The 61,581-nt window shown below is 38.3% G+C and overlaps 3 protein-coding genes, 1 long non-coding RNA gene and 2 pseudogenes across 8 annotated transcripts; 2 read left to right on the forward strand and 4 right to left on the reverse strand.

The window, feature by feature from the left end:
- Positions 1 to 12,306: 12,306 nt before the first annotated feature.
- Positions 12,307 to 16,612, reverse strand: LOC121971215. Its single transcript, XR_006109091.1, has 4 exons — positions 16,536 to 16,612; positions 15,901 to 16,416; positions 15,597 to 15,787; positions 12,307 to 12,796 (listed from the first exon to the last, which is right to left on the reverse strand). It is a non-coding gene; the product is annotated as an uncharacterized LOC121971215 (long non-coding RNA).
- LOC121971214 lies at positions 12,496 to 15,102 on the forward strand (annotated as a pseudogene).
- Positions 16,613 to 17,244: 632 nt separating the features above from the next.
- Positions 17,245 to 20,616, forward strand: LOC121971216 (wall-associated receptor kinase 4-like). The gene is made up of 3 exons (XM_042522366.1): positions 17,245 to 18,133; positions 18,214 to 18,735; positions 18,866 to 20,616. Exons 1-3 carry the CDS (start codon positions 17,260 to 17,262, stop codon positions 20,113 to 20,115), a joined length of 2,646 nt encoding a protein of 881 aa, XP_042378300.1. The 5' UTR covers positions 17,245 to 17,259; the 3' UTR covers positions 20,116 to 20,616.
- On the reverse strand, positions 20,188 to 36,227 carry LOC121972795 (annotated as a pseudogene).
- Positions 36,228 to 37,493: 1,266 nt separating this feature from the next.
- Positions 37,494 to 45,441, reverse strand: LOC121971217 (UDP-N-acetylglucosamine--dolichyl-phosphate N-acetylglucosaminephosphotransferase-like). 2 transcript variants are annotated; one of them, XM_042522367.1, is made up of 11 exons: positions 45,064 to 45,440; positions 43,830 to 43,917; positions 42,703 to 42,794; positions 42,420 to 42,538; positions 39,493 to 39,608; positions 39,285 to 39,412; positions 39,073 to 39,159; positions 38,276 to 38,336; positions 38,139 to 38,179; positions 37,934 to 38,054; positions 37,494 to 37,862 (listed from the first exon to the last, which is right to left on the reverse strand). In XM_042522367.1, exons 1-11 carry the CDS (start codon positions 45,411 to 45,413, stop codon positions 37,803 to 37,805), a joined length of 1,263 nt encoding a protein of 420 aa, XP_042378301.1. In that variant the 5' UTR covers positions 45,414 to 45,440; the 3' UTR covers positions 37,494 to 37,802. The 2 variants fall into 2 exon arrangements, with proteins under 2 accessions (XP_042378301.1, XP_042378302.1); XM_042522368.1 differs by lacking the exon at positions 37,494 to 37,862 and having other exon boundaries at positions 37,947 to 38,054; positions 38,256 to 38,336; positions 45,064 to 45,441.
- An 8,206-nt stretch (positions 45,442 to 53,647) lies between these two features.
- On the reverse strand, positions 53,648 to 57,513 carry LOC121971219 (glutamate receptor 3.1-like). 4 transcript variants are annotated; one of them, XM_042522371.1, is made up of 7 exons: positions 57,416 to 57,513; positions 56,696 to 57,114; positions 55,249 to 56,597; positions 54,888 to 55,165; positions 54,765 to 54,796; positions 54,285 to 54,691; positions 53,648 to 54,214 (listed from the first exon to the last, which is right to left on the reverse strand). In XM_042522371.1, exons 2-7 carry the CDS (start codon positions 56,958 to 56,960, stop codon positions 53,765 to 53,767), a joined length of 2,781 nt encoding a protein of 926 aa, XP_042378305.1. In that variant the 5' UTR covers positions 56,961 to 57,114; positions 57,416 to 57,513; the 3' UTR covers positions 53,648 to 53,764. The 4 variants fall into 4 exon arrangements, with proteins under 4 accessions (XP_042378305.1, XP_042378303.1, XP_042378304.1 ...); XM_042522369.1 differs by having other exon boundaries at positions 57,274 to 57,498; XM_042522370.1 differs by having other exon boundaries at positions 56,696 to 57,501.
- Between the last annotated feature and the right edge of the window lie 4,068 nt (positions 57,514 to 61,581).

The raw sequence follows: 61,581 nt of genomic DNA on the forward strand, positions 1-61,581 counted from the left end.
ACCCAAATCACCTTAAGTTATTAATTCCATTAAATATTAATTTCCATAATTGGTTCCCAGTACTGACGTGGCGAGGTACATGGCCTTCTTGGATATGGGAGCAACCACCACCGACTAGACAAAACCTTTTATGGAAAGCTAATATTTAATTTCCTAAAATAACTTTAGGTTAACCGAAAAGAACAATCAAATCACAAGGAAAAAAAACAAAAGAACACAACATCGAAAAACATATTCGAAATACTAGAATCGCATGCCTCTTGTATTTGGTATTATTTCCAAAAATAACTAGTATGATGCGGAAAGAAAAATTACTAGTTATACCTTTTAGAAAGACCTCTTGATCTTCTACCGTATTCCTCCTCTAACCTTGGACGTTGTGTGGGCAACGATCTTCCGAGATGAGAAACCACCAAAGCACCTTCTTTTCCTTTCTTCAAATTTCGACCAAGCACAAAGCTTCCAAAAGATGAAGATCTTTTCCACCAACCAAGCTCCAAGGGATGTAAGCTTTCTCTCCTTCTTCCTCAAGCTAGATCCGGCCACCAATTAAAACTCCATGAGCATGAAGAGGTTCGGCCACAAAGAGAAGAAGAAAGGGTCGGCCACACCACCAAGGAAAAGAGGGAGAAAAATAGAATAGAGTCCTTAGCCTTGAAGCCTCCTCTACCCCCTCTTTTATAATCCTTGGTCTTGGCAAATAAGGAAAATTTAATAAAAACTTCCTTAATTCTTTTGCCATGAAAAGGAAAATTTTATTTAATTAAAAATAATTTTTCTTCTCCAATTTATTTGGCCGGCCACACCATAAAATTTCCAAACAAATAAAATTTTAAACACAAATTAAAACTTCCTTATTTGCTTCCGGAAATTTATAAAATTTCTCCAATAATTTTTATCCCTTCATGATTGGTTTATAAAAAGGAAATTTAATAAATTAAAATCTTTCTTTTAAACATGTGGATAAAAAGAAAGTTATCTCTAAAAATTAAAATCTCTTTTAATCTACAAATAAGGAAAGATATCAAATCTTTTCTTAATCTTTTGTAGAAACTTATAAAAAAAATATTTAATTTTAAACTCTCTTTTAAATTATGAACATGGTTAAAAAGGAAAGTTTTCTTAAAATTTAAAATCCTCCTATAATCAACAAATAAGGAAAGATTTCAAATTTTAAACTCTCTTTTAAACATGTAGATGATTTACAAATAAGGAAAGTTTTTACCAAAAATTAAAATCATCCTTTTAAACTACAAATAAGGAAAAAGATTAATCTCTTCTCTTAATCTTTTGTAGAAAGTTATAAAAGGAAATTTTTAATTTTTAAACTCTCTTTTAAAATCATGATATTCACATAAGAAATAATTTTAATAAAAATCTTTTTTAATATTCTAGTGGTCGGCCACCTACATGACTCATCCACTTGATCTTGGCCGGCCCTAGCTTGGGTTCCAAGCTAGCTTGGCCGGCCCCATTGGATGGGTAAGAAAGTGGGTATGCGGTGGGTATAAATCTCTATATACTAGAGGCTACGATAGGGACCGAGAGGAGGAATTGGTTTTGGTCTCCCGATGAAATTAAGCATCCCGTGTTCGCCCCGAACACACAACTTAATTTCATAAATAATAATTCATTCCGTTAAAGAACTATTATTGAACTACTGCACCAATCCCAAATTATATTTTGGGCTCCTTCTTATTATGAGTGTGTTAGTCTCCCTGTGTTTAAGATAACAAATGTCCACTAATTAAGTAAGTTACTGACAACTCACTTAATTAATATCTAGCTCCGAAAGTAGTACCACTCAACTTCATCGTCATGTCGGACTAAGTCCACCTACAGGGTTTAACATGACAATCCTTATGAGCTCCTATTGGGGACATTCTCAACCTAGATCACTAGGACACAGTTTCCTTCTATAATCAACAACAGACACTATAAGTGATATCATTTTCCAACTTATCGGGCTTATTGATTTATCAAACTAAATCTCACCCATTGATAAATTAAAGAAATAAATATCAAATATATGTGCTTGTTATTATATTAGGATTAAGAGCACACACTTCCATAATAACTGAGGTCTTTGTTCCTTCATAAAGTCAGTATAAAAGGAACGACCTCAAATGGTCCTACTCAATACACTCTAAGTGTACTAGTGTAATTATATAGTTAAGGTAAACTAATACTTAATTACACTACGACCTTCCAATGGTTTGTTCCTTTCCATCTTGGTCGTGAGCTACTGTTTATAATTTATAAGGAACCGATAACATGATCTTCTGTGTGTGACACCACACACCATATTATCTACAATATAAATTAATTGAGCAACTACATTTATCATAAATGTAGACATTTGACCAATGTGATTCTTATTTCTAGATAAATGTTTATACCAAAAGCTAGGCTTTTAGTATACACTCTAACAAGACTGACTATATCACACCTAGCCCAAGTAATAATTACTCGTTCTACGGATTTAAATTACTCTTACATGTGTACAAGAGTCTCGTACTTTTAACATGTGATGCTTTGGACAAACACTTTGAGTAATATTCCTAACGGATGGCCATAGGTTATACGTCTCCTCGCAATGAGCGGTGGAACCTTTGTAGACTATCCAAACACCTTCAGGCAATTCAACTTATACCCAATAATCCCGGGTCCACACTTCAATGAGATGCTTGCTTAGGATGTCAAAGTATAAGTCTTCATAACCAAGATGACTTCTATATCTCAAGTCGAAGGAAACTTGCAATCGTGCTACAGTAAGAACTTCACAGACATATGAAGTCTTACAACGAGTCACTCCAATGAACTAGTTACCATAACCAACATCCACGTTTAACTCTCGACATCCCAATGTCTCCAACCAGTGAGAAAACAGCTGCTTGGTCGAGCCAAGAAGTATAACCCGTGCTAGTCTTACATAATTGATGATGTCCGAATGCATCAATTCGACGACTAAAAAAATTCTAATATGTTCATAATTGCACATGTAGAGATAATCACTAGTTGTGATCCAATCACAATGCTATGAATTATATGGCAAACATTCAGTAAATGAGTTTAAGACAATCAAACATATAATATTCATTCAAATAATAAATCTATATTTAGTAAAAAAAAAAATAAGGTGATTGCTTTAGGACATCCTTTAAAATCTAACAATAATTACCAAATTATTATAGCAAATTGCAAAATCCATATTTATTTATGTTGTTGTTTGTTTCTAATACCCTAACTTAACTTGAGGTTGATGCACATCAAAAAGGGGAAAATCGTAAGTATCCTGAGTGAGTTTTGATGTGATCAACCAAATCAAGTTAGGTCATATTGTATTTGATCCTTATGTCTAAGTGTGCAAGAACTTAGAAACATAAGAAGTTTAGTGGAAAACGCAACTAATGAGAAGGATGACACGGGAAGTGAGTCGACCAGCTCGGTGCATCTGAGGGATGAGATGATACAGAAGAGTGCACTGGTGAACGAGAAGGATGCACACAGCACTTCTGAGAGATGAGAAGCTGGAGAGGAAGACTGCTCGACGAGAAGACCTGGATTTGGTTTAGGTGAGCTTGACTTTGGAGAGTCGAAGAATCACCCATTCGACCAGAGTAGCAGTGGGACAAGTCAATTCTATATTGACTTGTCCAAATGCCCGGACTCCATGCACTCGAATCGAGCACCTGGACTACCTTGGATCAAAATAGGCACCCTTTCAACTGTTGCAGCAAGGATCACGTCGAGAGCCCACATTAGCAACACTCCAAGTGCCTAGACCAGCCCAAGCGCCCGAGCAAAGATAAAATGTTATCATCATGTCATTGGAGCCATTGCGAAGTAGATAAGGTGCTCCGCTGGGGGGCATGGACTGGGTCCAGGCGCTCAAAGATGTCACATCAATAAAATGACTAGTTCGACCAGTAAGCTATAAATAGAGTCCTGGTCCTAGGAGATACATACAACACTCGATGACAAACAATGTACTATTGTTTCTAAATTTTGTAATCTCTTTCTATTCTTCAACTCTGTAAGAGACCTCTCCTCATACATCAAAGGAGAATTTTAGCGAGCTTCCACTGTTTTAGATTGGCAGTCTCTCTGGTTGCAAACCAAGTAAAATATTCTTGCCTCTTACTTTCTTTGATTTTTATTTTGATTAACTAATGTTCGTCTGCCTTTGCTAAATACAGAAAGCAAAAGAAAGTGTTGGATTTCTTTTCAGGGTAATTCCCCCCCCCCCCCCCCCCTCTTGTCGGTCACACTGGGACCAACACTAAGTTCTTGTACACTTAAACACAAGGTATCAAAAGACATAAGATCTAAGTTAACTCAGTTGATCACATCAAAATCAACCTAGAGTACTTATAAAATCTATTGAAAAATTATAATCTTTCAATCCTAAAATGATCATGATAGGTTGCAAAGACGTGAGTGACTTATAAAAGCATAAGTGAGATATGCCACACTTGAGCTAGACTTTGACAAACTAATCAAGCACAATGTTAGGCCTCCATAAATAAAAATCCCTTCGGAAGCTTTTAAAAGACCATTTCAGGGTTTAGAATTTAGGGTTATTAAATGATTAGAAGGGTTGTGATTACATTACTCTGTTCTTGTCCCGGCATGGATTCTAGTAGAGGGAAGAAGTGAAAAATCTAAACTCATATTAATTGACTGAAGTTTTTCTTTGTGTAGAAAATTTATTTTGCTAAGGAAATATCTAGTGAGACTGTGTGGGTACTGTCCAGAGGTCCACGTAGGGATGAATGAGCACAAAGCGCAGAACTGCAGAGCGCATAAGCATCAGTAGAGCAACTGACAACATGGCTAGAAAGCAACGGTGCTAGACTACCTGATTTTGCCCAAGTACGTGTTGCATGTTCCGACAGGCAACCGCCTCAGAGCTACAGTGGGATCTGAGGCACTGCTACAAGCAAGCATTGGTAGTTGTCGAGTTTTGCGCCAAAGGAGGCACAATATTGTTGGATTGTTATAAGCCTACTATGAGGCTCAATATCGATATCGAGATCTTAGTGAAAGACAACGAAAGGTAGCGAAAGTCATGTCATTGTGCCTCATTCACCTCCCATGTGTCACCTATTATGTACTGGTACATCTCTTGCAATAAAAAAAAATTGAGGTAGGTAGATTAATTTTCTTTTAGGTCAGATTTTTTTCTTCTTTTCAAATTGGACTTCAATAGACCACTTCTTTCGGTCAGACTTTCTTCAAGTAGGATGTTAGTATATTTACTTTTTTTTCAAGTTTGGCTTATTTTCCAATTGGGCTTTAGTAGATCAACTCCGTTCAGATCTACTTTTGAAACTCCAAGTAGCAAGGAGGTCTTTCGAACGAAAGTCCTCAAAGAAGATATTAGAGGGGATCAAGATGAACCTTGGCAAGGTCCCTCTGCAGTAAGGAGATTGCAGAGGAGAAAATGAATGAAGAAAAATAAGGATAGTTAAGAGTCTAGCGTTCATTTTAAATAGAAAGTGAAACAATAACTGTAATTCCTAAGAAGCATACCTCTTTTTTTCTTGTCGAGAGACACCTCTATTGGTGATCACGTTTCAACAACTGTCTCTTAATGTTTCAATAACTGCCGAGTTAAATCAAAGTTAAAATTTAGGCCAACTAAATTTGGATGTCACTCAAAGGAATTTTACTTAAGGTCTTCTCTCAAGAATCGACTGGACCCGAACTTGATTTGACCGAACCTAAGCTCGACTGGACTTGTTATGAGCTCATCTTGATTGAACCCGAGCTCATCTTGATTTGACGTCAACTCGATTTGACCTTTGACTTGATATTATTACGTGGTACTGACTTTCTCCATCATATCAAATTTCTTTATTTTTCATATCATATTTTCACATGATATCAAGTTGGTTAGAGGATGATAGATTTATTATAATAGTACATGGATCAATTCTCGATGGGAGTATGTTTTCAGAGAAAAATTCTTTCCACTCCATAACCACTTAACGCTATAAGCTAACTTTATAATTATATTACTCTTTAATTATCCGTGTATTAGGCATGGATCCTTAAAAAAGTGAAAATTCTGAACTCATACGAATTGACTGAAGTTGTTCATTGGGTAGAAAAAAATTATGAACTTGTACTTGTGAAAATCCTGCCATCAACATATTTGCTTTTCTGTGGAACCTGACTGAAGCAACAACATAATTTGTTATATATTATATATTTTTCCCCCAAACGATTAATTAACTTTATCAAGATTAATCCATATAATTCGCTTGAATGTAATATCTCTAAATTTCTTATGAATTAGATTAGAAAAATTGGCACTTTGATTCCTTGGTCTTGTTGACAGTAGAAATTATTCAGCATGTTAGAGATCTCGGGTTCAAATCCAAGTATCGGGTGGGTGTTTTCTGTTGGACCCTGTAGTAGTTTTGATGTGATCAACCAAGTTAGTTAGGTTCTGCGTTTTGTCTGAACCCTGTGTCTGAGTGTGCAGGAACTTAGAAGAGCAGGAAGTCGAGTAGAAGACGCAGCTAGCGTGAAGGACGGCACGGGAAGGGAGTCGACGGGCTCGGTGCGTCCGAAGGACGAGAGAGCTGCGGAAGAGTACTCCGGTGGAGCCAGAATAATGTGCGCGACGTTCGAGGGACGAGAAGCCGGACGGAAGACTGCTCGAGGAGAAGGCCGGGAACTGGGTTCGGGTGAGCCCTATTTCCGGATGGCCGCAATCACCCAAGGAGTCGAACCGGAGCAAGTCAACTGGAGTTGACTTGTCAACGGTTCGGTCGACCGAACCCCATGATCGGTCGACCGAACCCCAATCCTCAGAAGACCAACCGCTAGTGACACGTCAGAAGCCACGTCAGCAAGCTAGCCGTTGAGGGACTGATCGGTCGACCGAACCAACGTCTATCCAGAGACTCAGTCGAGCGTTTTGATCGGGGTCAGCGCAGAAGAAGACCGTTGGCCGATCGGTCGACCGAACACAATGATCGATCGACCGAACCTGAGCTCGATCCACAGAGACTGCACCTGGACGAAAAGATGGGCAGGTACAGCAGGTTCGGTCGACCGAACCTGGGGATCGGTCGACCGATCCCTTTCGAGTCAAACCTGATCCCGAAGATCAGGTTAACAGATAGACTCTAGAAACCCTATATAAAGGGGGTCTCGGGTAGCTATTGAAGTACAACGATTTCGAAATACAACTCCTGTACTCTCATTTCCTAAGCAACAGTTCTGTGCTCTTCAAGTGTAAAAGGCTACTCCGCCTTCAGAGAAGGAGACTTCTTTTAGTGCACTCTCTTACTGCCTTGGATTAACAACCTTCTTGGTTGTAACCAAGTAAATAGCTGAGTCTTCTATTTCTGTTTATTTTAGTTCTGTTGAATTTCATAACTGTTGCTTTATTATTTAAGTTGAAAGCCTTGAGGAGGGTTTAGTTTTTATTCGCAGGCAATTCACCCCCCTCTTGTCGGTCCTCGCTGCACCTACAAGTGGTATCAGAGCCCAACGGCCTCAGAGGGACTAACCGCCATCTGAAGCACAAAGATCAGAATAATGGCCGGTGCGAACATCCATCCCCCGAAGTTCGACGGAGATTTCGCTACATGGAAGCGAAAAATGGAGGTATTCTTTAAAACAGATTTTGATATTTTAATTACTATGAAATATGGTTTTGCAGCTCCTAAAGACAAAGAAGAAAACACGTGGAGCAAGAAGGAGCAAGCCGACTTCGTCGCCAACGGAAAAGCGGAATTCCACCTCCTCAGCGTTCTGCCACCTCAGGAGGTAAACCGGATCGGAAGCTACGACTCCGCGAAGGATCTCTGGGAAAAATTCCTGGAGCTTCACGAAGGTACTTCCGAAGTGAAGCTAGCTAGGCGCGACATCCTCCGGAACCAGTTGACGAACCTCCGGATGAACCAAGGCGAGAAGGTAGCGCAGCTCCAAGCAAGGATCAAAGAGCTGATCACGCAACTAACTAATCTTGGAGAAGAGGTAACGAACCGGGACTCTATCCGGTATGCGCTCAATGCCTTCCCTAGAACTCCAGAGTGGGCCTCCTAAGTAGATGCATACTACATCTCTAAGGACCTCGAGGTAAGTACTTTAAAACAATTATTTTTCACTTTTGAACTTCACGAATCTCGAGTTTCAGAGTCCAATGGAGTAGAGAAGTCCAGTCAGAACATTGCCTTAAAGGCAAAAATAAAGAGTTCTGACTCCGAAGCCTCGGTCGACGAATCAGAAGCGGCACTTCTGGTAAAACGCTACAATAAATTTTTTTAATACTAATAAGTTTAGCTCGCAGAGGCATCAACGAAAGAAAAGGATGATTCGTTGCTACAACTGCAACGAAGAGGGGCACATCAAGGATGATTGCCCCAAATTGAAATGCAAGCAAAAGGAGAAGACAAAGACCAAGTACAAGAAACCAAATTCCTCCAAGCACAAAAATCTGAAGGCGACATGGGACGACTCTTCATCCTCCGAGTCAGAAGTCGAAGAATTCTCGGGACTAGCACTGATGGTCAACCATCAGCTAGAAGAAACATCTAGCTTAGAAATGAGCATTGATGAAGGGGGAGGAACATCAGAAAAAGAAAGCAGCAATGAAGGGGGAGCATCACCAGACCAGGTAAGTAAGGTACGCAATCTAACCCCAACTCAATCTTTTAAATTTATCAAGTCTCTTTCTAGAGAGTTAGATCAATTAAAAAAAGAGAATGCTGAACTAAAGTTGAACCTAGTAAGAGCATGCCCGTTAGAAATATATGATCATCTAAAATCAGAAAATGATAAATTAAAATTAGAAATTGAAAAATTAAAAATTGATGCATGCTTAAATAGATTTCCAAAATCAAAAGTTAGAATTTATGGAAAATTGAATTGGTACATTAAACAACATCAGGGTCAACTTAGGAAAATTCCTAAAAGTTATATACCCCCTATGTTTTTAAAGAATCCCATAAGAAAGAACCTTTACTGGGTTCCAAAATCTGTACTTGATTAATTTTTTAAAATTAAAAGCTTACAGTAAGAAAATTAAACTTTGAGTTTCTTTATGGAAGCTTTGTCTAAGGAAGTGGTTGTTGCTCCAATAACCAAGAAGGCCTAGTGCCTCGCCACGACCTGAAAGTCGAAATATCGAAATAAAAATGTTTAATTAACCTTCTGATAAAAGCATTATTATTAGAATTAAACAATGCTTTAAAAAGATTTTAAACATTTCCTGATATCTTCGTTAAAACTTTTTCTGAAAAATTCATCTTAACTTAGAAATTTTTTTTAACACTTAGAATTTTTTTTTTTTTAAACCTAATTCAACTTCTGTAACTTGTTTGCCCCCATTTTTGCTGTAATCAAAGGGGGAGAATAAAGAAAAGTACAAGTTTAGGGGGAGTTAGGAAGTTTAGGAAGTTTAATTTTTAATATTTTTTCTAAATAGTGTTACAATTTTACTTATTGCAAAACTTATGCTTAATATGCTAGTTTAGTAATTTTTCTTTAAAATTACTTCTTGTGTCTGTTTTACCCTAACTTGAACTTGAGTTGATGCACATCAAAAAGGGGGAGATTGTTGGACCCCGTGGTAGTTTTGATGTGATCAACCAAGTTAGTTAGGTCCTGCGTTTTGTCTGAACCCTGTGTCTGAGTGTGCAGGAACTTAGGAGCGCAGGAAGTCGAGCGGAAGACGCAGTTAGCGTGAAAGACGACATGGGAAGGGAGTCGACGGGCTCGGTGCGTCCGAAGAATGAGAGAGCTGCGGAAGAGTACTCCGGTGGAGTGAGAAGAATGTGCGCGACGTTCGAGGGACGAGAAGCCGGACGGAAGACTGCTCGAGGAGAAGGCCGGGAACTGGGTTTGGGTGAGCCCTATTCCGGATGGCCGCAATCACCCAAGGAGCCGAACCGAAGTAAGTCAACTGGAGTTGACTTGTCAACGGTTCGGTCGACCGAACCCCATGATCGGTCGACCGAACCCCAATCCTCAAAAGACCAACCGCTAGTGACACGTCAGAAGCCACGTCAGCAAGCCAGCCGTTGAGGGACTGATCGGTCGACCGAACCTCTTGATCAGTCGACCGAACCAACGTCTATCCAGACACTCAGTCGAGCGTTTTGATCGGGCCAGCGCAGAAGAAGACCGTTGGCCGATCGGTCGACCGAACACAATGATCGGTCGACCGAACCTGAGCTCGATCCACAGAGACTGCACCTGGACGGAAAGATGGACAGGTACAGCAGGTTCGGTCGACCGAACTTGGGGATCGGTCGACGGATCCCTCTCGAGTCAAACCTGGTCCCGAAGATCAGGTTAACAGATAGACTCTAGAACCCCTATATAAAGGGGGTCTCGGGTAGCTATTGAAGTACAACGATTTCGAAATACAACTCCTGTACTCTCATTTCCTAAGCAACAGTTTTGTGCTCTTCAAGTGTAAAAAACTACTCCGCCTTCAGAGAAGGAGACTTCTTTTAGTGCACTCTCTTACTGCCTTGGATTAACAACCTTCTTGATTGTAACCAAGTAAATAGCTGAGTCTTTTATTTCTGTTTATTTTAGTTCTGTTGAATTTTGTAACTGTTGCTTTATTATTTAAGTTGAAAGTCTTGAGGAGGGTTTAGTTTTTATTTGCAGGCAATTCACCCCCCCCCCCTCTTGCCGGTCCTCGCTGCACTTACATTTTCAACGAGCACAGATTCTCTAGACAGTAAATTACGGTTTAGAGGATGCACCACTACATCCATTGATTGATGGAGATGAATCTCACCTATTAATCAATCATCTTATATGATCCATCCTCTTGACCGTAAATAGATCCAGACTGGTTTTCAACTAAACTAGAAGAAGGTATTCTAAAATACCTTTTATTTATATAAATTTTGTTTTTTTTGACACTATTTTTTATAATTTTTTATTGGTTATTCTAGGATGTCTCCTCAAATTAATTTTAATAAAATCATAATTTTTTAAAAAACTTTTCTAAAATACCTTTTTTTTATAAATTTTGCTTGTATGACACTATTTCTAATAATTTTTTATTGGTTATACTAAAATGTCTGATCTCAAATTAATTTTAATAAAATTATAATTTAAAAAAAAAACTTTCATTTGATATAATTCATATTTTTTCATTCAATATCATTTCACTTTGTGCCCCACCCGCCGACCTGTATTGCATACGAAATAGAATTAATTATCAGATATTCTAAAATACCTTTTTGAAAAAAAAATGTTTTTATGACAGTATTTTTAATAATTTTTTATTGGTTATTCTATAATGTCCCATCTCAAATTAATTTTAATAACATTACAATTTTTTAAAAACTTTTCTAAAATACTTTTTATATAAATTTTGTTTTTATGACACTATTTTTAATAATTTTTTATTGATTAGTTTAGAATGTCTATTCTCAAATTAATTTTAATAAAGTTATAAAAAAAAATAAAACTTTCATTAAATATAATTTATATTTTTCCATTCCATCTCATTTCACTTCGTACCCCAGCTGCCGACTCGTATTGTATACGAAATAGAATTATAATTCTTATCATCTGACCTATCTTATTGTCATCCTTTGAAATAAAATTGAAGTCAATTTAATTGTAAAGAAATAGAAAATATCAGGGCATCAATTTTCTTTATTTTCTTATCATAAAATAAGAATGAAAATGATCAAAAAGGATCAAAAACTAATCAAAGAATAAAAATCCACATCAAAACTTGGAAAATATGTGAATCAAGCCAAAGTGCTTGTCATTTTATCTATGTGGAAATTTGCTATTGAATGTTTAGACTGACATGAACAAGCCATGGACAAGCAAATTATTTTGCAACGTTTGTTTTGAGGTGTTAATTTTTGATTCGTCTTGAAGAAGTTGAGGACAATTTTCTTTATCAATAGACAACGAAAGAGTTAATTAAAATTGTCATATTATGTGATTTGAATAAATAGATAGTACCATATCAAGTCCTATTCGCTCCAACTATGTTCCACTTATGCGAGAACAGTTAGTACTTACGTCTAGCTTTTTCAATGATTAGTGAATTCGACACAGTTAAGTCAATGAAATCACTCCTTTAAGCTATAATTAATTGAAAAATAAGCTTAAAATATGAATATGTTTTACTAAACTAAATTTCCTTATTATCCTTCCTACCTATCCTTTAATCCTATTGCACTTTTTTTTAATTTTTTTTTTAAATATTTGTTTCTACTGTATTATAATTAGAATAAGCTAAAGAGAATCACAATGATTAAAGTGAGTTAAGTAGACAAGAATATGGGAATGGACCAAGAGTTAAGTGAATATTAAATAAAGCGAACAATTCTATTGAGATATCTCTCTATATATTCTTACAAGGTATTTTAACTACGATGTATTTATAACAATTTTTCCTATTGCCGGTACAAGCCGTTGAAACAAGATGGTGAAGACGGACAAGGAGATGGAGAAGGAATAGAGGAAAGTGCTCCGGCACCATCCGTGGAGCGAGCGTTCGATGGGGTGAGGGTGCCGGCATGGTGGGAGCAGGTGACGGTCCGCGCCCTAGTGGTGAGCTTGGGGCTATCGGTGATGTTGAGTGTGATCGTGATGGAGCTGAACTTGATGACGGGAATCATCCCTTCCCTCAACGTCACCTCCGGCCTCCTCGGCTTCTTCTTCGTCAAGGTGTGGCCCAAGGCGTTGGAGCACGCTTGTGTCCGTGTCCCCTTCACCCGCCAGGCGAACACCGTCATCCAGACTTGCGTCGTCGCTGCCTGCGGCCTCGCCTTCAACGGTGCGCTACCTTTCAAACAAGCTAAAATAATATCAATTTTCCCTTGTACAGATTTTTAGATTCAAATTCGAACACAGATATGTTAAAAATTAATATCAATTTTAACACTTTATGAACAGGTGGTTATGGCACTTACCTTTTCGGAATGAGTTCGAAAATGGCAGGCAGAAGCAAATGATTCACAGATATCAAGGACCCAAAATTAGGATGGATGATCGCGTTTATGTTTGTTGTCAGTTTTGTAGGATTGTTTTCTCTCGTGCCCCTCAGAAAGGTAAGTAGAATCCAACAACGGCCTATTGATTGTATTGGCAATCGCCCTCTGCAAAATCTAAGTTTTGGTAATGTTTTCATTGTTAGGTAGGAATTCTTATTTCTTGATTTCTATAGATAATGATCATTGACTACAAGCTGATCTATCCGAGTGGAACTGCAACTGCATACCTTATCAATGGCTTCCATATTCCACAGGGCAGAAACTTGGCCAAGTAACTATCTCAAGAACATCAAAGTCTTTTCTCTCTCACATTTGCAGTAATGAGAATCTAATGATCTTGTCCATTAAACCTTCAGGAAGCAAGTGACGACACTAGGAAAATTCTTTAGCTTCAGCTTCTTGTGGGGATTCTTCCATTAATGGTTTTATAAATCTGGCGATGACTGTGGATTTAAAGCTTTCCGTACCTTGGGACTTAAGGCTTATGAGAACAAGTAACGAGAGTAGCCTATATTTGGTTTGATAATTCTAAACAAATTGAGTTTTAATAATTGATGAACTAATTTTTCAGATTTAACTTCGACTTTTCGGCTACGTATGTGGGAGTCGGAATGATCTGCCCACATATTGTGAATGTATCACTTCTCATAGGAGTCATCCTTTCATGGGGAATCATGTGGCCTCTAATTAATAATCAAAAGGGTAACTGGTATTCAGCAGATCTTGCACCAAGCCACCAAACAGTTTACATGGCTTGCAGGGATACAGGGTAATCCTTGTTGCCACTATTGTTTCAACTAAAAACTAACATTCCCTAGTTTTATCATCTTGTGTTCAACATCATTCAGGTCTTTATAGCTATCTCCATAATTCTTGGTGATGGCCTTTACAATTTCATCAAGGTCCTGACTAAAACAGTGCAAGCTTTTGTTTCGGATTCACAAAAAATCCATCTAAGCACTCTTCCAGTCTCAGATGAAGTTCAAATGGCTAAACAACCAATCGTTTCATATGACGATGATAGGAGAGCTGAGGTATTCCTCAAAGATCAAATCCCAAAGTGGGTAGCAATTGGGGGATATAGTATAGTTTCCTTAGTCTCAATCATCACACTCCCTCACATCTTTCCTCCACTCAAGTGGTACTTCATCTTGGTTGCCTATGCCTTGGCTCCAGTACTAGCTTTCTGCAATGCCTATGGGTGTGGCCTCACAGATTGGAACATGTCCTCGATCTACCGTAAGCTTGCCATTTTGTCTTTGGGGCTTGGTCAGGTGCCCACCATGGCGCTGTGCTTGCGGGCCTTGCTTCCTGTGGTGTCATGATGAGCATTGTAGCCACTGCTTCTGATCTAATGCAAGACTTCAAAACTGGGTACTTAACACTTTCTTCTCCGAGATCTATGTTTGTGAGCCATGTCATTGGTACTTCCATGGGTTGTGCGGTTGCTCCATGTGTTTTCTGCCTTTACTATAAGGCCTTCGATGATATAGGCGTTCCAGGCAGTCAATATCCAGCACCTTGTGCCATCATTTACCGAAACATGGCAATTCTAGGGGTCAACAGTGTCCCTCACTACCAAAGCACTCCTCACATTGTGCTACATATTATCTGCGTTGGCTATTCTCATCAACTTGGCAAGGGACTTGTTTCTTATAAGGTGGGCCAATGTATACCAATTCCAATGGCAATGGCTATATCTTTTTACTTTGGAACAGTCTTTGCTATCGACATGTTTATAGGAACTATGATACTATGTGGCAAAAGATGGACAGGACAAAGGCAGCAGCATTTGATCCTGCAGCAGCATCTGGCCTGATATGTGGTGATGGAATATGGAGTCTACCTGAAGCAGTGCTTGCATTGGCCCAAGTCAAGCCACCAATATGCATGAAGTTTCTCTCGAGAAAAATGAATGAGAAGTTAGATTCTTTTATTAATTCAGCATCATAGTTATAAATTGGAAACAAGGAATCAAGGCGGACAGAATGAATTGTTGCAACCAGCTTTATCTGTTAGATATGATCTCTAAATATCTTATGGCACCAGTTATTATGTATTCAGATACTTATATGTAATATATGTTTAGCTTTTCTAATGGAACTTATCTTTAGGGAGGGAAAGATAAATCACCTACCTGAATATTGTTCCATATTTTATGTTGTGTTCCGGTGGTAGTTTTCTACTATCGACTAGAAGTTTACTATGTACGTATATTGCAAGGTTTCTTTTTTGATACTACCTTTTCCAACTCTAAGTTCATAGTAGTTGATAAGCTGTTTATCTCTCCTAGATAATTCTAGTAATTCATAAAGCCTTATAGTTGAGTTTATGCATAAACATCCTTTCTTGAGATGAAAAATGATAGAGGTGCAAAAGAAAACTATATGAAGAAATTTATAAATTTCATCTGAGCTAAAAATGTGAACTATAGATCTAAATAATAAACTAAATCTAGCAAAAACCCAAACTTTTAAGATGATTTAATCAATATTCAGAAGCTGATATGCTGATATGAGTGCAAAAAAAATTAGTGCAGTAGTTATATTGAAATGTAATGTCACAAAATCATGATGTTCTAACCTCTTTTACCTTTTGAATGGTTAGCCTGATAAAAGCCATTGAATCCTTATGCCATAGACTCGGCAAGGTCGGACAGCTGAAGCTTTTCAGAAGAAAACATGTCCTAGCAGCTCTATTACTCTAAACATTTCCTGTATGAGATGTTTTGTGATCAAAGACTGCTGCAATCGAGTGACTTTCACTTCTCTCTTCTTGGCTGGCTGAAACCAAAGATTTGACACCCAAGTTAGACACATTACCAGCATAAGAAAAACTATATCAATCTCTTAATCTAATGGAAAAATAATCAACCAGCTGATCTATGACTTCATACCTTATTTCCACTCTGCTCATAAGAAGTCTGAAATTAAACAGTTCCATCAGGTTTAAACACTCTTGAGATCTACTCAACCCATTCCTCATCAACAAGTTCAAGTGACTTGGAGACTGACACAGTTACATCCAGTGATCCAGACTCAATGGGCAACTTTCCCCCTCTAACCAACCATTTACCCTAATTAATTATAATTGCGCAAATAGTCGCAAGATCACTTTTTAGATGCCAAAAGATTACTTCGGCGATTAATGCGTCTGCAGCTGCTTCAATTGTAAACCCTATGAATCACTAAATAGAAGTTCTGGACAACTGCCTTGCCGCAAGGAATGAAGTCAATCCCAACAAAGAACGAAAGGAAGGGGCAACTTTGACGAACACGTCGTCTCGAGCGGACAAATCCAATCCCAGACTCGAATCGATCGCAGAAGCGAGCACCGCATTGACAGGAATGAAGACGTTATCCGTCAGCAGAAGCACTCGTCTCTTGGACTCCGACATTTCCCTAAATCATAACTACATAAAAGAAACAGATTGTGGAAGATTCAATATAGACAGAAAAAAAAAAGAGAAGAAGCTATCGAAAACGCCGCCATTCTATGACAGATCAAACAGGGGACGATCCGGCCACCTACCAGCGAGATTGCAACTGGAGGAGAAATCTTCCCGAGCCAAATCGAGGAGGCGGTCTAGGGTCTCGAGAGATGGTGACGGCCGACGCTTAAATTTCAAATTTATTCATATTTCTTTTATTTCTTAGTTGGACGGCGACAAGAGAACGTTGGCAAATTGGACGGTTCAGATAAAAGCACGATTTTAACATGGGAGGACTCTATTTTGACTAAGGCAGTGGTGCTGCCGTGAATTCCACGCGGCTACTGCAAGATACGTGAGAGGAATACTCAGCGCATCTGACGGTCCATATTTAAGTTTGACGGTCCAGATTGAAGAACGACTTCTTGATTGTTGCGTCTCGGTGAAAAAAATTTATACTAAAAGACTTTCTATAGGCTTTTATTTCATGAAGACTAACTTTAGATTAATCCACACTAATCCCTTTAAATGATGACACTAAATCTTTTTTATTACTCAACTATTTAAATAATTGTTCTAGAGTCACTGCAAGTCTTCTCCACTGATGTCCCTTTCATTTTGAAAGTTCTTAACATTCATCTCTAATTATGAAAACAGCAATAATTGAGAGGTGCAATGAGCATAACTTTTAAATTATAAGGATTAATTTGATACCACAAACTCTAATGGGAGGGGCTTTTCAAAAAAGTGTAAATAATGGAGGTAAAATAAAATGATGGCTTGGTGCAGATGTTTTATTTTCTCGTACGATACAGAGAGAGAACAATGGCGATGCATCGATCAGTAGCACTGCTGCTGCTGCCGCTGCTGGTCATGGCGATCTCCGATGGCGCAAGCACTAATTCGAGCCGTAGTGCAACTTCCTTCCACCTTCCCTCTAATTGCTCCAGCAGCTGCGGAGACATCGCCATCAGCTACCCCTTTGGGATCGAGCGCGGCTGCTTCCGCCCAGGCTTTGACCTCCTCTGCGACCGCGACGCCGACCATACCAAGCTCCTCCTTCCCGGCGGCGTCGCCACCGAGGTGCTCAGTATCTCTCCGTCTGCCCCCATCATGAACGTCCGTCTCGGCATCGCCACCATGAGCTACCAATCGCGCTCCCTCTTCACCGGCTGGACAGAGGCGCCCTTTGCCGCGCTCTTCTCCTCCGTCACCACCCTCACCGTCGTCGGGTGCAGCGCCACCGCCTTACTTATGGACCGCAACAACAAAACCATCGGGAGCTGCATCACCATCTGCCCCAACGACGACGACTTGACGGCCGCCGAAGCGAGTTGCAGCGGGATCGGCTGCTGCCAGATCAGCCTACCGCTGTTGGTCCGTCCGTATGCGGTCCAACTCACCCGCAACGACTCGGAGCCCACCTCCAGCGTCAAGGCCTTCTTCTCCGGCAACGAGGAATACGTCTTCAAGAAGGCGGATATCTTCGCCGACGACAGCATCGCGCCGCCGGAGGTCTTTATGGAGTGGGCCATCAACGGCTCATCATCCTGCGAGGAAGCCATCAAGAGCACTTCTAATTACGCCTGCATCAGCAACAACAGCGTCTGCTCCGACAGCATAACCAGTGGCCTCGGTTACTACTGCGTTTGCATGCTAGGTTATCATGGCAATCCTTACATCACCGACGGCTGCCAAGGTAATAATCTATAAAGTTCTAATCAAAAGCACTAAAACATAATCAATCACTCCATTTGGATCATTCAAATATTCATTCAGCATCATCGCCGACGGAGACGGCGTCGCCGGCGTCACCTCATCGTCCCGTATCAGACTGCCCAACAAAGTGCGGAAACATCACTGTTCCTTTCCCCTTCGGTCTGCAAGAAGGCTGCTACAAGGAGGAGGAGGAGAGCTTCCGCTTGGTGTGCCAGGCGCCGATGCTCATGTTTAGTCGCTCAGGAATGAGCTTGTTTCACGTGGTGGAGGTGCTGCTTGAAGAAGGTCAAGTGCGAGTTCAACGAACAGATCAGACACCGGCAGAGGAAGTGCTGCTGGAGGGAGGCATCGATCCCCAGAGAGGTCCTTATAAATTTTTGGACGAGTCGATGATGTTCGAGTGGGCGATCCAAAAGTTGCCCTGCGCGGATGCTGTCAAACTGAATGAGACTCAATACGCGTGCGTCAGCCACCGCAGCGTGTGCGTTGATGTATACGCCGCCGCCGCCAATCGCTCCGGTTATCGCTGCAAGTGCATCCAAGGCCACCATGGAAATCCTTATGTTTTGGATGGCTGCCAAGGTCAGCCTCTTTCTCCCTCACTCCTTTAGATCAAACACCAAATGGATAAACAGCTAGCTAGTTGTGACCAAGTTCTCTGAACAGAGGATTCACGCAAGTTATATTTATCTTATTTATTTCAATTTTCTAGGTATACGGATTCCACGGGGACAAACAATGATGACAGGCATCGTTGCCGGAGTGAGCAGTACCATTGCACTTCTTTCTGTTTTAGCCACTGCGATATTTTTCGACCAAAGATTGAAGGTGCTGAAACTGAAGCGGATGAAGGAGCGATACTTCCTCAAAAACCAAGGCTTGTTGTTCAAGAAACTACTATCGACTAATGACGATAATACAGGGAGAGCAAAGATCTTTTCTTTGAAAGAATTAGAGAAAGCAACCAACAACTTCGACCAGACGAGAATCCTCGGACAGGGAGGCCATGGCACAGTATACAAAGGCATCCTGTCCGATCAGCGTGTCGTCGCCATTAAGAGATCGAATATAGTAGTAGAGAGAGAGATCGATCAGTTTATAAACGAAGTTGCTATTCTTTCTCAAATCAATCATCGAAATGTTGTCAAGCTCTATGGATGCTGTTTAGAGACTGAGGTGCCTCTCCTAGTGTACGAGTTCATCACAAACGGAGCTCTTTCAGATCATCTCCATGGCAAAGGCAAAAGGTCCTCGTTATCATGGGAGGAACGACTAAGGATTGCATCACAAGTCGTGGGATCACTTTCTTATCTACACTCTGCCGCTTCAATATCGATATACCATCGAGACCTCAAGACATCAAATGTGCTCTTAGATGATACTTACACTGCAAAAGTTTCAGATTTCGGAGCTTCGAGGTCTATTCCTATAGATCAGACACATCTGACCACAACAATACAAGGTACTTTTGGCTACTTGGATCCTGAATACTATCAAACTGGAAAACTGACAGAGAAGAGTGATGTATATAGCTTTGGGGTTATACTTTTGGAGCTTTTAACAGGAAAGCAACCTGTTCTATCCTCTAGATATGGGGAGATGAATTTGGTGATGTACTTCAACCAAGCGACAAAATATAAACACGTGCTCGATATCTTAGAGGCGAGGGTAAAGGCAGAGGGAGCAAAGCAAGAACTTGATGAAGTGATTCGTTTAGCAGAGGAATGCTTGAGGGTTAGAGGAGCAGAGAGGCCTAACATGAAAGAAGTAGAGACAAGATTGCAAGGTTTGACAAAGGGAAGGTTCAATAAGAAACTAGAATTAGCTTCTGTACATTGTGAAGAAGTTGAAGACCTTGATGGTGATCTATTTTGTACTTCTTTTGAAGAGCAGCATTCAAGGTGCCACAGCTTCGACGACTCGGAGCAAGAGTTCTCTCAGTCACTGAATTATTCAAGATGATTTGATACATGTTCTACTGCTATATTAAAAGAACTCAATATACTTTTCTAATGGAGAAGCTCGAGATAACTCTTAAATGTATCTGGTAGTGTAACCATTATCGAGTACCAAGACGATATCGCTATCAATAACAGAAGTGATACAATGAGCAACGGTTATAACTGTCGACTCAGAGAATTGCTGTCTTAGGGTTTTTTGGATTACAGTATCAGTAATAGTATCTACTGAGGCAGTTGCTTCATCCAGAACCAGTATCTTGCTTTTCCTCAAGAGTACCCTTGCTAAGCATACAAGCTGACGCTGGCCGACACTCCAGTTCTCACTATTTTCCATCACTGCACGGGGCATAAGTTAGCACTGATAATAAGGTAAACTAAGTCATCGCCAACCTTGTTTGTTAAATGCTTAACAATTCAGTAGGCACATCTTTGTGGCATGTTATTGATTCTAGTATCAGTTTATCACCATTATGAATGGTAACATACCTTTGGAGTTGAGATTCAATTCCTTCTTCCTTATCTCTTCTCCAAGTTGACAATAATCCAAAGCCTACAAAGGACATAATAACAAGAAAATACATGGAAATGAAATGACTTTTTAAGTAATCATCTAGCAAATGACAACAATATGCATTAGTAAGCTGGAGCACCTTCCAAATCTCTTCGTCCGTGCATTCTTCGAGTGGATCTAGATTGTTACGCACAGTTCCCTTGAACATAACTGGATCCTGTGGGATAATGCTCAATCTGGATATCAGGTCATGCAGCCCAATGGTTGAAAATTGAAATGTCAATGCCATCTATGAATACATGGCCAACTGTAGGTTCAATGATACGAAATATTGTCTGTATGATCGTTGATTTGCCACTGCCTGTTCTTCCAACAATTCCAGTCTTTTTCCCTCCAGGAAAAGTGCAAGTGAGACCCGTAAAATGAATGGCATGCCACGGCCATATCGTACCTTTGACAAGTTAGAAGTACTTCAGCATAGAATTTCTTGAAGAATTGGCATTTCAAAAGCTGATACTAATCAAAAGCGACAATAGAATGAAGACAATGGGCAACAGAGATCGATAATCAATAGCCATTACGTAAAGTTAAATAAATTCATATGATGACTGTTTCCATCTCTTAAACAAGAGATTCAGTAGATAATAAGAAGGCCAAGTTTACCTGCAAGTCATGAATCTCTATTTCCCCCTTCGATGGTCAGCTATGATCAGGTCTATTTTCATCTATGTTGAGAGGTGGTTCACTAGGAATGCTCGTATACTGTAGGATTCGCTCCACAGAAATAATTCTATTTTCAACATCACACATAACCCAGATGAGTGATATTTGTGTGATATTCAAGCTAAGTCCATATTTGACTGCAACACCAGCAATACCTAGAGGAGATAGAAGCATTTACTATTGGGTTCGGAGCGCAACGGAAGACATATAATGAATCATGGATCTTTCATGGTACATATAGTTTTACACAAAATTATATAAAAACATACCTCAAGTCCTCGATAGATGTGAATAATATCACGGACAAATAAGGCAGATAAGAGTCCTACGTGTGACTCCTCTAGTGGTATCCACGCGCACTATATCACGAACTTGACACGATCCATTAGGTGCTAGCCTCTTGGATCGACAAAGCCATGGAAGCACTATGATCTCTTTCGAACGAAGAAGAAGTTGACGAGGGAAACTCGGAAAGAATCAATTTTTCCTTGCATCTTTCCGAGGATGGCTACTTATAGCCTCCAAGGAATACGAAAGTTAAGTTCTCAATAAATTCATCATTTATGATCTTCATTAATTAGGAAGATGAAGAGTTATAGGCTCCATAAATTCTTCATTTATAACCTTCATTATGATAACTCTTCAAATTCTTCATTAATTATCATTATGATGACTCTTCGAATTCTTCATTAATCATCATGATTATGGCTATTCAAATTCTCTCTTCTTTATATCAAATAAATCCATATTTGATCTTGATCTCGACTAGCTTCCGATACCATTGTTCATGTCTACGTGCTATGCGTGCGACCCTCTAGGTTTTATACACGAAGGCAGTGTAAATCCATACACAGATTAAGGTAACCGTCTAGCAACAGTTTTTAGCCACCCAACGCGATAAAATTAATATCAGTCATAAACTGTAAACCACTCTATACCGATTACTGTGTAATTCAATCTCTTCATCTAAAGCTTACATCCCAATTAATTCTGTACATTATGCATCATTATCAAATTAATTGTTTTACTTGATTTCCAAGATATAATAGACTCCTCTTGAATGATAAATCATTCCTCCCATGGCCATGGATTTCGAGTCACTAATATCTCTATCAAGCGACCAGGATGTTAACTCCTAATCCAAGAGAGCGATGAATCCTCTATTGACTCAACATTATTCTCTCTACGTTTTGTCATACACCCAACTACCGTATTAATCATAATTCAATTAAAGGCTGCTTTTAACGGCGTCAAAGCACATAACTCCACGCATAGAATAAATGAAGGTCTCAAGTCAAAAGATCAGTTACACTCGGTCATAAAAGGAAAGACCAATAATGCTTAATATGTGGTCTCCTTTTAAGCAGGTCGTGTCCAGTGTGCCTCTAAAGTCAAGGCACCCCCAAGTATAACTTGAATATCCATCCCTCCGGTCTATCTCGACCTAGTCATACTCAGCGTTGATCTAGATATTCATGTCCCCTCTAGATATCTATCCGATCAAGGACTGTTTTCAGATTAATATACCCATTAATCTGTGGGACTTTATCATTAATCATGTACGTACAGAAAAATAAGTAATTAATGATAAATACTTGCCTTTATTAAATAATTATTTACAAAATACATAAGGAGTGTCTTGGCACATAAGTGCACACACTAACAATCTCCCACTTGCACTATTGCCAAATACTACGGACTCTCAGTCCTAGGCTCCTCACATGGGTCTCATGTTTCTGTAGAGGTAAGGCATTTGTGAGTGGATCTGCGATATTCTCGCTGGTATCTACTCTTCTAACCAACACATCACCCCTCTAAACAATCTCCCTTAGTACATGCTTGGATCGTTGGTGAGACCTTGGCTCCTTTGCCTGCGCTATGGCCGCATTATTGTCACAGTATAGCACAACTGGATCAATAATGCTAGGAACCACTTCAAGCTCCGCTATGAAGTTCTTGATCCACAAAGCTTCCTTTGCTGCCTCTGAAGCTGCTATGTACTCGGACTCAGCTGTTGAATCTGCAACTGTCTCCTGCTTGGAACTCCTCCAACAAACAGCTGCACCATTCAGACAAAACACATATCCTTGTTGCGACTTCAGATCATCCCGATCTGTCTGAAAACTTGCGTCAGTATATCCTCTGACGACTAATTCCTCGTCTCCTCTAAAAACTAAGAACATGTTCTTTGTTCTTCTAAAATACTTGAGGATAGTCTTTACCGCAGTCCAATGACCCTCTCCAGGAGCTGACTTATATCTACTCGTCATGCTTAATGCATACGAGACATCTGGTCAAGTGCATATCATAGCATACATTATGGACCCTATAGCCGAAGCATAAGGTATCTTGTCCATTCTACTTCTTTCCTCTTGTGTTCCTAGACACATAGCTTTGGAAAGATGCACACCATGTGACATTGGTAAATATCCTCTTTTGGAGTCCTGTATACCGAATCTATTCAATATTTTATCAATATATACACCTTGACTCAACCCTAGTAACCTGTTTTATCTATCTCGGTATATTCTAATACCTAAGACATAGGTTGCATCTCCAAGATCTTTCATTGAGAAACACTCTCCCAACCAAGCCTTGGTAGATTCTAGGCTAGGGATGTCATTGCCTATAAGAAGTATATCATCAACATACAACACTAGGAACGTAATCTTGCTCCCACTAACCTTCTTGTAAACGCAAGGTTCTTCTGGATTTTTGACAAAAGAAAAATCTTTAATGACTTCATCAAATCGCAGATTCCAACTCCGAGATGCTTGCTTTAGTCCATAAATGGACTTCTTGAGCCTACATAACTTATTGGCATTCTCAGATTTTATAAAATCGGGAGGTTGTACCATATATACTTCCTCCTGTAACCTTCCATTTAGGATAACAGTTTTAACATCCATTTGTCAAATCTCGTAGTCCTTGTAAGCCGCTATAGCTAGCAAAATTCTAATGGACTTAAGCATTGCAACGGGCGAAAATGTTTCATCATAGTCAATTCTATGACGTTGATTGAAACTCTTTGCCACAAGCCTAGCTTTATAGGTACTAATGTTCCCATCCATATCAATCTTTTTCTTGAAGATCCATTTGCACCCTATGGGTTTTACCCCAACTGGCACATCAACCAACTCCCAAACTTGGTTGGTGTACATAGAGTCCATTTCAGATTTCATGGCTTCCAGCCATTTCTCAGAATCATTTGAAGCAACTGCTTCCTCGTAAGTCGACGGTTCATTATCTTCGATGAGTAGCACTTCCTCATCTTGAGTTACCAGCCAACCATATCTGTTTGGCTCTCGGTGTATTCTTGTAGACTTACGTTGATCTCGCGTTTCTTGAGCAGTCCCAAATGAAGGAGACACTTGTGCTTGTGGCACTGTCTCATTGTCCAACTGTTCATCTTCCAACCTGTTTGTAGAGTCTATAATTTCTTCAAGACTTACTTTACTCCCACTATTTTCTTTAGAAATAAATTCATTTTCCAAGAAAGTAGCATACCGAGCAACAATAACTTTGTGCTCACTTGGGATATAAAAATAATATCCCATTGTAGCTTTGGGATAACCTACAAACATACATTTTATGGATCTTGCTGCAAGCTTATTAGAATTTACATTCTTCACATAAGCATCACAACCCCATATCTTTAGATAAGACAAATTTGGTTTCTTTCCAAACCATAACTCATAAGGAGTCTTATCTACTGTTTTGGTTGGAACTCGGTTAAGTGTGTATGCTGCTGTTTCTAAGACATAGTCCCAAAATGACATTGGAAGACTTGCATGACTCATCATTGATCTAACCATATCCATGAATGTGCGATTTCTCCTTTCCGAAATACTATTCCACTCTGGCGTCCTAGGAGGTGTAAGTTGAGAAATTATCCCACACTCTTTTAGGTAATCAATGAACTCTTGGCTTAGATACTCACCACCTCGATCACTCCAAAGGGCCTTAATCTTCTTGCCAAGTTGATTTTCTACCTCATTCTTGAACTCCTTAAACTTGTCTAGAGTTTCAGACTTATGTCTCATTAAGTAAACATATCCATATCTACTTAAATCATCAGTAAAAGTCACGAAGTAGGTATACGCTCCTCTAGCCTGAACTTGCAATGGTCCACAAACATCACTATGTATGAGTTCTAGTGGTTCCTTTGCCCGTTCACCTATCTTGGTGAATGACTTCTTGGTCATTTTTCCTTGTAAACACACTTCGCATGTATCTATGAGCTCTAATTCAAAAGAGTCCAAATACCCATTACTGAGTAATCTAGCGATGCGCTTCTAGGTTATATGACCAAGTCTACAGTGCCAGAGATATGTTAAGTTTGAGTCATGTAATTTTTGTTTCTTACTTTCAATATAATAGATCGGTTCATCTAAGTTAAGAACATAAAGACCATTATTCAATGAATCATTCTCATAGAATATATTATTCAAATAAAAGGAACATAACTTGTCCTTGAATTGAAATGCAAATCCCTTGGTGTCTAAATTTGACACCAAAATGATATTTTTTGAGAAACTAGGAACAAAATAACAGTTTTCTAAATTCAAAACAAGTCCACTAGGCAAATTTATTGAATAGATTCCTACAGCTAACGCAATAACTCTCGCTCCATTAGCTACTCTATCATAAAGATATCTGAAGCATCAGCTCCACTGGCATTCTTCTTCATGAAAATATAGCAGTTTTTCTTCCAGTGACCTTTCTTGCCACAATGGAAGCACATGGCCTCCTCATCAGATTAGGGTACCTGCATCCCTTTCTTAAGCTTCTTCTGAGCTTGATATTTAGGATTCTTCACTGCATTAGCCTTGGGATTGAAGTTCCCGGTGCTTGGGCGCTTGTTGGTCTTTCTAACCATCATTACATACAGTGAAGGATTTACTTTCATATCCCTCTCAGCAATTTTCAGCATTACCATCAAATCAGTCAAACTCTTGTCCATGCTGTTCATGTTGAAGTTCAACACAAACTGAGAAAATGATGGAGGTAGTGATGACAGGATTAGGTCAACAGCCAAGTCCTGGTCTAACTTGGAACCTAAGCTCTCGAGCCTCTCTATGTACCCGATCATCTTGAGTACATGAGACTCAACTTGGTTTCCTTCCTCCAGCATGGTACGAAATAGTGCTCGAGAGGTTTCATACCTCTCTACTCTCGCACTCTCTTGGAAGAGCTCATGCAAGTGCTGATCAATCTCCCTAGCACTCATGTTCTCATGTTGTCTCTGCAACTCGGGAGACATAGAAGACAACATGATGCATTGCACATCTAGTGCATCTTCCATATATTGAGAATAATATGACTAATCTTCGTCTGAAGCATTGGGTGTAGGCTCTTTCAGTGGTTCATCTTCGAGCACGTAAATTTTTCTCTCGTAGCTCAAGACGATTTTCAGTTTCCTATACCAATCCAGGTAGTTGGAACCGAAGAGGATATTCTCTTTCTCGAGAATGCTTCGCAGTGATAAGGTACTTGTGTTTGCCATCTAAAATTTAAAGCAGAGTTTTAGTATTTGTGGAATATATTTAATAAAGGTCTTTTATAACTCTTATTATTTTATTCAAGTCCAACAACCCTCACTGTTAGAATCGGGAATTGGTTGGTAACAATTCCTAATAGGACTGAAACCCTGAATCATATAGAATGCACACAGCTGAGTTGTACCTACATGCTATATTCATCAAGTAGGCCTTAACTTGTCAATCGCAAATCTATGTGACTTTCGGTATATTCTTGTTGAGCCTTATATTCTCAACACTTGCCCCTCAAATCAGTTAACCTTAGCTGAGCTAAACAAGTCAACGAATTTGAGTTAAGTCAACCCACTAATAATTATGATAAATTATAGATGTTTTGACAGAAGCTCACAGCTGAGCTGTACCGACTTTATGTAAAAACTCTAACTATCATCATAGTTATTAGTGGAGGGCTTTTAACAAATCTTGACTTTAATATATTTAAGGAATTTTATAATTATTAAAAATATCTCACAATAATTAACTTCTTGTGCATTTGCACAATCTCATTACGAGATTTATATCCATTAATCCTCTTAGTCTTTTAAGACAAATAGGTCTCGGAGATGTTAACATGTTAATCTACTTATGCCATAAGGAATTTATATCTAAATTGCAACACGTATTACTTTACAGGTTTTAGACAAAATTCATTTCTATCATGAAATGTTACGGCATATAATTTGCAATAAAGAAATTAAAATTTCTTTGAAATCTCTTGAAATACTGATTCTTCAAATAAATTTTGAAGAATCGGTTTCGTACTATATGATCCAACCACGAACTTGCTCTGATACCACTGTTGGGTTCGGAGCGCAGTGGAAGACATATAATGAATCATGGATCTTTCGTGGTACATATAGTTTTACACAAAATTATATAAAAACATACCTCGAGTCCTCGATAGGTGTGAATAATATCACGGACAAATAAGACAGATAAGAGCCCCACGTGTGACTCCTCTAGCGGTATCCACGCGTACTGGATCACGAACTTGACACGATCCGTTAGGTGCTAGCCTCTTGGATCGACAAAGCCTTGGAAGCACTATGATCTCTTTCGAACGAAGAAGAAGTTGATGAGGGAAACTCGGAGAGAATTAATTTTTCCTTGCATCTTTCCGAGGATGACTACTTATAGCCTCCAAGGAATACGAAGAGTTAAGTTCTCAATAAATTCATCATTTATGATCTTCATTAATTAGGAAGATGAAAAGTTATAGGCTCCATAAATTCTTCATTTATAACCTTCATTATAGTAACTCTTCAAATTCTTCATTAATTATCATTATGATGACTCTTCGAATTCTCCATTAATCATCATGATTATGGCTATTCGAATTCTCTCTTCTTTGTATCAAATAAATCCATATTTGATCTTGATCTCGACTAGCTTTCGATACCATTGTTCATGTCTACGTGCTATGCGTGCGACCCTCTAGGTTTTATACACGAAAGCAGTGTAAATCCATACACGGACTAAGGTAACCATCTAGCAACAATTTTTAGCCACCCAACGCGATAAAATTAATATCAGTCATAAACTGTAAACCACTATGAACCGATTACTGTGTAATTCAATCTCTTCATCTAAAACCTACATCCTAATTAATTCGGTACATTATGCATCATTATCAAATTAATTGTTTTACTTGATTTCCAAGATATAATAGATTCCTCTTGAATGATAAATCATTCCTCCCATGGCCATGGATTTCGAGTCACTAATATCTCTATCAAGCGGTCAGGATGTTAACTCCTAATCCAAGAGAGCGATGAATCCTCTATTGATTCAACACTATTCTCTCTACATTTTGTCATTACACCCAACTACCGTATTAATCACAATCTGATTAAAGACTACTTTTAACGGCGTCAAAGCACATAACTCCACGCATAGAATAAATGAAGGTCTCAAGTCAAAAGATCAGTTACACTCGTTCATAAAAGGAAAGACCAATGATGCTTAATATGTGGTCTCCTTTTAAGCAGATCGTGTCTAGTGTACCTCTAAACTCAAGACATCCCCAAGTACAACTTAAATATTCATCCCTCCGGTCTATCTCGACCTAGTCATACTCAACGTTGATCTAGATATTCATGTCCCCTCTAGATATCTATCCGATCAAGGACTGTTTTCAAATTAATATACCTATTAATCTGTGGGACTTTATCATTAATCATATACGTACAGAAAAGTAAGTAATTAATGATAAATACTTGCTTTTATTAAATAATTATCCACAAAATATATAAGGAGTGTCTTGACAAAGTGCACACACTAACATTTACGATGTAACGGTTAACATAGACATGGATTTTCCAGGTGACAAAGTAACAAGTTGATTGAACGAAGCAAGTACCAGAGTCAATTACACCTTCAGGCATGCAGATAAGAAATATCAGAGAGAATGCAAATGTCAGTGTCGACAATATCTGAAGGCGAAAGCCAAGCCATTCAGTTGCACCTGCACTATGTAACTCGAGTTGAGATACATCATTTGTTAGATTATAGTTAGTGTTCACAAACTCCTTTTCCTTATCAAAGCTCCTAACTGAAACTGATCCTGACATTGACTCCGCAAAATGTTGGATTATAGGAGCTCTGTAAATCCCCATCAACCTTGAGAGTTCTCTAGCAGTAGCTATGTAGTATTGCTGAGGGATGGACAACATAAGAAAAGATAAAAATATCTAAAGTTGGAAGACTTGAAAATATATACCTGATACCAAATGCAAGCTGCTACAATAGGAACAATGATGATGAGAACTGGCCATGCAACTTGGGACATTACTGCAATTGTCCCTAGAAGTTGAATAAGAGAAGACGCAAAGGAACCAACTGATGAAGGAAGACTTGTATCCACTCTACTTTGGTCGGTTGATGCGTACACTAGCAAAAACATTTCTCAGACAAGAGCATGAGAAGGATATTCTTGAATGATAAAACAAAATTGGCACGTACTCTATTTAAAACGCGCCCAGTGGGAGTGGAATCAAAGAATGACATGGGAGCGCGAAAAATGGATAAATGCATCTTGCTAAACAACATTGTTGCAGTCTTATATCCAGAAATTACAGTAAAAAAAGACCTTAGGAGGATGCAAGCAGCACTGCCAACAGCTAATGCAGCATAGACAGATATAAGAGTCGGGCCACTGACAGGAGGTTGTTATTCATCTGATTGAGGAGATTGCAAAGCCATCCAATAGTTACTTGCGATCCCAAAGCCATGAAGGAGTATTTGAGCCAGCAGTACCAGTGGAACAAGAGCTCCTTTGTATGCCATTGTAATATACCTCCAATAAACCCAAAATCCCACTTTGCCAATCACTCTCTCTTCATCTTGTACAGGTCCCTTCTGCATAACTTCCTCAGATTTATTATTTTCCTCGTCTGGTAATTCCTTGTTTTGAGAAATCGATGCATTAGATTTTGTAGAAGAACCACCTTCCGAAGCGTCACTTGTTTGTTCTATCAAGTTATGTACTGACAAAGTATTGGAATGGGCACCAACAAGTTCCATGAACTTTGTTCCTGAGTTTAGCATCTCATTGTACTTGCCCAATTCAGCAATCCTTCCATCTTCTAATACCTATGTGAAGAATAAAGTTTACCTGACCAAAATCGAAACGAAGATGCAAATTTGCATGTGCAGAACTACTTACCAGGATAAGATCAGCTGAAGGTAAAAATTCCACCTGGTGAGTAACATAGACCACTGTTTTTTCAGATAAAAGTCCAAGCAAACATTCCATCAGCAATAAAGATGTACACTAGTGTCATTCAAATCAGAACCAGGCAGCAATAATTTAACAGAAAGAAATTCTCAATTCATATGCATTACATACACACACGCTCTCTCTTTCTCTATCTTGCGACTAGCCGGAAGAAAACAAACAGTAGTGAATCAATTACCTTAAAGAGGTGTGATCCTGTGTGAGCATCGACTGCACTGAATGGATCATCAAATAAATAAATGTCAGCGTCATGGTAAATAGCACGAGCAATTTGCACACGTTGCTTTTGTCCCCCACTCAAGTTAATGCGTCTCTCCCCTATAATTGTTTGATCTGTTAAAGTGTATACTAAAAGTCTAGCTTTTTATAAATATTTATTTTGAAATAAAATTGTTTGATCTGTTAAAGTGTATACTAAAAGTCTAGCTTTTTATAAATATTTATTTTGAAATAAAGAATCACATTGGTCATATGTCTACATTTATATGCTAAGTGTAGTTGTTCAATTAATTTATATTGTAGATAACATGGTGTGTGGTGTCACACACAGAAGATCGTGTTATCAATTCCTTATAAATTATAAACAGTAGCTCACGACTAAGATGGATAGGAACAAACCATTGGAATAATCGTAGTGTAATTTGGTATTTGTTTATCTTAACTATAAAATTACACTAGTACACTCTAAGTGTATTGAGCAGAACCATTTAAGGTAAGTTCTTTTTATACTGACTGCATAAAAGAACAAGACCTTTGTTATTATGGAAGTGTGTGCTCTTAATCATGATATAATAACAATCACATGTACTCAATATTTATTTCTTTAATTTATCAAAGGGTGTGATTTAGTTCGATAAATCAATAGGCCCGATAAGTTGGAAAATGATATTATTTATATGGTGTGTTGTTGATTATAGAATGAAACTGTGTCCTAGTAATCTAGGTTGATGATGTTCCCTTGAGGAACTCATAAGGATTGTCATGTAAACCCTGCAGGTGGACTTAGTTCGACATGACAATGAAGATGAGTGGTACTACTCTTGGAGCTAGATATTGATTAAGTGAGTTGTCAGTAACTCATTTAATTAGTGGGCATTCTATATCTTAAATACATGGAGACTAACACACTCATGACAAGAAGGAGCCCATATAATAATATAGGATTGGTGCGGTAGTTCAATAATAACTCTTTAGTGGAATGAGATATTATTGATGAACTCGAGTTGGGTATTCGGGGCGAACATGGGAAGCTCAAGTAAGTTCATCGGGAGACCAAAATCAATTCCTCCTCTCGGTCCCTGTCGTAGCCTCTTAATTATAAAGTGTTATACCCACTCATACCCACCTTAAGGTGGTCGACCAAGCTTAGCTTGTAGCCCAAGCTAGGGCCGGCCAAACCAACGTTAGATGGGTCAAGTAGGTGGTCGGTCTTAGCTTGAACCCAAGCTTAGGTGGTCGGCCATAATTAAATTAAAAGGGATTTTAATTTTTAAAATCTTTCCTTATGTGGAAACCATGGCTTTAAAAGAGAGTTTTAAAATTAAATCTTTCCTTTTATAATTTCTACAAAAGATAAAGAGAAAGATTTGATATCTTTCCTTATTTGTAGTTAAAAGGAAGATTTTAATTGTAGATAAAACTTTTTTTTTTGTAAATCATCGACATGTTTTAATAGAGAGATTTTAATTTATAAAAGTTTCCTTTTATAACCAACCATGAAGGGAATTTTTAAAAAGAAATTTTTATTTTAAAAATTTCCAAAAACAAATTAGAAAATTTTAATTTTGTGTTTAAAACTTTCCTTCCTTGGAGGATTTGATATGGCCGGCCACATTAATAAATAAAAGAAATTTTTAATTAAATTTTTCTTTTCATTGGCAAGGAAATTAAGGAAGTTTTAATTAAAACTTTCCTTATTTGCCAAGACCAAGGAATATAAAAGAGAGGGTAGAGGTGTCTCACCTCATAACAATCTATCTTCTATTATTCCTCTCTTCCTTGTGGTGGTTGGCCCTCTCTTCTTCCTCTTCCCCTATTCTTCTTCTTAAGTGGTCGGCGGCATCATCTTCTTGGAGAGATTTTGGTGGCCTGATCTTGCTTGGAGAAGAAGAAGAGATAGGAGGCGTTGTTTCTTTGCATCCCTTGAAGCTTGGTTGGTGGTCGAAGTTCTTCATCTCAAGGAGTTTGTTGATTGGCCGAAACTTGCTTGAAGAAGAATGAAGCTTGGGTGGATTCTCGTCTCGGTAGATCGTCGCCCACACGACGTCCAAGATAAGAAGAGAAATACGGCAGAAGATCGTGAGGTCTATAAGCTATAAAAGGTATAACTAGTTGTTAGTTTCCGCATCATAACTAGTTCATCCTTTTATTTAGATCTTGAAATATCAAACACAAGAGACTAATGAATCTAGGTTATCGAATTTATGTTTTCGATTTTGTGTTTCTTTTGTTTTTCGAACTTGTGATTCGATTGTTCCTTTTGGTTAAACCTAGGATTACTATAAGGAAATTAAATATTGAATTTCGTTGAAAGGCTTTGTCTAGGAAGTGGTGGACGCTCCCATACCCAAGAAGGCCTAGTGGCTCGCTATGTTTAACCTGGAAGCCGATCTCTGAAATTAATATTTAATTGAATTTGTAACATGGGTGGATTTGGATCAATAATGTTAAGCATCGTTTGCGATCCAAGTCTAAACAACTAAGAACAGATAAGTTGAATTTGGAATCAATAATGTTAAGTTCTGTTTGCGATTCCAAATTTAATTTCTAAAGAACACAATAGGTTATTAGGAATGGTTCATGACTTGTACAAAATTTTTGTACAAGAGAACCGACACAATATTCCGAGTAGCAACCAACATAATCACCAAAAGGCATGGCCTCCAAATCCTTCTTCAAAGAGCATACATCAAGAACTCGGTCATATTTATTCGCATCCATTATATTACCAAAAGTAATGTTGTCTTGAATGCTACCACTCAGTATCCAGGGTGACTGGGAGACATAAGCTTCTTTGCCACACAACTTAATAGTTCCGGAAATCTTTGGTACTTCGCCTAGAATACAGGACAGTAAACTTGATTTACCTGAACCAACAGATCCACAAACAGCAACCATCATTCCTTGCAATACACTGAAATTTAAATCCCTTAGAGTAAGATTTTCAAGGGAGGAATCCCAACTGAAATTACAATGGTTGATTTCAATTGCAACCTCCGAACTGCCTTTTGGAGCTTCTGAACAACATTTGGTTGCAAATCCTCAAGCCAAAGAAATGCTGAAATTCTATCAAGATAAACTTTGGTTTGAACTAACTCAGATATGAAGCCTGGAATACTATAAATTGGATTCTGCAGGTCTTGAAATATTGCAAGTGCTTTCTCAAAGGAATCCCCATAAGCATACAAGCTCCAAAGGTCACTACCCCCACAAAAATTGAGGAACATGAGAATAAAAATTTTACAGCAAATGATGAGTGTGCAGATTTCCACAACCAATTTGTCTCATTTCTCCTCATTTCCATTATTTTGGATAAAAATTTCATCTCCCAAGCTTGGAGCTTGAGGATTCTCATATTCTTCAAGATTTCTGAAGTGGCCTTCATTCTACTATCCTTGGAATCCATAATCTTTTCCGAGTAATTCTGCTGTAATTTGGCTAATGGAATGTTAGCTAACATTAAGGGTGTGTTTGGTTCAAGTCATCATGTATAACCTTAGTTATGTGATTACCTGGTAATCACATAACCAAGGTTATAGGGAATAAAACATAACCAAATGTTGTTTGGTTCAACTTAGGTAATGCAACAAAAACTTATTTGTTTGAAGGTTTTAATGAATACCTTAGTTTAATATTTTACCGTATTACCCTCAGTTACAAAACCAACTATACATAATAATAATAATAATAATAATATTATTATTATTATTATTATTATTATTATTATTATTTATTTATTATTATTATTTATTTATTTAGTTTTTAATGTTTTTTTATTTTTCTTTTTCCTGTATATTTTTTTACTTTTTATGTGTTTTTTTATTTTTTAATGTTTTTATATTTTTATATTATTTATATTTATATTTTTTTATTTTTTTACATTTTTTAAATTTTAATTTTAATTTTTTTATTTTTTATTTTTTTAAATTTTTAAAATTTTTTAAAATTTTTAAAAAAATTTAAATTTTAAAATTTTTATAAATTTTTTTTAAAATTTTAAAATTTTTATAAATTTTTTTTAAAATTTTTAAAATTTTATTTTTAAAATTTTTATTTTTAAAATTTTTATTTTTTATTTTTTATTTTTTATTTTTTATTTTTTTTTATTTTTTAAAATTATTTATTTTAAAAAAATAAATTTTTAAATTTTTTAAAACATTTTTTTATTTTTTTTTACATTTTTTTATATTTTTTTACATTTTTTATCTTTTTTTCATATTTTTTTCTTATCGGAAGGTATTTTTGGTAAAAAAAAATCGTTAACCCCGGAATCAACAAAAACCTTAGTTTTCTAAGGTTTTCCGATTCCGGGCTACATGACCCTTTTGCTGACATGTCGGGCATGGAACATTACTTGGGAATCATCGAATACCTAAACCAAACAAGGTTTTTGTTGATAACCTTGGATGGATAACCAAGGTTATCAAGAATAACCCCGAACCAAACGCACCCTAAAGTTAGAGTGGTCACTAAGGCAATGTGTGAAGCAAGGCCAATCCTTGGATATAAGATTAACAAGGCCAACATTACCTTCACAGGGACTAACAGAAGATCAAGGAAGGGCCGAAGAGAAGAGCAAATGCCTGGAGCATCAATATTCATGTAATTTATGATTTCCCCACAGGTGTGTTTCTGTCTCGAGCAACTAGATAGAGTAAGACCTTTTTGGTAGATCATTGAAACAAGGGGGGCCTTGAGCCTGATCCCAGCCTGTTTTATTCTAAAATAATATTGTACATAACATAGTTCATCAACAAGCTTTGACATAATGAAACCCAAAACCAAAAGGTACCCTTGATTTGCAAACTTCAGGTCACCGTTTAAATATTGTACAAAGTAATCAATGAGAAAGGGGCCAACAAATGAAGCCATTGTTGCCATTAGTGCACAGAAAGACCCCAATAAGAGTTGACTCCATGTAGATAAGATTAATGCCTTAGCCAATGTCCATGAGGTAATTATTCTATTAGGACTGGCCGGAGCATATGATTCAAGGATCCTAAGGAAGGTCGGAAATCTATCCTCACTAGATTTACTGAATCCAGTGAGTAGATAAGCAGTAAAGGCAAACCATGTAACCGCTCTGGTTGCTAATCCCACTTCAACAAGGAGAGGTCGGTCATTGCTATGATACCAGAAGTAGCCCAAAATGCAAAAGGATATATGAAACAGAACCAAGTTCATGGAAGTGAAAAGAGCGAGGTTGTAGTACAAGAATCTGTTGTTATCTCCTCTACGCTGAGAGTGCCTAATGGACTTACGTTGCTGGCCAAACCAAATAACAGAGAGGGAAAGCATGAAGCAGAGATGGCATGAAGCAGAGATGGCATGGAGCAACAGCCCAGCAAGTTCATGGATTTGAACTAGAACTGGGTATAAGACGTTTGCTGTCATACCATGGATTTGTGCCAGGAAAAAACCCATATCCACAGCTCTTCGTAAACCTCTAAAGCAGCATTAGGGGTTTCTGATTCTTGATTCAGGATTGCTTTAATACTTCTTGCTGAAAAAGGAGAACTTTCGAAGTCGGAAAGAAAATTGTGCTTTGTGGAGCAACAGATAGGTATTTGTTAAAGATTGAGAGACAATGTGACGTATGGAATGTGACGAGTGCTGCATTTTTTATTGACCATCTTTTGGAGGAATGATGGCAATGCTCTATTCTTTACTCATTTAAGAGACAGAAAAAATCACTCTTTTTTGGTACAAAATGACTCCCATTTGAACCGAGCGATCCATGCAACTTCCTAGAAAGCTGAGAAAAGATAAAGAAACTGCAACAGCGTACTTGGAGTGTGCATCAACACGAGCCTTCTGCATTTAAGAAAGCAGAAATTAACACAGATAAAGTACAAAAGTTGGCATCTTTCTCGGCACAAGTCTTTGGAGCGATGTGCAGGAATCAACTTAAACTATAACTTAGAAGGTTTGCGTCGTCTCGTAGGTTGACGAACTAAAGAATCAGAAAATCATCTCAACAGTTCTCCATTTGCGAACAAATAAGTCGGAGGGTGAGAGAGCCATGTTCATTTCACCGCCTAGATTCAGGTAAATTACACTTTACCAATTAAATACCATTCATGAATTTGGCATCCATTCGATCAAAGCGAACGGATGTAAGTTTAGATTTTTAAAATTATTAGATTTTTTCTTATAATCAAAATGATTAATTTTTAAAAATTAGAAGGTCAATTGTCATTTAGCAAAATTTGAAGGTCAAATGAAAGTTTAAGAAATTGTTGGGGTAAGTGAAATTTTCTAGAATAAATTTTTTTTATATAATTGTTCTTGCCAAACTAATAATGTGCTTCTCTAAAATGTTATGGGGTGACCAATTTATCAATATTCAAAGAGTAAATTATTTTGTCCTCATGAACATAACTGAGCTAGTACTCAGATGATAGATTGTCACAAGAGAACAGAATACCTGAGGAAATAATTTATTGGAGAAAAAAATCCCTCTTACTTAAAGCGATGTCACTCCGTCATCATGATTTATCTCCCTTCCAAATGTCTTGGGGCGGGTTTGAAGGAGCGTCTAGGGTGAGTACATCACCTTTTTTCCACAAAAGAATAAATCTATTTTGGATAAACAATTAACAGAAATGTATCTTTTAATTGTTTATCTTGAGTAGTTTCTACAAAGTCTATCTACAACAAGTTTCAGACACCAGGAATTTCATTGATAAATCTTCTACTTCAGATAACATTTCACAAGAGCAAAAAAACTCTAACAGGAGTGGAGTAGAATGATTCTATTCAGCTCGAAATACACTCAATATTGGGACGATGCATAGACTCATGGTATTTTTACACTTTGGTGAGTAGTATCGGCTGGAAATCTTAACATTTCATCAGCGAGTAAAAGATTTATGAGTCTCAAAAAAGTTGCGGCCAAGGAATCTACCGGTCGAGATGTCAGGAAATAACTGTAAATTTGTCAGGTTTGCTCTCTCACCTCATTTGTACCATCCAGCAAGAAAATGCCTCAACCAGAAACAGAAAATACACGACAAAGCCTGTAAAGAAAGTATTGATGCATTCATTACACTGGTAGAAATGCAAGGGGAAGTAATTCCTGCAAACTCACCTGGAAAATAAGAAGTCTGATGCATAACATCTTTTCGGTGCACTGGCCGAACAATCTGAGGAACAGGTTTACCAGGGTGCCATCCTTTGTCCCAGTCAACAGCCCTGTTCGAGGATCAAATCTGAAGAACAAAAAACTGACAATGTCTGAAAAGGATCTGTAAAGATGGAAACATGATTCAACAGAGAATATAGAATGAACCTACTTTGGTAGGCGATGCCTTGGGCAAGGAATTATCTTTAAAAGCTGCAATGACAATAGAGACAATACAAAATAAAATGATCACGTAGCACAAAATAATATATTTGGAACTGAAACTTACAAATGGGAGGCTAACCGAACCTGAGGACATGAGTACAGGAAATTCAAAACTTGTGGCAAGAAGAAGAGTAGCAGTGTCTCACTAGAGAGAAACAGCAGTTACTTAGCATGAATAAATTGATAAGAGTTCAGAATTATGTGCATGTAAAATCCACATAAAAGTCTAACGTGCATATTGATACAGTTATGTGGTATAGACAAACAGGTCTTAGCAGGAGTCATAAATCCCATCACAAAATTGTTACTCAGTTGAGCGATTCCTGCATGGTTGAACAGAATAGCTAGCATCGAAAGTATCCTTGGGAATCTTTATCAATAGCCTTAGAGCTGGCAGTGAAGTAGAGAAAGAAAATTAACATGTGCCGGTGATTTTTTCCTTCCCTCTGACCACGTCTCGAACAACTCTAGCAACAAAGATCTTCCACCAGTGTATGTCTTTTCCATAGGTCATTAGCTTCAGAATCAGAAATCTCATGTTTCACCAGGTCAATTGTGCAGAAGTGGGGGTTATATCTGGTTTAAAGAAATATTGTTCCTATGCCAAAATACTGATTTTAAGTCAAATGCTAAGATGTCCATCACTTGATATCTATCAAACGTGCTAATAAGCATTAGTATTCAACATGGAGATCAAGACCATTTTTATGTGCTTTACTCTGTACAAACCATCTAAATGTTCTACTTTCAGAAAGAATTTTACAGCACAAAGAAATATTATGATGACGTCCATAGGCAGACAACTACAGCTAAGAATTTGCAGTTGTTCTAGCTTCATATATATATAGAAAATAGAAAGTTAGCAAAAGAATTGAGCATACCTGAAATGGCCAAGAATTCCAACAACAGCCAAAGCCATTCCAGCAAAGTAGGTGTAGGTGTCACCCACAAAGACTGATGAAGGATACCTATCATACAAATAGAACTAGTCATATCTGGAAAAAATCTTTGTTGCATAGACTTCCAAATGCCAAGCTTTGTAAATGTATTCGAGCTGACTACAATTACCAATTGTTGAGCTGACTACGATTACCAGTTATAAGAAAGTAGAGCCAATGAAGAAGTCAGTAAGGGAAGGACAAGATAAATAGAAAACGCATGAGCCTGCTGATATTCTGGGTCTGTTGATGCACCAATTTGCATCACATTATGGATTAAGACCTGTAATTTGGTTGCCTATTATTAGTTTCATCTGGAAATGAAATATTTGGAAGAAATATCAAGATGTGTAGCCTTCTTACTGCAGTTGAAATTACAACAGTCTGCCCAGCTTCCAGACCATTTAAACCAGCATGAATGTTAATGGAATTTGTGCAAAAAACTGCTAACATGCCCATATATAGCTTGTAAATCCAACCTGTTCTTCCCACAAATATACAGACAAAAACAAAAGCAACATCATGAATCAATCTAGTGATAGATGATACCTATTTATTAGAACAAAATTCCAACAGAGGTTGCTAGAGAGCCCAAAAAGAGACCATGCATAAACAGTTTGAAATAATTATTGAGAGAAAACATCTTCATTGAAAAATTCAAGATTAAACAAATAAATAACATGGTTGAACTACTCTTTATCAGGCATACAGGATTCATATCATTATCAACCTTACCTTGAGTCCACTATGGTTAAAATCACACCTCATCAGAATTAGACTTAGAGAAATATCAATCCTATCCTTAGGAGTGCACCTATATAACTCAATTTCGTGTTTGGAGAATGGAATGGCAGTGGCATGTTTGATATGTTGAATCAAAAGGGGAAGAGAATCACTGTTCCACTTTGGATTCCAATCTGTCTATTTGAAAAGGAGGAACAGAACCATTCATTCCTAGGAATCAGTATTCTAAGTTTAAATACCAAAAAAATCTTAGATCTCACCTCCTTTTTATTTTCTTTTTTAAATTCATGCTTGCATAACTCTTTTTAATTGTCCAAATCATTTCAATGTTTATTGCAATGTTGAAACCGAGATAGGAAAAGCAGTATATATCTATTCCACACCATTCCATTCAATCTAAACCCCAATACATAGAGGAAATGGAATGGGAAAAAATGAGAGTTGAATGGAAAGGAATGATAAGAGGAATCCATTCTACCCTCCCAAACATTGCCTTAGTATAATAGTATATTAGGAATCTCTGGAATAGAAAGAAAAGTATGGTGGTAAATCCAACATTTATTTTTTATTGATAAAAAAAATGTACAAATTCAAAATCCTTCAGGAAGGAGACTGTATGAAGGTGGAATCACATGCATGTGTGTTCTGTAAGTAGGATTTCCTTTTATTTAACTTGCATCCTTATAGTAAGTAAAATTAGGACTAGACTAGTCAGATTATTCCTGTTGGTGCAATATCCCTCAGGTCAAGGTTGACCTGGGTAACCAAGCTGAGTCTTGGTTTGGGTTTAGATGTTTGACAATAAGATATTGATTGAAGAAGAGTCAAGTAGGTCAAGGTTGACTGGATACTTGACTGGGAAGTCCTAACTGGGATGTTAGGCAAAATGAAAGTCCTGGTGAGTGAAGCCAGGCAGAAGAAAAGTCCTGGTGAGTGAAGCCAGGCAGAAGGAAGTCCTAGTGAGTGAAGCCAGGTGAAAGTCCTAGTGAGTGAAGCTAGGCAGATGGAAAACCCTGGTGAGTGAAGCCAGGTGAAAGTCCTAGTGAGTGAAGCTAGGCAGATGGAAAACCCTGGTGAGTGAAGCCAGGTGAAAGTCCTAGTGAGTGAAGCTAGGCAGATGGAAAACCCTAGTGAGTGAAGCTAGGTGAAAGTCCTGGTGAGTGAAGCCAGGCAAGGGAAAATCCAGATGGATCAAGGATGATCGGACATCTGGTGCTGGGAAGTCCAAGTAGGTCAAAGGATTGACTGGATACTTGGCATGAAAGAAAAGTCCAAGTAGGTCAAAGGGATTGACCGGATACTTGGCACAGAGAAAAGTCCGTGGGTCAAGGATTGACCGGACACTTGGTAAGGAGTCCTAGCGGTCAAGGGAGTGACTAGATGCTGGCATGACATACCAACAGTCAAGGTTGACCGGATGTTGGTTTGGATATTTGGGACTTGGTTTCGACAAAACCTCTTTGGATCGATCCGTGGATCGATCCGATCTCAATCGATCGATGGATCGATCCGGCCAGTCCAATCGATGATCGATCCGTGGATCGATCAGAGGTCCCAATCGATCGCTGGATCGATTGGGAGGCAGTCGGCGCGATAAGCGCCGGATCGATCCGTGGATCGATCCAGCGCTTCGCGATAGGCGCTCGATCGATCCGTGGATCGATCCAAAGCCTCCCCGATCGATTGGGAACATTCGAATCGATCGGGATCCGACCGTTGGCCTCGTTTATAGCTGCAGGCGTTCGATGGCTGCGGTATCACTTCTCCGATTCACTCCAGAGCTCTCGCCTACTCCTCCACAGCGCTCACAAAGCTCAGATCGCCAGTTCTTGAAGGACCTTGGAAGCTCTCCAAGTCAAGAGGCGGATCAAAGGCAAGAAGAGAAGCTAGGGTTAGGGTTTTCTGTACTCATTGTAAGCTTTGCGCTTGTATTTTGTTTCCCTTTCCTTTCTTCTTGTACTGAGAGTCTTGTAGGGCTTCTCCGCCCTCGGTAGTTACCGAAAAGGAGTGTTTTCATAGTGGAGGGTGCGTGCGTGGTGTGGATCCTTGGACTAGTCACCTCTTGTGAGGTGGATACCAAGTAAACTCCTAGTGTTAGCGTGTTTGTGTTTGTTTATGTATTTTCCGCTGCGCATTCTTGAAGAAACAAGCAACAACAAGCAACACCGAGCACCGAGCGAACGCGACGAGCTATTCACCCCCCCCCTCTAGCTACTTTTGGTCCTAACAATTCCGAGTTGAAGTGCCTTTTACTCCTAGCAAACAACACAGAAGATGTCACTATCACATCTTCATTCTTTCGTGAGGTTCATCTATGACTATGATACATATATATTGAAAATTGTTAACACAGTGTTCACTTCTGAATTAAGAGCTGGGATGGTTTTTGAATGAATTTTTTCTTTTTCACTTTTTATGAGCATTCTCATGATGCAACCTAACACTATCAGCAGTTAACACGAAAGTCAAAACTAATATCTAATCTATTCCAATGTGATAAATGGTGTATGTAAAACGTCATGTGTTAGTGTCCACCAAAAAAGTACCTAAATCAAGAACAGCTACTCCAACATATTGAATAAGTGGCTTTGGTATGATGATGGTGGTATGCCCAGCATATGCCATTAACAAGGGAAGAGTTGCAAATGAAGGTAGCACCAATTTTCTGCCCTTCAAAAGAAAAGAGAATCAGCTTCATCTAGGGAACTGCATGCAGAATTGACTCCAGATGAATGAGATGATGCAGATGTAGGAACTTGTCAAGAAAAAGATAATATAAAAAAATGCTAGAAAAATTAAATACAATAAAGTTGCTTCAGCAGATCATACACTCTCCATGGGACATCAAGAACATCATCCACAAATCCCAGAAGAATCATGAAGCAGATAGAAGCCAGTGCTGCATTATACTCAACAAGCCACTGCATTCAAAACAATCAGCTCAGCCATACAAGTGACTTAAATTCATAAACGCATATTAGTCTTCTGAAGGGAATGCATCATCCATTTGCATTATCTGAAATAAGAGCTGCCCACCGAAAGGACAACAGTGCATGTTAGATTTCTGAACCCATAATGTGAACATTAAGCAGTTGAAATGTGAACAAGTCAAACAAACATCTTACATGAACAGAGCACATTCAGAGAATGCAGAAAAGGGTGGTAAGTCAAAAAACTACATTGGTTTAGTTAACTTTCATTAAAAGAGTCCATAAATATCAAATACAACATAATGTTTGAAATATGGAAGTGCGATCATATATGACCATGCTTGCCTCTATCACCGAACAACTAACAAGGTGATAAGAAATGAGCACAAAACTCTTCCAAATGCAAAAGGAACCTGGTATGGACATGTATGCAAAAGAGACCTGGTGCTGCAAGGTGCAACATTAACTGTTTAGTGGTTTGACATATGATTTGAAGTTTTGAACATGTATGAGAATCTAAACAAGCACACAATCAGTCATACTCATACTATAGGTTTCTTTCAAGGCTTCAAATCTATTTATTCATATCTATCGGTTACCACATTTTCTTGAACTCACTGCATACTACACTGAATCTTCAGAATAGATACTACGTACCTTCAGCCAGGCGGCCAACAACTGCGTAATAGGTAAGTTAGAAGCTATAAAATCATAACTGTATTTCTTCAGATTCCTAGATTCTCAATAAATTGAACACAACCTTTGTTTCATTGTTAATTTATTACAATATTCTTCTAAAATGGAATCTCAGTTTTTAGACAAAATGAAGCTGCTTACCACCACAACTACCTGGAGAGTATTCCTACAACAATTACAGTGCATCATATTATATCAGAATAAGAAAGTCTACAAAAAACTTTAATTGCTTATTTTCGTATATTTCTGAAGAGTCAGCTCAGAAAATACATTGAGAAATGCACATCTACACAGCATATATTCATGAGCTTCATACACAAATATACATACATTGGAGTCTGCTGTGAAGTTGAAATGCTGAAACAATATGGCAACAACCAAGTAGACAAATCCAATAAGGATGCCTAAAGACTCCGGCCTGAAAAACAATTCATGATATTATGAATATCTTGATGCATAATATGATGAAGCATAGACATTGCAATAAATATTTCTCAAAATCATAAATATTCAAATTATTATACAGATTAATACCTTTCAAAAACAAATTTGTCCCTTCATTAAGTTCATGCAAGAATTCTTCTTCCAGTGAGAGTAGGTTGTTGTTACACAAATGTTTTGTGTGTGTGTGTGTGTGTGTGTTGAATTTATTAGCTCATATTGAACAAAGAAAAATGGAAATAAAAACTCATAAAAAAAAACTAACACGCATCTTAGCAATAGAGCATCCTATTTTCCAAGTTATTTAGCTATTTGGGTATTGCAATCTAGAGTTATTTCCCAACCTAAACATTATTACCACAAAGTTATGCATAAGAGAATCCAACTTTTGGAAACCAACAAAAGATCGACAAGACAGACAAACAAAGTCAATAATCATCAGTTTAGTTATGTTGATCCCTGAGAAGTCGCCATGGTTAGTCTCCATTATAAAGCAACTTAATAATATCGGCAAGTTCAATGAAAAAATTGAAATAGTGTCAACTTGATGAGTAACCGAAACATTAACCATGATAAGCAAAATACAGATGATGACATCCTAGTAGAGGATTCAAATGTCAATAATTTATATAATATGGAGACTTTATACAGTTTGTCAATAATAATATTACCTCAATAAATATGAAAATAATGTATAAAATTTTGATATGAAGATTTTGTGAAAGCAAGAAAATTCAATATAAAATGGCCAAAACTTGTCAAGTATGATAGAGTTCTAACAACAATTTCAGCTAGCTGGTCACAAATATGCAACCAGACTTGGTCTTCTTAATGTAAGATGAGGAAAGTGGACATGCGTGTGTTCCAACGGTTAAATTTAACTAACAGTAATCATCCTTTGCGTGGAAGAAACAGACTTTATTTAGGTAAAACGAAATAAAGTTCAATCGCCAGTATCATAAACTCGGCTACCAACAGTAAATTTTACGCAATCAACTCGCATGGAGTCAGAAATTAACAAAATTGACACCAGAGAAACCTGGCACTATCAAAAAATAAACGAAAGGTAACATTTAAATAAGAAATCCATGGTAGAGAAGCTAGGAGGGAAGAATTAACTAACACTTTGATGGCTCCCTGCGGAGTCCCCTTCTTATTGATGTCAAACCCGAAGAGATTTCGGCGCAGCACGTAGCGTGCCGCCACGGGGATCATCCTTACGGCCACGACGAAGGCGCCGAAGCTCATGGCTGCGCTGATGGAAATGGATCTCCGAAGCCCAGGCTCGATCTGGTAATGAACGAACACGAGGTAGAAGAAGGGGAGGGAAAACGCCGCGGCGGCGGGGACGATGATGCCAAGCTTCGGCAGAGCCAAGGGCGGGTCTTCCGCCGGTAGGGGTTTCTTTTCCTCAGCCACGGTCGGAGTCTGGACCTCTACAGGCTTCGAGGAGGGCCTCCGGCGAGTCGGCATGGCGGCGGTGGCCAGTTGTCGAAAGTGAGGGTTAGATCCGAGTATTAAATACGAGATCCATGTATCCACGCGGCGGATGGTGAGTGGATGCTCAACAGGTCCAAGGGAGGGAGTTCTGGGGCCGCTAAAAGGCTACACGCTGGCTGATTGGATACGAATGTAAATACAAGAAATAATAAATAGCATGGCTATGCAATGTGTATTTGAAGAGGGGAGAACAAGGAACCATACACATTGCCTTGGTGCAGCGGAGACCGTTTTTTAATTTTCTATATATCTAAAAATTGAATGTCAATTTGAACAAATTAATGAATCAATGATTCACTTACGAATGTTAAGCTAATGGATCATTCGTTATAGTATTTTCTGATTTATCATGATAGTTGATGAAAATTTTTTGTAAGACTAAGTTGATCACTTCAATGTAAGTTGAATACATAGTGTCAATTAAAAATATATACAATAATAATAATCAAATCTTATTATACTAAGTATAGTCGACTATATGGATCATTTTACGTCATTAGACTCTATCCCTTATTATATCATCATCTATATTTAAATAAATTTTTCTTGTTTTATTGTTGCTAATCAATTTTTTTTGTCTTCCTCTTCATCGTTTGACGTGCATATTTATTATAGTTTCACATCGCCTAATTAGAGCATTTATTGGTCATCTAAGTACATACTCGTATCATCTTAAACTTGTCTCTCGGAGTTTTTCCTCAATAGATGCAACTCCAACTTTCTCTCTAATGTACTCATTTTTTATTTTATCTATTCTTTTATGTTCACACATCCACTTTAACATTAGCATTACTGTAACTCTCATCTTCTGCTTATGTGCTCGAGTCATAGCTCAATATTTAGCTTCATATAACATAACAGATCTAACTGTGATTTTGTAGAACTTTTCTTTAAGTTTTAGAACTACTTTACGATCACATAAAATACTTGACACTGTCCTTCATTTCAACCATCCTACTTATATTCTATGTAAAGCATCTCTTTTAATCTCTCCATTGTTTTGTAAAAAAATAATCCTAAATATTTAAAATATTCAATTTCAGGCAATTTGTCATCTTCTATCTTAACAATTATTCTAATATTACTAAACTTTATCTTATCTTTATTCTATTAAAACTAAAAAAATTTCCTTTTAGTGTTTCCCGCCAAAATTCTAGTTTAACATTTACTCCTTCACGTATTTTATCTACCAAAATAATATCATTTACAAGTAACATGCACCACAGTACTGTCTTGAATGTGTGCAGAGAGTTCGTTCATAATTAGCGTAAAAATATAGGGACTTAGAGTTAATTCTTGATGTAACTTTATTTTTATTGGAAATGTTTCATTACTCCGCCTAAAGTAGTTTTTATTCTGATAGTTACATGCTCATATATATCTTTAATTAGTTCAATATATGTTACCTTAACACCTATCTTTTCTAGAATTCTTCATATAATTTCTCTTGAGACTCTATCATAAGCTTGTTCTAAGTCAATAAATATCATGTGTAGATTTTGTTTTTGCTCTCAATATTTTTTAATTAGTTATCTGAGAAGATGTATAGCTTCTATTGTTAACCTTCCAGGCATTAACCCAAATTTATTTATGGTCACCGTGGTCTTCTTGCTTAATCTCTTTTCTATTACTCTTTTTGAAAGTTTTATGGTATAACTCATTAGTTTAATATCCCTATAGTTTACATAATTTTATAAGTCTTTCTTATTCTTATGTAAGGGAACTTGAGTACTTATCCTCCATTGATCATATATTTTTTTCACTTTCAATATCATGTTAAATAATTTTTCAAGTCATTCAATACCTTATTTCCCTAGACACTTTTATAGCTCTATCGGAATATCATATGGTCTAACAGCTTTTTCATTATACATCCCATTTAAAACTTGCTCTACTTCTTAAATTTGAATTCTACAATAAAAATTTAAATTTCTATACTCATTTGACCTACTTAAATTACCTAAATTAAGTTGGTTATCTAAACTTTCATTAAAAATTAATGAAAATATTTTTTCCATTGCTTTTTTATTTCTCTATTATTACTAGTATTCTATTGCATTCGTCTTTAATACATTTTATTTAGATAAGATCTCTTGTCTTTCTTTATTTCACTTTAGCTATTCTATAAATGTCTCTTTATCATTCTTTTGTATCTAATTTTTTTGATATAATCATTCAAAAGTTTCATTCTTTATTTCATTCACAACTTTCTTATCTTTTTTTTTTGGGCTATTGTATATTTCTTTTTAAGTTTTCCTCGTTCTTATAAATATATAATTTCTTATAAGCTGTTCATTTTTCTTCACTTTCTCTTATACTTTTTCATTCTACCACCAAGATTCTTTATTTAGTAGCACATGCCCCTTTCACTCACTAAGCACACTCTTAGCTATTATTTTTAACTTTGATATCATCTTATTTCATGTCATATTAAAGTCACCGTATATTTCATCTAATGTTTGTACTTTTACCTTCTCCTTAAATATATTTTTCTTCCTATCTTTTAACTTCCACCACTTAATTCTACGAGTCGTATATATTTTCTTTCTATTGATATTATGTTTTAAGCGTATATCCAACACTACTAATCTATGCTGAGTAGTTAAGGTTTCTCGAAAAATGGCCTTGTAATATTTATAAATCTTTCTATCCCTTTTTCTAACCACAAGAAGACAATTTGTGATTTATTATTTTCACTTTTGAACTTGACCAAGTGTTTTTCTCTTTTCTTAAAAAATATGTTGGCTAATATAAGGTCATATGTTATCACAAAATCCAATATAGTTTTCTCTTTTTCATTTCTTGTTTAAAACTCATAACCCTATGTACTCTCTCATATTTCTCATTTTTTACTCTGACGTGTCCATTTAGATCACCTCCCATTAAAATCATTTCATTTTGCGGAATATTTTGTAATACTTCATCAAGGGCGTCCTAATATCTTTATTTGGTAGTTTCATTTAATCCTACTTGTGGTGCATATATGTTGATTACGTTCATAGTTTCTTTAAGGACTATAATTTTATTCCTTTTTCTAACTACCTTTATAACTCCATCCTTTAATGAACTATCTACAGCAATACTCACTCCATTTCTTGTTTTACTATGTATTATAACTCGAGTTCTCTATCATTTTTACCTTCTTGCTTACCCATTTTATCTCTTGTACATACAAAATACTAATTTTTCTCCCATTCATCACATCTACTACCTAGAGCAGATCCTCTGGACCGCTTTTTGCGATCTAGGGGATGACCCCTTTGCATGTGCAAAGGGGTCATCCCCTTGACCGCAAAAAGCGGTCGAGAGGATCTGGTCCCTTTACTACCTCCATTGATTTACTAGTAAAAATTTTCATGTTCCATGTTTCAAATTTTAGACTATTGGTTTTCCTATAATATTTATTCTTATCCAACCTATGATATAAGAACTCTTGTTTATTTAATACTACACATAAGTTCTCATGGAGATATAGTGATTCTTGTCGATACATTACAATTAGATCATATAACTCAAACTTTTTGTTAAAGTTAATGTGTTGACTGACCATCATTATGAGGAAGTTGGACCATCACTCTTCCATCGTGCATGCAATTGTTGTATGAATCAAAGAGTCACCTTGATAAGCTAAATGGTTACTTAGCATTTAAGCTTACTTACCCTCTAAGTTTCTTTCAAGTCTATATAATGGCTTTGTAATCAAAAGTTTAGGGATATAGAAGACAAAATATCTCTTTCTCCTTAAGATTTCTACCAAAATACTTCAATAGTTGGTATCAGAGCCTCCAGGTTCTACCAATCCAAATCCATGGTCAGCTCGAGCTTTACAAACATCAACCATCTCATCCCAGAATTTAATGGCGAAGACTATGATTTCTGGTACGTAAAGATGAAGACCATCTTTCGATCTCTTAACCAATGGGAGATTGTGGAGAATGGAGTGCAAGAGCCCGAGGAAACCACTGCCCTCAACGAAGCCGGTCTGAAGAAATTAGAGAAGTCTCGACAAACCGACGCAAGTGCTCTCTCAATCCTTCACAGAGCAGTCACTAAGGCTATATTTCCCAGAATCATGCGTGCCGACACTGCTAAAGAAGCATGGAAGATTTTGCAGAGCGAATTTCAAGGAGATGTGAAAGTGAGAGCGATTAAGCTCCAATCACTACTCAAGGAATTCGAAAATGCCAAGATGCAGGAGAAAGAAACACTCATGGAATTCTCAACTAGAATCTTTGATTTGGTCAACATAATGAAATCTCATGGTGAAGATATTACAGATCAGAGACTGGTACGAAAGATTCTCATATGTCTTCCTGAGAAATATGATCCCATTGTTGTCGTCATTGAAGAAACAAAGGACCTAACAACACTCACAATTCAAGAAGTGATGGCGTCCCTAAAATCGTTCGAGCAAAGATTGTCCAGACATTCTGAAAAGCCAATAGAGAGTGCATTCTAATCAAAGCTCAAAATTGGTAACAACGAACGAGAGGGCCAATCACGAGGTGGATGGAAATCAAGAGGACGAGGTGGACGTAACTCAAAAGGAAGAGGGAAAGATAACTCATCGAATTGCAGCAACTGCAATAAGCCAAATCACTCCGAGAAGGACTGTTGGTTCAAAGGCCAATCGAGATGCAAAATATGCAATCGATTTGGTCACCTCGCCAAAGATTGCCAAAGTAGGAACTCTTATCAGGCAAATCAGGTTGGAGAAAATCAAACAGCTAAGGAGACACATGGAACATTCTATGTATGTCACACAGCCACCAACAAGGAGCAAGGAAAATGATTGCTAGACAGTGGATGCAGCAACCATATGACGCCGATCTCAGAAATTTTCTCTGAGCTCGATAATAGCATCAATGCTCCTGTTCAGTTTGGAAACGAAGAGCAAACAAAGTCAAAAGTACTTGAGAGAATCGCCATCGAGACGAAGGAAGGTCCGAGCTGCATCAACAATGTCTTGTGTGTGCCGAGCTTGAGTCAAAATTTACTCAGCCTCGGACAATTGGTGGAAAATGTGTACAAGCTCTGCTTCGATAACAATGAATGTGTTATATTTGACAGGAGAGATAAGTCAAAGGTGCTCACAAAGATCAAAATGGTCAATCGAAGCTTCGCTCTCAATATCAATTATGTCGATTTAAAAGCTCATCGAGCTTCTACCTCGGACTACCTGACATCAACCTTATGGCATCGACGACTTGGTCATCTTAATTTTCAAAGCCGCAAAGAGTTATTTGGCAAGAGTATGGTGCAAGGACTTCCTCACATAGAAGGAAAGCAACATGTATGCGAAGGATGCGCGTTTGGAAAGCAACATCGACTTCCTTTCCCAAAAGGAGTATCATGGAGAGCTAAAGAAAAGTTGGAACTTATCCACACCGACGTCTGCGGACCGATGGACACCCTTTCTCATACTCAGAATAGGTATTTCATTCTTTTCATCGATGATCACACTCGCATGACTTGGGTCTATTTCATGAGACAGAAGTCTGAAGTATTCATGATATTCAAGAAGTTTAAGAGTCTCATCGAAAAACAGAGTGGATGCTTCATCATAACCTTAAGAAGTGACAGAGGCAAAGAATACACTTCTACAGAATTTCACAATTTTTGTGAAGATGAAGGTGTAGAAAGGCAACTAACGGTAAGGTACACCCCTCAACAAAATAGTGTTACCGAGAGGAAAAATCAGACAATCGTTGAAATGGCAAAATCAATGATGCACGAGAAAGGTTTACCCAAAATCTTCTGGGCTGAAGCAGTCTACACAGCCGTTTACTTATCCAATCGATGCCCAACCACGACCATACCAAACAAGACTCTGTTTGAAGCATGGAGTGGTAGAAGACCATCGGTGAACCATCTCAAGGTATTCGGAAGCATTTACTATTCTCAAATTCCAAAAGAGAAACGAAGCAAACTTGACGAATCTAGCGAAAGATGTATTTTTGTCGGCTACAGTACCATGAGCAAAGGTTATAGACTATTTAACCTACAGCTAGGTCAAGTTATTATTAGCCGAGATGTTCAAGTTGATGAAAATGCTTTATGGAATTGGGAAGAAAACAAAGTTGAGAAGAAAGACATTCTGATCAGTACTGACAAAGAAGATGAAATTGAGCCAAGCACACCAGATTCAAGCTCATCTCAACCCAATGACGAAAGCGATCCAACTTCATCAAACTCCTCATCCCCGAGCACAACTCCAAAAAGGTACAGATCATTAGATGATATATATGCTACATGCAATTATTGCTCCATTGAGCCTGAGAACTTTGATGAAGCAATCAAAGAAGAATCGTGGAAAAAAACAATGGAGGAGGAAGTCCGTGTGATTGAAAAAAATCATACATGGGAGCTTGTTGATAAACCAACAGACAAAGAAGTCATAGGTGTTAAATGGATCTACAAAGTCAAGCACAAACCAGACGGATCCATTCAAAAACACAAAGCGAGACTAGTTGCCAAAGGTTATTCTCAACAGCCTGGAATTGACTACGGGGAGACGTTTGCCCTAGTAGCTCGGCTTGACACAATCCGAGCTATAATAGCATTCGCCGCCAGCAAAGGGTGGAAACTTTATCAGCTTGATGTCAAGTCAGCATTTCTCAATGATGAATTGAAGGAAGAAGTGTATGTAGATCAACCTCAGGGCTTCATCATAAAAGGAAAAGAAGGAAAAGTCTACAAACTTAAGAAAGCGTTATATGGACTTAAACAATCTCCTCGCGCTTGGTACAGTGAGATCGACAACTATTTCAACCAAACAAAATTCGAGAAGAGCAAGAGTGAACCAACTTTGTATGTCAAGCAGCAAGGTAATGATGTTCTTATAGTCACTCTTTATGTTGATGATCTAATTTTCACTGGAAGCAACAAGAAGATGATCGAAGAGTTCAAAGATGACATGACTCAAAAGTATGAAATGAGCGATATGGGTCTACTTCGACATTTCTTGGGCATGGAGATCTACCAAGAAGAAGAGATAGTATTTATCTGCCAAAAGATATATGCAGAAAAGATTATGAAGAAATTCAACATGCTGGGATGCAATCCTGTCTCTACACCACTTATTATGGGGGAGAAATTGAAAAAGGAAGATGGAGGAAAAGCAGCGGATGTCACTCACTACCGTAGCCTCATTTGTAATTTGTTATACCTCACAGCAACTAGGCCTGATCTCATGTATGCTGCAAGTCTACTCTCAAGATTTATGCAGAGGCCAAGCCATTTTCATCTCGGTATAGCAAAGCACGTCTTACGATATGTTCAAGGGACAACCGACCTCGGTCTAAGCTTTCAAAAGAATCACGCACTTAACCTTGTCAGTTATTGTGACAGTGATCTTGGTGGATCCTTAGACGACATGAAAAGCACCTCGGGGTACTATTTCTCTTTTGGTTCAGCAATATTCTCATGGTTGTCCAAGAAACAACAAAGTGTTGCACAATCGTCTGCGGAAGCCGAGTACATCTCAGCATCAGTAGCCACTTCACAAGCAATTTGGCTTCGAAGAATCTTAGCTGATCTCAGTCATCATCAGATTGAAGGAACCGTGCTATACTGCGATAACAAATCTGCAATCGCTATGGCTAAGAACCCAGTTCACCACAGCCGAACTCGACATATAGCACTCAAGCATCATTTCATTCGACAGGCAATTGAAGATAAAGAAATTCAACTTGAATTCTGTCGATCTGAGGAGCAATTGTCTGACATCTTCACAAAAGTACTTCCGAGAGAAAGATTTGAACAGCTCCGAGCCAAACTTGGAATCCAACAACACATTAAGGGGGAGTGTTAAAGTTAATGTGTTGACCATCATTATGAGGAAGTTGGACCATCACTCTTCCATCGTGGATGTAATTGTTGTATGAATCAAAGAGTCACCTTGATAAGCTAAACGATTACTTAGCATTTAAGCTTACTTACCCTCTAAGTTTCTTTCAAGTCTATATAATAGCTTTGTAATCAAAAGTTTAGGGATATAGAAGACAAAATATCTCTTTCTCCTTAGGAGTTCTACCAAAATACTTCAATACTTTTGCATATTTAATACTATACTTGAGTTTGAAAGATATAGCTGTCATTGATAAAATATTATAGTCAAACTCTACAACACGTTCCTTTCGAGGAACAATCTAATATTAATGTAATAATTTAAGAGATTCATTCCTCGAATATTTATCATAGTTTAATGACGGACAATTAAAAAATATATTAAAAAAAAAGAACAATATACACATTCAAAATTCTGTGTATATATATATATAAAACTATATGTAGCCCAATTAAAGTTATCTGAATCTTTACAATTATGGAGATATCGCCGAGTTAAAACCAACAGAACTTTGATTCGAAACAACACTGCTTTCTTCCCGCTGAATCTTTCTTCTCTTGGACCTGTTCTTCACATCTTCTTCCTTGACATCCATGAAAGAGAAGAACCTCCGCAGGCTGCGCCTTGAGCTCGAACTTTCGGCGGCGGAAGAATCAGTTCCTTCCACTGGGCAATGGCGAAAGTACTGGCGAATCATGCCTACGAAATACACGAGCAAAGCCAGAACACAAGCCAGTCCACATATCAGAAACAGGCCCAGAAAGCTGTTTAAATGGAGGGTTTCAGAATCGAGCTCGTTCCCATCGGAGCTGCACGCGCTCGTGCTCAGCCACTTGTCGTGGATCCGTTGGAGATCGCCGTTTTCCGACAGCGTAAGGATTGCAGTCGAGAAATCAACCGCCAAAGGAGAGTCCCTCGGGAACGCCTGCGCAGAGGCTAAGGAGGTTCATGCAAACCGAACAGTACAGTGATTATAAATTCTTGCGAAAACTTACGAATCCCCAGCCGTTTCGGGTGAATTCTGAGCCAATTGCAGCAAACTTGCATTGAGTCGAGAGAAAAAGGTCGATGTACGGGCGCTCGTCCACCACGGCGGCGACACCTCCCTCGCCGGAGCCGCGTTCGAGTGCTCTCGCATAGTCCTCAGGCGAGCCAAGAGCTTTTAGTCTGGATCTCGAAACGCCGAGCTCCTCGGCGAGATAGTTTTCAGCAAACGAACCGACTTGAAAGCCAATAGGCTCGTTGCTGGCGATCAATTTGTCGATGCCTCCCAGTGATGATGACAGATATTGGACAGTGAGAATCGAGGTCAAGCTTGCCGTGTAACTCGACTGGATGATCAGCACGACGAACAGCCATATTATGAGAACCATACGCCCTGCAGTGCTCATGGTGTTTTCCCCTGTGAACAAACAGAGAGAAATCTGAATACTTGAACAACAGTAGTGACTGAAGATCAAGTAGGCTTCACTTACTATGTGCAAAAAACAGACTCGAGAAGCTGAACCTGCAAAGAAATCAAAGATTATATAGAATGAAGATGTTTATAATTCTCACGCGAGATCAAATCCTATGCCAAGAATGTGATAACAGCTTACCAGAATACAGTAACTATCTGCCTTTTAGGAGGGCCACGGAATTCGTCGTTGAGCCTGTGCTCGAGGATCCAAATCACAGCTCCTATTAGAGGCAAGGAACACACTGTGACCAGCCACATTTCCCAGGTAAATGGCTGCAAGAAAGCCCACACACCAGAGTTCATCTTTTTCACAGGGGTGACGATTACAAGCCCAGATTCAGCATATGGCTGTGTGAAATCGACAATCTTTGTTCGATTCGTTACTATGCTCATGTCACCAACAGCGGCATCAAATTCCTAAAACAAGAAAAGAATCGAGATTAAGAAGTTTTTCGTGTTGCTTTTTCTTCTACTAATTGGAAAATTCAATGAGCATTTACCCCTAGTGCAACCATTTCAGCAAGCTTGGAATAACTGGGATTCTCATGGCCATTTCCAAAGGATACAAATCTGTAGGAAAGAGGGTAAGGCAGCAAGTTGACAGCGGCAGTGAACACATCTATGCAGAATCCCTTGATGTCATTACTCTTTGATGATACCGAAACGAATTGTCGGAAACTTGCCCGATTTGGAACTCCAATTCTCAGTTCTTTGCCATTGTTAGGGAAGACCCATCCGCGAGGCTTGGATATCGTATCCCCGGGCCAAATCACACTAAACAGCTGTTGATTAGAAGCAGAAAGATTTGCTGGTTTTCCATACAACTTTTCAGGAGGAACAATCGACAATCCTGAATAATTTGTCCAGTGACCAATTGTTCTCCACCCAGTTCCTACTATGTTGAGCAAATCATAGGCCGGTCGGATCAGGTTCCTTTCATAATCAAACTGGACTTTACCAGTTACACCATCAAAACTTGTGTTCAAAATCTTGTTCAGCAAAACCTGCCCCTCATCGAACACGCTCATGGCCTCAAGGTGTAGGCTCCCTCCCTCCGCGTCGTGTAAATTCGAGTCATTTGAAAATGAGACCCTTCCTCCATCTCTGAAAAAGGCATCCAATGCATGAGAAACCAACCAAACTGTATCGTAAGCATATAGACCATAAGAGTTCAGTTTGAAGTTTTCAGCCTTTCCATTCTTCACTAGTTGGCTCCATCTCGAGACCAGCACATTCTTGAGCTTCGAATTGGCGGTATGCTGGCGCAGAGCGAGAACTCCTTGCATTGCCTCCATAGTCGTTGCATCTAGCAGTGAGGAAGAATCCAACAGAGAAGCAAGCCAATCTGTTGCTATCCAAACATACCCGCTCGACATCATACCGAGGTATCTTGCCGTGGAGAAGATTCTGATGCCGATGTCTGAGCTCACATGTACGACGATAATCCTTGAGCCCATGAGTGCGACCTTCACCAACAAGTCCATGATGTCGCTCGATGTTGCCCCAGATCGTAATGCCGCCTTGTATGAGATCTTGTGGCGTTTTTCTGCAAGTTTGTCAGCTAGAGAAGCAACTCCATTCCGACCATGATCGTCATCAATGAAAACAGCTATAACCTGGTTCCACTGATAATAGTCGACTAGATCAGCAACGGCAGCCATTTGGAAGAGGTCGCTCCGGGTGCTACGGACAAAGAAGGGATACTGCAGAGAGTTAAGTGTGGGATCTGTTGCAGAAAAGGAAACGAGAGGAACTCGGAGCTCGTTCGAAACATGCGAAATGACATGGGCGATTACAGAGGACTGGGGGCCGATGATCGCAACGATATCCGTCTCCATGAACTGCAAAGCTGTGCAAGTAAAATCCCAAAAAGGAAACAATAAGCCCGCAGTGTTGAAGCTCGTGCAGGAATTTCAACAGTCAGGTAATGTGCTATATATGCTGCACCTTGAACCACACCAATGAAGTTGTTGCAATTGGAATCTTGCATTTCCACGACCAGTTTTGTGCCGCGGAGGATGCTTGGATCTGCATTGATGTCGCTCACGGCAGCGTCGATTGCAGCCTTGGCGACTCTTCCAATGGTGGTATTATGAGAAAAAATGGCACCGATGTGCACTGTAGCAGGCCTGGCGGCGGTTTCATTCTTGCCGAGGCCAGTTGAAGCGAGATCAAGAAGCAGAGCCAACAATAGAAGCAAAGCAAGCTTCATTGCATCAGATTTAAGCAGAAAAATCTAAACTTTTCCCCTCTTTTTTCAAATTTGACACGAATCCATCTCACATATGCATGATTAGCGAAGAAGCAAAAGGGAAGAGTTGCTGAAAAGCAGATCCATGATGAAGAAACCAAAGATAAAGGATTACCTGAACCAGTTCACAGAAACAGGTTAAGAGATTTGATTCAGAAGAAGTTAAGGTGTGAATCTATTCAAAACCATATATAATTTTGTTGCAGGCCGAAGAAAATACTACGATTGAGGAAACAAATGCAGGATTTAGAGAAAAAGAGATGAAGATCCAAACCAAATGCAACTACTCCACGCGAAAATGGATCCAACTGTTCCACTGACAAAGAAAAATTAATGGCGAGAGGGACAGGGAACTACTGCGCCAAAATTAGAGAAGAATATGAGCAGAGTCAAAGAAATCAGGAAGATTATCTCACTGGGTGTTCTTCTAATCGTTGCAAACTCAAGCTTGCAATTCCTTTGGGAATTCTTGGGAGGAACAAGGCAATGATAAGAAAATCCTTTGTTTATGCTGTTGAAAATTAAGCAGGAAAAAAAAAAAGAAATATAAAAAGGTTCCCTTTCTCATGAAAAAGACCTCTCTATTTTTATTTTTTTTTATTATTAGAGGGGCCTTATAATTCCTCTTTGTGATTTTAATAAAATAGAAAAAAACTGTGAAAATATTTTTTAAAAAAATTGGGTAAAAATTGAAAGGTGAAAAATATCATATGAGCATTTTTTTTTAATAAATAAATAAACGGATTTTATCATGAAATTACACCTTAACTCATCATTATTAGGACGGTAAACAAGTCAAGCCGAGTCGAATTTTAGGGTGTTCAAACTTATTTGATAAAGTAACTAAGCCGAGTCGAGCCGAGCTTAAAATGAACCAAGCTTTTGAAATGAGTATTCAAGTTTGGCTTGGTTTATTTTTTATGAGCTTGAGCTTGTTTGAAGCTTTGCTTGAGCTTGGTTCATTTAGATGTTATCAAACTCTCAATTCAAACTTGGCTTGAGTTTTGTTCGAGTTTGGTTCGACCTTGGTTCGTTTAGATGTTATTAAGCTCTCAATTCAAGCTTATTTAATTATTTGAAACTTTTAATTATTTGATTGATTATTGAGTTTGATAATTTAAATTTATTTACTTATTTTATTTTATTATTTATTTAACATATTGAAAAGAGTTTTATTAATTAATATGGTTCGTGAACATTGTTCATGAACGTTAACGAGCTGAACACATATGTGTTCAAGCTTGTTTGTTTAGCTTAACGAGCTGCTCAAGCTTGTTTGTTTAATTAATCTTATGTATATTGAACGAACATAAACAAGCTCTTACCAAGCCGAACACCAAACTTGTTTACGAACGCTTGGTTCATTTACAACCCTAATCGTTATAATAGAAGCTACTAAGTAATTTCTATAATGTATAATAGTTACTGAATAGTTTCTACAAAATGTAAAAGCTACTCAGTAATAGTTGTTATAATATGTTTAGGATGAGTTTAAAATTTATGATTTATACCATGTAAAAACTATCCAATAGCTCTTATAATGTGTAGAAACTACTTGATAGTTGTTATAACATATAGTGTAGGACCGATGCGGCCGGGTAGAAGGGGGGGTTGAATAGCCCTGAAAAATCAAACACAACCCTTTCTCGTACGATTAAGCTAACACATAAAAAATAGATTAAACAGAAAATAAAGCATAAAAACGAGGCACCGAATTTGACTTGGTTACAACCGGGGAGGTTGTTAATCCAAGGATGAAGATCGCACTAAGAACTCCTTCAGGCGGAGAAGCCTCGTTTACAGCAGTGTAAGCACAGAAAGACAGAAGCTAATCTAAATAGTGAAAGCACACAAGTGTTGTTTACAATTTCTGAACTGATGAAGAGCTTCTGGACCAAGGTTATATTTATAGCCTTGGTCGGGGCGCCTGGAAGGGTTCCGGCGCCCGGGATAAAGTTTATCCTAACGTTCAGATCACGTAAATCGCGATCTTGATCAAAATCAGGTCCGGGCGAAGCATTCCGGCGCCGGACAGCCTGGCGCCTGATTGGTTCGGCGCCGAGCAAAAGTCAACTGCGGTTGACTTTTGTCCGGACCACTTCTCCGTTAAGTCCCCGTCTCGGCGTCTTCTGCCCCGGATCCGCTTGATTGGTGATCTCGACATCCGGAATAGGCTCACCGAGCCCATCTTCCGGTCTTCTCGAGCGTGCTTCCTCCCGGCTTCTCGTCCCTCGGAATCGTCCTTCTCGTCCACCAGCGTACTCAACCGCAGACTTCGTCCCTCGATCGCACCCCGTGCCGACCTTCGCGCTAGCTGCGTCTCTTGCTCCCTGAGCAATCTTCCGCTCCGGCTTTCGTACCTCGGAACCATCGCGTGCACTTCCTTCTCGTCCGCCGGTTTACTCTTCCGCAGCACCTCGTCCCTCGGACGCACCGCGTGCCGTCCTTCTCGCTAGCGCTCGAGTACCTGTGCTCCTAAGCTCCTGCACACTTAGACACAAGGTTAGAAAACAACAGAACCTAACTTAACTTGTTGATCACACCAAAAACCAACCTTGGGGTTCCAACAATCTCCCCCTTTTTGGTGTGATCAACCCAAGTTAAGCTAGGGTTAACTAGACAAAAAATAAACTAACTAAATTTACAATTTAGTGCACAAAGATAGAAAAAAAATAGTTTTAGGCTACCTCCCCCTAGACTTATACTTATCCTTCTCCCCCTTTGATCACAAAAAAATGGGGTTCCAAAAAAAATCTAAGGGTTAAAGGCTTAGAAAATTTTGAAAAGCTACCTCAAAAAAAATTTCTAAGTCAAAAGATTCTAAGTTAGAAAAAGAATTTTGCAATCAATAAAACTTAATTAAATATTTTGAAAAATTCTTGAATCAATAAAAGCAAAAAAAACTCTAAGTAAAATTTTAACTTAGGAAAAAATAATTTTTGAAAATTTTTCTAAACACTCTAAGTAAAAATTATTTTTGAAAATAGAATTTAAAAAAAAAATTTAATTTTCTCACTTAAAGCGCTAACTTTGATTTTAAAATTTACACTAAGCAAGATTTAGGAACCCAATAAAGGTTCCAACCTACTGGATTAACTAAAAATTTCTTAGGGACATATTTTCTAGAGATATTTTTAATTTGTCCCTGGTGATATCTATAATACCAATTCAAATTATTGAACTTTCTAAAATTGGTTTTAGATGAGCCAGCAGAGTTTTTCAAGTTTTCTACTTGAATTTTTAAAATTTGAATTTCTAATTTTAATTTTTTATTTTCTAAATTTGATTTATCTAGCATTTCTAACGGACAAGATGCAGCTAATATTGCTTTTAAATCTTTATTTTCATTTTCTAATTTGCAGCAATCTTTTGTTAAAATTTTAATGAATTTAAACATTTTATCAGGAGGAAGAGATCGTACCTCACTTACCTTGTCGATCTCGTTGTCGGTTTCTCCCCCTGAATTGCTGCTCTCTTTGGACGTGGCTCCCCCTTCATCGATGCTTTCGATGCTCATTTCGGAAGAGCTTGACTCGCAGTCATCGTCTTGATGACTCGCCATTAACGCGAGCCCGGAGAACTCCTCGACTTCCGATTCCGACGACGTATCGTCCCACGTCGCTTTTAGGGCCTTGCGCTTTTGGATAGGCTTCTTACCCTTGTCCTTCCCTTTGTTCTTCAGTTTAGGGCAATTGTCCTTGACGTGCCCTTCTTCATCGCAATGGTAGCAGCGGATGTTTCTTTTCTTTCTTCCCTGCGGATGGTTAGATTTCCTAGATTTACAAATATTTTTAAATCGTCTTACCATCATTACCATTTCCTCGTCGTCGAGAGAAGATTCTGACTCAGGTTCGTCTCTCGAAGCTTTAAGAGCGACATTATTCTTGGGCTCCTTCGGACCTGCACATCTTGACTCATGCACTTCAAAAGTTGAAAAGAATTCGTCTAATGAAATTTTTTCTAGATCTTTTGAAATGTAAAAGGCATCTACTAGTGATGCCCATTTTGAGTTTCTAGGAAAGGAATTTAGGGCATACCTTAGCGAATCTCGGTTACTTACCTCTTCTCCGAGATTCGTAAGTCTAGTGATGAGTTTCTGAATCCTCGAGTGTAGATGTGCAATTGTTTCACCTTCTTCAAATCGGAGGTTTGTAAGCTGGTTACGAAGTAAATCCCGCCTTGCAAGTTTGGCTTCGGATGTTCCTGTAACTCCGTGAATTTCTCCCAAAGCTCCTTTGCCGAGTTGTAGGTACCGACTCGATTGACTTCTTGTGTTGGAAGTACACTTAGCAGATGGAATTCTGCTTTCTTGTTTGCCACGTGGTCAGCCTGCTTCTTCTTTGACCATTGATTTCTTGCTTTGCCCTCTGGTGCTTCATAGCCAAATTCCATTGTTAGTAATAAATCATAATCTGTTTCAAGAAATACCTCCATTCGATTTTTCCAGCTAGCGAAGTCCCCTTCGAATTTTGGTGCGTGGATGTTGGATCCGGCCATCTTGTTGCTTCGTTCGGCGGTTAGTCCTCCTGAAGCGCCTCGGCTCTGATACCACTTGTTGGACCGATGCGGCCGGGTAGAAGGG

The sequence above is a fragment of the Zingiber officinale genome, chromosome 4A (genome assembly GCF_018446385.1).
Source record: "Zingiber officinale cultivar Zhangliang chromosome 4A, Zo_v1.1, whole genome shotgun sequence".
NCBI classification, from domain to species: Eukaryota; Viridiplantae; Streptophyta; class Magnoliopsida; order Zingiberales; family Zingiberaceae; genus Zingiber; species Zingiber officinale.

What these genes read in the sequence shown, in the direction of transcription:
- LOC121971217 (XM_042522367.1), bottom strand. Translation starts at nt 45,413, where the DNA reads ATGCCGACTCGCCGGAGGCCCTCCTCGAAGCCTGTAGAGGTCCAGACT. An exon ending in CTTGATGTCCCATGGAGAGT is followed by an intron (nt 42,539 to 42,702) that starts GTATGATCTGCT and finishes TTTGAAGGGCAG; the next exon opens with AAAATTGGTGCTACCTTCAT. An exon ending in TCAGACTTCTTATTTTCCAG is followed by an intron (nt 37,863 to 37,933) that starts GTGAGTTTGCAG and finishes CTTTCTTTACAG; the next exon opens with GCTTTGTCGTGTATTTTCTG.
- LOC121971219 (XM_042522371.1), bottom strand. Translation starts at nt 56,960, where the DNA reads ATGAAGCTTGCTTTGCTTCTATTGTTGGCTCTGCTTCTTGATCTCGCT. An exon ending in CTTCATTGGTGTGGTTCAAG is followed by an intron (nt 56,598 to 56,695) that starts GTGCAGCATATA and finishes TTACTTGCACAG; the next exon opens with CTTTGCAGTTCATGGAGACG. An exon ending in CTGAAATGGTTGCACTAGGG is followed by an intron (nt 55,166 to 55,248) that starts GTAAATGCTCAT and finishes TTCTTGTTTTAG; the next exon opens with GAATTTGATGCCGCTGTTGG.
- LOC121971216 (XM_042522366.1), top strand. Translation starts at nt 17,260, where the DNA reads ATGGCGATGCATCGATCAGTAGCACTGCTGCTGCTGCCGCTGCTGGTC. An exon ending in CATCACCGACGGCTGCCAAG is followed by an intron (nt 18,134 to 18,213) that starts GTAATAATCTAT and finishes ATATTCATTCAG; the next exon opens with CATCATCGCCGACGGAGACG. An exon ending in TGTTTTGGATGGCTGCCAAG is followed by an intron (nt 18,736 to 18,865) that starts GTCAGCCTCTTT and finishes TCAATTTTCTAG; the next exon opens with GTATACGGATTCCACGGGGA.